We start from the raw sequence: 72,089 nt of genomic DNA, 5'->3' as shown, positions 1-72,089 counted from the left end.
CATCACTTTAATAAAATAATTAACCTCAACATATATGAGCATAGTGAATATATATCTATATATATATATATATATATATACATGATACTTCTCAATGACTTCACCATGACCACATTTTCCCTTAATTTAGTTTTTAATAATTGAATATATAAGTATACACAGAATGACAAGGGATGTGTATTAATGTGGAATAAAGAATTGAACATAGGGAAGTGGTCTTTTTTCGCTATTAGCATTCATTCGTCCGGAAGAAAATAATAAAATAAAATTCAATTAATCAAATAATTCCATCTAGTAATATGAAATTAACAATTGACAAGGTGTAAGGGATAAAAATATTCCACCAAACATGGTAGTATCTTAAGGTCCACTCGTCATGTTACACTCCCACTTGTGATATTTTCCCCCTCTTGTAATTTCCTAAGAATTTATTTCCATTCCTATACATCGACATCTATTAGTCTTTTGTTCCTTGATTTCTTTAGCTTTGGGATATTTTCGACTATTTGCTTAAATTTTCCTAGCAACATAGAAAGTAAAGAGAATTATAAAAATCAATAAAAATACATAAAGATATGGAAAAAATTAAAAGGACTACAAAAATGAATAAATAAAACAAAGACTATTTAAAAGTAATCTAATGTGTGATATATTCCTTCTTAAATCCTATGCCACTCTCTTCAAGACAAAGGATTACAAAAAAATTGAATAAAAAAAAGACTACTTAGAAGTTATCTAATGTGTTATATTTTCCTTCTTATAACCCTATCTTTTTTTCATTACCCATTTTTCATTTGTAATCAAATTAAGACGTAACAAAGCCATTTTTGTTTCCCTCCTTATTTTTTTAGCAATCACAACTTTGCTTCTTTCCTTTTATATTTCCCTCTGAGCATTTAGTATTTTGGTGGGAGCTTCAACATCAGAGTTTCAAAGTTTATTTCAACTATTACTATTTCATCAGAGAAAAAGTAGCCATCCAAGTTAAAGTTTGTTTAAATTGCTATTGTTGCATAAGAGAACCAGTAGTCATCGAGAATTTGTCCTTCCCGACACTAAGGTGAAATTTATCATCCCAAATGCTGACTGAATTTACTAGATTTTGATTCTAGGGTCTTTATTTTGAATGTTGTGGCAATCTTCATTTAGGGTCACTTCCTGTTGTTCTAATAAATTATATGTGAGGTTAACTAGTGATTTTATGTAATGTTTAGGTGAATTTTAGAGATGTTTGGAATCACTTTGTTATTAAATGATGTATTTTTAAATACCAAAATTTTATTATATCTAGGATTGGCTTTCATCTGCATAGAAAAATTAAATCCTATGATAGATTCAATCTGTTGTTGGTAATGGCTTTCAGTGGGGATACTATATGATTGGATTTTTGAAATAAGTTTGTAACCATGGGCATGTTTTTTCATTTTGGTGAAGGAGGGTTGTGAATTGGAGAAAAATGGAAAATGGGAGTTTTGAAGAGTGGAATGGGACCAATTATGGAATGGACAAAACCTCAAGTCACTCAATCTCCTTAGTCTTAGATAGTGAATGATCGAAGGGAGTGGGGAGATGTTGTAGGAAACAATGAGCACTTAAAGAGGCCATTCCCTTCAAATTTTGATGGAGAAATGTGTGATCCTGTATGCTCTTCTATTGGAGAACAATCATTTGGAGGGTCTTCTTCCTAGTTTTAATCAGTTTGGCATGAATGAATTAAATTTTTATAATAACCAACTCTATGTAAGAATATGAGCTACTAGAGTTTTGGCTATGTTCAGTGCTTCCTTGTTTGCAAGAAATCCTAGGCTCTATGGGAGCCCATTGCCCAGGCCCTGTGTGATTAACACAATAGTGACGCCTTCTCCAAGGCCTATTATTACAATCTTTCCAATGGAGCAATATTTTAGGCCATTTATTAAGAGCATGAAAGGATAAATCAAGGAAATATGGTAGGAATTGTTGCGGAATTCATTTTTGGGGTGATTTCAATGGTGTTCCTTATTAGCTTTTATGGCAAGAGGCACAGACACCAGAAGCCTGGGGACGAGACTGAAAATGTTGCAGATGAGAAGCTTTCAATTGAGGAGACTAGTTCTAATATTTATTATGTTTATACATATGCTAAGATCCTTCACTATGAGAAGCAAAAGAGTTGGGTTCTTATTTTCTTGGTCTTCAAGTCTTGCAATCCAAGGAAGGTATTTCCCTTTCCTAGTCCAAGTATGCCTATGATCTTCTATGCCACTTTCACATGGAAGATTGTAAGCCCGCCCCTTCTCTCTTCAGTCACTTGTGCTTCCCCTAAAGCTGATGCTACCTTATACCATCAACTTATAGGAAACAATTTGTATCTGACCCATACCCGTCCTGACCTTTCCTTTGTTGTTGGCCTTATTACTCAGTTTATGCAAAACCCACATGAAATTCATTGGAAAGAAGCTAAAAGAATACTTTATTATGTACGAGGTACAATTCAGTTTGGGATTCATTACAGTGCAGAAGCATCTCCTCTATTGGTTGGTTTCACTGATTCCGATTGGGTTGGTGATCCTGATGATTGGAAGTCTACTGTAGGTTATGTGTTCACTATTGGTTCTGGACCTATTACATGGGATTTTAAGAAACAAAGTGCCATTTCTCTTTCTTCAGTAGAAGCAGAGTATCGTGGCGCCGTATAAGCTAGTAAGGAAGCCTTGTGGCTTTGTCAGATCCTGTCAGAGTTTGGCTTTCAACAGCAGCATCCGACTACACTTTGGTGTGATAATCAAAGTGCCATTCAACTATGAAAAGATCCAGTCCAACATTAGCATGGAAGACACATTGAACTGCACATGCACTTCATCAAAAAGCTCATTCATGACCATGTTCTTGAAGTGCAATATTGTTCAACCAATGATCAAGTTGCAGACATATTTACAAAGGCTTTCACAGAGGCGAAGTTTACTAGACTTTGATTTATGGTTGGAGTTCAGGAAGTTGTCACTAAGGGGGGATAGGCTCTAATGCCTCCTTCCTTCTCTTATTGTGTCATATTTTTTCATCCTTCAATCCTATCCCAAGTTGTTCTTAAGGGGGGATGTTAGGATATTTCAGCACATAGGAAATAGTTAAATATAACTTGGTCTAGTGTAGAGTTAGGTAAAATGTGTTTATTTACTATGTACTTTTGTAACTTACAATCTGGCAGTCACAATATGTTCTAGACATTAAGTGATCTGATGGTTCATTCTCTCCTCGGTATTATCGACACTTGATCCATGGCTTAACACTCGATTAGTCCATGATCTCCATTTAAAGAGCATGGAGGGTCATTTGTAGGGTGACAGTTCATGAGAGAAGCTTATGTAAATTTCTTTCTTTTACATTAATAAATTTCCTGAAGTGGTCGCATTGGCTCAGGCCCTAGATTGTTTCCCTCTTTGAGGGTTTTAACCACGTCAAGAATACTAGTGTATTGATCTGTGATTTGTTTGTGAGCAGTGTACTTTGGTGTTCTATCTGAGGAACTTACCTTGTAAATTCCTACAACCATTTGACACTACACCATGTCCCTATCTTTGACCTATTCCCCATGAAATGTTGGTCTAACAAAGAGGGAAAATTCCATAGACATCTCCATTTTTCTATTTTTCATGATAAGTCCATTCCTCATAGCTTGAAGGCCTCCATCACTCACTAAGTGCTCTATTTCCTATCTAGGGTTGGATATGGTGGTGATGATAAATCATTGGTTGATTGGTTAGGAGGGTACGCTTCACATGTTTCCCTTCTCTTATGTTGTTAATCATCACTTGGCACTTGGTGAGACCTAGGTGGGGTGATATTTGAGTTTGTTTTTTGATGTTCTCGAGAACTTATTGATATATTTCCTATGGTCATCACATGTTAGCAAGGATCATATCACATTTGAGAAAAGTGTTTGGCACATTCCCATTTTTTCTCTTAATTTATTATTGGGGATGTATTGGCACATGTGGAAATAGGATATTATTATTTTTGTGAAGGAAATCCCCTTTTATACCATGGAGGGTACATACTTTACAACTTGTACTATGTATTGCACATTATATGGTATAGTCCTACCCTTGATTTGAGTTTCCCATACATATATTTGGCCCCACTCTTTATCCATGACACATTTGTTTACATAGAAAAAAATCATATTCATTGGGGTTGTACATAAATATTTCATGGAGTCGTGGGTAAACATGCCTAACCCATGAGTTATGAAGGATACATTATTTATCACGTGTACTATCCACCTTTTAATATTATGGAGCTGCCATTGTGATGTCATGGATACAAATGTTCTAATATTGTCATAGTGGTGGATGCATATAGTATGCAATGGAGTTGCTTTTATTTCTTGGCACATGGATCCATCATGTGATATTTGTTCATGTGAATGGAGCTATGTTTTTGAGTTGTGGGTTGACATTTGCATTACTTAGCCCATGACCTTTAAGGAGGACATGTGAAACTTTAATTTAATGGTGATAGTCATTTATTACGTTGACTTGTTGATCCTGGATAATGATTGATTTATATGTTGCGTGTATTGGGGGTATCACATGAATCTACCTTGAATTGGATCCATTGTTTGGTTGGATTTTTGGGTCCTTCTTCACACTCAAGTGGGTAACTATATTATTTTAACATTGTTGGTTTGTCTAATGGATTTGGTTACATAAGAAAAATTTTGAATTTGTTTTCCTTGGATATTTTATTAATTCTTCTAGGAGAAGTAAGTGGATCTCAACAACTTATTTCTATTTCTAGTAAGGAAGTTGTCGAGGGGGTTATTTTATTGTATTCCTTGGAGAACTAATGGATCTAGGAAAATGGTTACTTCTTTATGTTGAGATGTTCCTGAAGGTTAAATATTAAGTTCCTAAGGTGTTCTTTTCTATGGTGACATTTTATTTTCTTTGTTTATATAGATCATCTGGTCACATAGTGGTCACTATTGCCCAAATAAGAAAAATTGTTCGAGTTTCTTTATTTTTCGAGAAAAAATGACATTGACATTGCTGATGTTGAGGCATATGTCGTATCAATCCTTTATAGTCTACTTTATTTTATATTTCAGTGTTCATCTTCTTTCATGCCTTATACTTTGAATTGTATCTTCTTTAATTTTCAGAAGAGGAACTCAATATTAATGGTAAAATGCAGGAATTGAAGAAATAGGAGAACAATAACACTAGAGCGACGAATCTAGAAAGAGAGAGAAGAGAATTGGTCTAGTGATACCCTTAAATCCAATATATTGCATGAGATCTAGAATGCTAGTTAAGTCTTTAGAGTTGGTGAATTCACATACAATGCCTTGGCAACACAATGTTAATGTTTTGAAGTGATGAAACAATATTTCATGTGTAAATTGTAGTCCAACCAATATTAATTTGGAAATTCATATTGTAATACTTGGCACTTCATATAATATAATTTATGTGGTTGAAATTATTTATAATTTTACTTGATATTATTTAGCATTGTCATTAATACATGTAACTTTTCATTTTCATATTAGATGAACATGCACATTGTATGGCATTGTTTTAATTTAGTCGCAAAATCATACTAATTAATTTATGCTGATTAATAATGAACACAAAATTAATCTTAAAATACAAAATAGTAGTTGATATTGATTAAAGATGAGAACAAATAAAATGAATATACAACAACATAATTAGTCATTTATAACTATTATTAATGAAAGTAAATGAAATGAATATAAAATACTAAACAGTTGTTTATATAATGAGTATGAAACTACCAAAAAAAGATAAATGACTACTGTAAATGATAAATTTTTGATTACAAATGACAAATAAATTTTGCATATATACGACTATTAGTAGTTAATTTATAGTATATTATAACATGACCATAATTTATTCATGTTTCTTTGGTCATTAATTGCTTTCAAACGATGATTAAAATTTACATATATATGACTATTAGTAGATAATTTACAGTATCTTATAATGCGACCAACATTTTGGTCATATTTCTTTGGTCATTAATTGGTTTTATCAGGTGATCATATAATAGTATATTTTGTTTTGTGTCTAATCATTAATTCTAGAAATTAATGACTAAACCAATGTCTAAATTAATGACCAAATTTATGACTAAATATAGTACTAGATGATAAATTTGAAACAATCAATTAATAACTAAGCTGAATACGACTAAAAGTTGGTCGCGTTATAAGATACTGTAAATTAGTCAGTATTGGTCACCGTCTGAAAAATGGTCCTTTATATCCAAATTTTAGTCATTCTTTTAGTAACTAATTAGCCACTTTGTACTAGTGCTAGAAACTAGAAAGGCTAGGAAAAGTTGTGGTCAATCCAGGAAATCCTCCATGCTAATGACAGATCATAACCAAATAATCACATGAAAACACCATGCATGCTAAAACTAGCAAGGAAATGATACATGCAACTTAGTACCTGCGAAACAATCATGTTGTTCCCTTGCTCTTTCTCACTTTCATTTTCATTTTTTTCCAAATCCAATGAAAACTAGAGAGCTCCAACAATTCTCCAAGATTTATTTGTGTGCAAGAGTATGAGAGGGAGAGAATAGAAATAGAGCTCCAAGCTAAAACTGAAAAAAGGTTACCACACTAACCAAAAGCTATGAACTAATCCTCAAAAGACTTTTTATCATTGAGGCCTATATTTTCTTCATTTTTCCTTAATTTTCCTTCCGTTATCCCCCACAATGTCCCAAGTTTATGAGGAAATCGACGGAGGTAACCACAGACCAAGCTTTCAGTTTGGTAGCTAGCCCTACCAAACCAAAGAGGGCTCTCTCTGTGGAATCACAACCAAGAGATGACTGGATGATAAAGGTTTTTAGGCTAGATAGTTAAGCTCAGGTAGGTTTTGAAATTCTTAGGGTTTGGTTGCTAGATAAGGGAGAAAAACCAGGTAGTAGGTCAAATGGAGTTAGGTTTAGGCTTTGAGAATTAGATTTGCAGAGATGTAATGGGGAAAGGTAGGCACACACTTTAGCACTTTAGGGTTTGTCGATGTGTATATGGGAGATAGGTAGAGTTTCTAAACGAGCATGGATCTCATGAATTCGTTTATATTAGAATAAAACTGAACAATAATGTGAAAGCTTCTCCAAAACAGAGAATTACATGAATGAATTCTATTTATTATCTTGGGAAAAAAGCACATGAAACATGGAAATGGAAATGAAAGATACAATACATTCACACATATGATCACAGAAGGAAAAACACTGCTAAAAAACATATCACAGGAACCCCACTACAATAGTTGCAATCTCTGTCTTTTGATTTCCAAAATGTCAAATACAGGCTACAATGGCTCTCTTCTCAAATGTCCGACCCCTGGAAAATGATTCCGTTCCATCTTATATAGGAAAATACAACATATGACATCTCATCGGGTCAAAAATTCTATTCAAGGCTCATCATAACTGGCTTTGATGAGTCTTCATTGAAAACTAGGATAGTTGAGACAATTTCCTCAATTTAGGCTAAAGTTTAGGAGAACAAATCTCCTGATTAATTACAATTTTCCTCATAAACTGAGTCAAAAAACACCTAAGAAACTTAAAGTAACATTAATAGATCATAAATTCTCAAACTTGCCATCATTTAATACATAATAGGTTACCATACCAGATGGGTACCACTAGAACTAGATGGGTCGCACCAGAACCAGATGGGTCGCGCCAGTCAGCAAAAAGGTCGCACCAGCATGCACCAAAACAGGAAAATTTGCAGAAGGGTTGCTCCTGTTTGATGTCATTTTTATGTATCTTTCCCAAGTCAAAATGAAAATCTAAAAGAATGGTAAACTAGATTTTTCTGTCTAATTTCTAGATCATCTTGAAATTTGGAAAATTACCCATGGGAAGGCATCCAAAAACTCATTCTTCCAACCTGAATTAGAAGGGTTACGCTAGTCCAGTTTAGTGGCAGAGAGGTGAAAAAGGTGAGGTTTTTTGAGTTTCTGATAAAAATGATAATCCTTCATGCAAAACTAGGATTATATTTGGCATGTTATCATCATAATTCATCCATATATGTAGAAAAAACCTCATTTGGATGTCCAGGGAAAAAGGGACGCGCCTCAGTGCAGTGCTTCTATGTGTCTTTTCTTGCAAAATTTCAAAAAATTCCAAATTTCTCCAAAACTTTCAAAATTTTTTCCTTGGCTGTTATGGAAGATAAGATAAATATTCTTGGATGTTTTAGCCATCAATTTCACTCTCTTACTCGTTTTTCTTGATTCCCTTTGCTTTTCCTGGACCTCTTTCATTTTTGCTTTCAGTCTTTTTATTTTGATTTGTGCAACTGGATTCCTTGTTTGATAGTGATGGGCCATATGCCTCAGTATTTGATTGTCCCTGTTAGCTCTATCAAGAAGCTTCTCTATATGAGAATTTACCTTGTTGTGCCAACATTCCCTGTCCTCATTTATCTCCATAGGTATTCTGTCTTCAAGACTCAAATCCTCATTCAGCAGGTTTTGGTCTTTTTCCTTCTGCAATTTTCCTTTGAGACCCTTTTTCCTAGGTATCTTCCTCCCAACCTCCCTCTCTTGTCCATCTTGTTCCAACATTTCTTTACCCTTGGACTTTTACATACTAGTTTTAAACAAATCCTTTTCTAGAAGTAGTTGCTTTGCCTTCAGCTGCTCATTTTCTTGCTCAAGGAAGGAAATGACAAATTTGACTCTTGCCACATTGTCCAAAAGCTCCCTGACCTGAGAATCCTTCTCTCTGAAAACTAATTTCATGTTTTTTTGATCATCTTGGGACTCCAATTCCACTATTTGTATGTCATGATGGGTAGCCTCCTCACCCTGCAAATGTAATTCCTGTTGTGCTAAAGTAGAAGGCTTGGCCCCTTCCACAATTTGTGGAGTAAACACAAGCTTGTTCCCTCTTTGATATGTCTTGGTTATCTTAGGTCTAGGTTCCTCTGAAACCTTTGCCTGCTTGTTTGCTGAACCATGATTCATAGACCTTGTGAACCTAGGCCCTAATGATGTTCTTTTGTTAGGAGAAACAATGGGCCTAATGACAAGAGTAGTCTTTAATTTATCCAAAAAGGTTTCCCAAGTGATTTGCTTGAGTGGAGCTGATGCATAACCACAATCTTGATCAAGATATAGTGAAACAATTTTGTGATATGTGTTGGAAATATTGATAGGGGGGGTGAGTCAATATTCATTTTCAATTGTTATTTTTGTCAATTAAATCATTTATAATTAGAACACAAAATGAACAACAGGAATAAATGATTTTATTAATATAATCTTTACAATAAATCAAGTACAATGTATATAGGGCTCCAACCAGTTTCCAAGAACCAACTTGGACTTTTTGTGAGGCTCCAACCTCCAAGGCACCAACCCTGTCTTGTCAAGGCACCAACCTTGGATTTAGGAGGACCAACTCCAAGGACACCAATCCTTCCAATTCTGAGGCACCAACCCCAAGGGATCAAACCCTCTGCTATATATTGTCTAGATATGTTTGGTAGTTATTCTCTACTCCCAACATCTTCTTCACTGAATTTTGTCTATCTACACCTTCACTACTATATCAATGATAACCTGTCTTCATATGAAGGAGTCTTCACAACTCTTCATATTTCCCTAACAGAGTCTGAAAAGTTACCTCATGATGATTCAAATAGGCATCATGATCTCCAATAATGTTTCCAAGATTTGTTGAATCTTCCAACAAGATATCCGCGCTAAGCCTCAATATATGCACAAAAGCAATTCTTTGTTTTCAAGCCTCTATTCTTTACTATTGTGGTAACTGTTTCAAGTGTGACTACTTCTCACTCTTCTTGCTATCATGATCTCTTACTTCCCAGAACCAGACTCAAAAACACTTCAATACTGGTGTTGGCTACTGCTCTCTTCAAACGATGTCAAATGAAACTTTATTTCCCCCCTTCACAAAATCGTTCTTTAGGTTGCATTATGTACTTGATTAATTCATCATAGGTTCGAGCCTTTCAAAGATTAACCCAATCAACAAAATTGCTTCGTCCTTCGGCTTCCTCCTATCCTATTGGACCTTCGGCTTCTTTCTGTCCTGTTGGACCTTCGGCTTCCTTTTGCCTTGTTCGACCTTCAACTTCCTTCTATCCTGCTGGACCTACGGCTTACTTCTATCCTTCTACTTACTTCTCTCTCACTCGATCTTCGGCTTCTTTTGTACCTTCATCATCTGCCAGACCTTTGGCTTCTCGACCTTTCGACTTCTTCTTTCGTTCGCTTGACCTTCCGGCTTCCTCTGTTCCTTCAAGTTCATGAGTTGTGAACTGTTACCTCTTCTCTGTGATAGATGCCCGAGATACGTTACCCATATGGAGGTCCCACATGCCACGTCATCACCTTTAATTGCAATCACAACTTCCAGAGGTCTTCTCATAACATAGTCGATCCCCTACGGTCGACAGAGCGGATGTGATAGGATCTTAAGCAGTTGTTAATAAACCTGTTGGGTCCACAACCTTATCACAATCGACGATTTGCGGGACTTCAACTGGCACATGGATTAAAAATGGCCTTAACCCCCTGCAATTCACCGTGATCTAAGGGTTGACTATGAGATTGACGACTAAGATTGAGTGCGGGACTTCAACCACGATGAAGGAAGTCTGTACTTTCCTACCCCCGCTCTTTCGATAGTTGTTTTCCCTGTAACTTCTCTTCACTCTTCCGCTCTTCCGATAGTTTTCTTCTTTACTCCTATGTTATCATTGTTGCTCTTTGTTCTTTCGATAACAATTACCCTTGAGCATATGTGACAACCTGCTTCTCTTGCTCTGATGACTTGTTTCTTTGATTTCTTTCGATAAACTCTTCATCTTTCTCTTTGGCTTCTTGCTCCTGTTGCTTTACTGGATCTACTGCGTCATTTTCTGTTCAATTGTTTTTCAATTTCTAATCAATTGACGTCCTATGTCATTTGCTGTTCAATTGACCTCCTATGTCATTTGTTGTTCAATTGACTTCCTATGTCATTTGTTATTCAATTGACCTCGTGCGTCATCTGTTGTTCAATTGACCTCCTGCATCATTTGTTGTTCAATTGACCTCATACGTCAGTTGTTGTCCAATTTCCCTCCTGTTGTTCAATCCACTTGGGTCCTCCATATCATCATATTATCATATATCAAACTTTCATCACTATGAGCATTATGATCAATGGGCATCAATGGGCAATCATGTATCAAAGGATTTTCCATCACAAACACTGCTATATTGACATCAATGAAAACCTAGATTAACAATCTCCTCCTTTATCATTGGTGGCATTATTCTTCTTCTCTCCCCCTTTGACATCAATGGCAAAGGAGTGCACAAGGACTCCCCCTGGCGTGGTGCTCTTATTTTTACTCAAGATAGAAGGATTGATGCCTCATCATCAACTAGCACATTATCCCCTCTTCATGTCTTAAAACTTCTTCATTATGCTTTCAACAATGCTTAAATATGCTCCATTTCAATGCTTCCAAATAGGCTCCAAACAACCATACACCAAATGTTCATTTCCAAGTTTTTATGCTTTTGAAATCCAAATTTTGTTGTCTTTGATGAGCCCCAAATTTGGTAACATTTTGGGCTCATTTGGCCTAACTACCCTTGCTCAATCCTTCATTTTTCATAACTTATGCATCATTTTTTAGTATGTTTGAGTCATTTGTATGAATAAGGGTAGTCACTATTCCTAGGTGGCTAAAACGTGCTCATTTCAGGTTTTTTGACACATGTTGGAGCAAAACTGAGCAGACAAGGGCTAGGAGATAGCCAAGATAGGGTTGAGGATTCATAGGGGGGTTGTCCACGACATTAAATAGCCTTCCTCGGGATCTTCACCCCCAACTCCGAGCTCCAAAAGCCACCAAAACTGGATCTAGAAGGCAGCCAAACAGATTTTGTGGAAGCAGCTGTTCACTCCCAGTTTGGTCAGCCAAGTCCCATAGATTTAGGAGGCCAGCTTGGGGCCTCGTGATGTATAAATGATAAGGCTTCAGCCTTCAAAAAGGACTTTTTGAAAAACTGTTGCACATTCTGCACTACGAGCTGCCAGCTTTGTTTTTGCTCTTGTGTAGCCATCATTGGCATACCTCTTGACTTATGGTTATTATTTTTTAATGAGAAGCAGTCAGATTTTAGCTCAGCTCTGAGTTTCTAGAGGAGCCATAGCTCTCGGGGTTGGGCCCAACCTGAGAGCCTAGGGCCTCCTTCTTTGTATTGATATCTTTCCTTTCAGCATTATGATTTTCTTTACATGCATTTGAAACGCAATTTGTTGAGTTAGATTTCGTTGTGTGGTTAAGTAGGTCATTGTTGAAAGATAGAGTTGCTTCAGATGTCTAGAATAAAGTAATGAGATAAGAATTGATAAGATTTCCAGAAAAGGGTTGCCTGCACTCTCATTTTCACCTCTTTCTAGGCGCTGGAATTGCAGACAGTGCTACCCAACAAAAACACTAGTTTGCTTACTCATGCAATCTTTGGTGCAATGTTTTCATTTTTAAGAATTATTCATGCGTTCAGACCTCTTGGAATGTTTCTTTGCTTCAGTACTGTGCATGGTTCCCTTTAGAAATAACGTGTTGTTCATTGGTTTCATTAACAGTTAGGATAGATCAGTTAATATTTTGAGTATGTGCAGGACATGGTTGATTTGGTTAAGTTTACACTATGCAGTGCATCGTAATGAGATAAGAATTGATAAGAGTTTCAGAAAAGGGTTGCCTGCACTCTCATTTTCACCTCTTTCTAGGCGCTGGAATTGCAGACAGTGCTACCCAACAAAAACACTAGTTTGCTTACTCAAGCAATCTTTGGTGCAATGTTTTCATTTTTAAGAATTATTCATGCGTTCAGACCTCTTGGAATGTTTCTTTGCTTCAATACTGTACATGGTTCCCTTTAGAAATAACGTGTTGTTCATTGGTTTCATTAACAGTTAGGATAGATCAGTTAATATTTTGAGTATGTGCAGGACATGGTTGATTTGGTTAAGTTTACACTATGCAGTGCATCTCCATCAATCTCTCGTCCATCTAAGCTTCGTCCAGGCCAACTGCTCATCTCCAAATTAGATCCCTCGTCTCACAACTACTCTTTTGCCCACGTCACCCTACCTTCTTGGCCTTCCATTTCCTTTGCCCTCTTTAAGACAAGCTAGCTTTCCACACCCTCTCATCACCTCATCTCTCTATCACTAGGTCATTACAAACCCCTATCCTACCTCCCTATCCATCCATGCATCCTCTTCCACTCACCCATCATCCAAAATCCAATAGTAGAACATCCTGTAGGAATTGCTGAACATCCTGTAGAAATTCTGAAACATCCTGTAGAACCCCTGCAGACTTCCTGTAGAAGCTCACGAATGAGGTTTCTTGATATCCAAACTTTGTGAAACTCTCTGGAAGGGTGTTAGGGACTCCTTAGACCCCCTCTGAACCTTCCCAACCTTTTCCAAGCCTTTTTCCTCCTTGATCCACCTCTGCATAGTAAAAAATAGTTAAGAGCACATGCATGATAATCCCAACAACTTAATAAAAAATAAAAAAAGACATTTTCTTCAGATAGAGGTAGTCTAGACACATGTATTTTACCTTCATAGAAGTAATGGCATCTATTTCAGTAGTTTGCATGCTCTCCTTTGCGTCAGTAGGACTAGCTGGTAGAATTAGGGTTTGCGTTTCTTTTTGACTTTCAGTTTCCTTTTTTCAATTAGATTAGCTTCCTTCGAGTTAGCTTTCATCCATCAATTAAAAAACTTCTTCTAGAGCTCATAGAAGTTGGCTTAAGCTCCTAGTGGACTTGTGCCAGCTGACCAAGTGACAGCTGCGGCAAGAGCTAGTAATTGTGCATACAGCACCGTCACTTCCAAGTTTGTTACGAACTACCGGGTTGATAAGATTAAAGAAGGGAGTCCCAGGAGTTGTAGCATTTTTGCTACAATACTGGAGCCCACCATCTTTTTGGCACTGTTGCCGGGGAAGCATCAGAGTATTGGTGATGTTGCCTTTCTTCTATTTTCCTACTCTCGCCTTCTGCTAAGTAGTTTATTTCATTTCCATTCTGCAATTTCCTTTCCGCACAAGTAGCATAGACATTTCGTGCTTTCATATATTAACATTTCAATTCTGAAATTTCATTTCCTGCTTTCATAGATTAGCATTTCAATTCCGCAATTTCATTTATGCAAGCGTAGATTATCATTTCAATTCCGCAAGCGTAGCCTAGCATTTCATTCTTGCAATTTCATTTGAGCAAAATAGATTAGTTCTTTCATGCTTTCATTTCAATTCCGCATTTCCATTTCAGCAAGATAGTTAGTTGCAGTTCAATCTATTTTAGATTCCTGCAATTTCATTTGAGCAAAATAGATTAGTTCTTTCATGCTTTCATTTCAATTCCGCATTTCCATTTCGGCAAGATAGTTAGTTGCAGTTCAATCTATTTTAATTTTGCAGGTACCAGAGAAAAAAAAACAAAAGAAATCAAAAGTATTTCCATTTCATGCCTCGTAGAAATCGAGATAAAACAGGCAAATTCTTACCCAACACCCCCACCACGTCACTGAGTCACCCTTCTCTCTTCTTTGGTGACAGTGATCCAGAAGAACCTATAGGCGAGCCTCCTGAGATATACGAAGATCCTATAACAGAAGAAGAGTTAGAGAACACTCCATCTGAAGCCATGGCTGACGATAGGAGAGAAGATGAGAGAATAGAAGGTGCCTTTCCCATCCGAGAGACCAATGGAGACATGAAAATGAAAAACATAAGCCCCTCTGCTTTACCTCACTTCCATGGACTGACTACTGAAGACCTTGATACCTTCCTGTTTGAGTTTGTTGTCCTTTGTCGAACCTATGACTACACCGAAGATGAGCAAAAACTAAAACTCTTTCCCTCTACCCTCAAGGATGCAGCATTACGCTGGTTCATGGGTTTACCTGGGAACAGTATCACCACTTGGGCTCAGATGCAGCAAGCTTTCAATACCAAATACCGGGACTACTGTCGGTCCAAGGAGGCCAAGGGAGAAATATTTCGGATGACCATGGGAAATGATGAGTCTTTAGAAGATTACAAGGAAAGGTTCCAACTTAGCTATAAACGGGCCAGGTGCACACTTGACCCTGAATCTCTCAAGTTGGTCCTCCTCCGAGGAGTCCCTGAAGACCTTTTAGATACCCTTCACATGCTAGCTGGAGGAGATATTTACCAACTACCTTATGAGGATATAAAGACTGTGTTTAGAAACCACTCTAGGGTAGCCCGGAAAAGAGGTAGAGGAAACCCCCTCTCAGCTAGTATTCCTTTCTCCAAACATGAGTTTGCAAATAATTTAGAGGACCTCAAGAGTGAGGTGAGACAGACCATTGCCATGCAACTTGATACATTCCGAATCCAGCAGAAGAAAGAGGAAGCTGAGAGGGCCTTGGCTATCTTCTGCCCTAGGTGTACAAGGAAGCACCCTAAGAACGAGTGCCCATTACATGCAGTTGAGGTATGTTTCGTTTGTGAGGAGGACCACCCCACAAATCAATGCCCAACCTTACCTGGGCTTAAAGGCATGTACCAAGGAACGGAAGTGCCCACTGAACCTCTCTATTTCCTCAACCATAGGAGGCCACATGGACCGAGACCTTACCAGCAGGGGATGCACGGGACATCCCAAGCTTATTATAGCCCCAACCAATCTGCTCCTATGCCTTCCTGGGGTCCCCCTGCTCATCCTTCCTGGTCTGTGCCTCCTCCATGGTCTTACCCACCTCAGTACCATACTCAGCCCACTACTCATTCGTTTCACTCACATGCCCAGCCACAGCCTCAATGGAATGCACCTCAACCAAGGTGGAGGTCCCAGTACAATACTCCTCCCGCCATTTTTCCTCCACCACCAGCTCAACCACAACCATTACCTCCTGCTCCTCCAAGACAACCCCAAATGCCTACTCAACTGAACCCGAACCCCAACAACCGACAGGCCCAACAAATATATACTGGGGAAACATCATGCCCTACCTATGTTGTGGAGATCCAGGAGATCAACCTGCGATCTGGAAAGACTCTTCCGGATCGCCAACCTCCTCCCCCAGAGGATGAGGAAGATAAACAGGAAAGTGAACCAAAAGTCATTCCACCCTTTCCGGAGAGACTAATAGCATCCACACAACCCAACCCGAAGGAGGATGAGCTTCTGGGAGAACTCAAAAAGTTGTGTGTGAAAATACCCCTTCTCCAGGCCATCAAGGATGTACCGATATACAACAGGCTGGTTAAGGAAAAATGTTTCAGACACTCAGGCAGGCGAAAAAGAGACGCCTCAACCATCAATGTCATAGGACAACTATCTGATCTTATGTATGGGCAAGTAATCTGCCCAAAGTATTTGGATCCTGGGAATCCTGTAGTTGATGTCCACATCAATGGCACCATCATACCCCACACTTTGATTGATTTAGGGGCTACCATTAATGTGATGACCAGAGATACTATGCTCAAACCCAACCTTCAGGGTTCCTTAAGAAAAACCTCGACAGTCCTGCAGCTAGCAGATCGCTCCACCGTGACTCCCGAAGGGATTGTGGAGGATGTCTAGGTCTCTGTTGACTCTTAGGAGCACCCTGCAGACTTCTTGGTTCTGCAACCAAAGGCAAAGCTTACTAGATACCCCCTTATTTTGGGAAGGCCTTGGTTAGCCACTGCGGATGCTTACATAAGCTGCCGTGCAGGAAACATGACCATAAAAAATGGTCCTATGTCCAAGCAGCTAGTCCTATACCCTCCTGCCCAACCCTTATTAGAGCATGACTTACCACTTTGGTTGGAGGAAGGAGAAGAGGATGAGGTGTACTTTGCACCCTTTTGCACCCTAGACACCACTAGGGGAGGTCCCCCAACCGAGGATGATTTGATTGAGACCTTGATTCAGAATCCACATCCCAGTGCATTGTCCTTAGAGAAATTGGTGGAGGATGCCCAAGCCAACACCTTAGTGGACCTTTGTGTGACCAATCCAGTCACTCCCAGAGTCAAAAATGTGGAGTTTGGCCCGGAGAGAACGTTAAAGATCAGCTCCTCCCTATCTCCTTCCCAGAAAAAGGAGCTGTGTAGTCTGTTGGCCAGTCATCTAGATGCTTTTGCTTGGAGCTATAAGGAGATGAAAGGAGTCCATCCTTCGGTCTGTACCCATCAAATCTACATCAAAGAAGATTGTAAACTGGTTAGGCAACCCCAAAGGAGAATGAATCCAGCCCTTAAGGACATCGTCAAGGAAGAATTGCAAAAATTGTTGGATGTAGGATTCATTTACCCCATCTCGGATAGCGAATGGGTGTCCTCTCTAGTGTTGGTTCCCAAGAAAAAAAGGAAGTGGAGAATCTGTGTGGACTACCGAGAACTGAACAAAGCCACCAAGAAAGACCACTTTCCTCTACCCTTCATAGATCAAGTGTTGGATGGACTGGCAGGAAAGAATTTTTTCTCTTTCCTAGATGGGTTTAGCGGGTATAATCAGATCCAAATCAGCCCGGAAGACCAAGATAAGACCACCTTCAATTGTCCTTGGGGTACCTTTGCTTACCGAGTTCTTCCCTTTATACTATGCAACGCTCCTGCCACCTTCCAGAGAGCCGTCTTAAGCATATTTTCTGAGCTGGTCCATGATTCGGTGGAAATCTATATGGATGACTTCACTCCTTATGGGTCCAACTTCCAGGAAGCATTGTCCAATCTGGGAAAAGTCCTAACCAAGTGAATTGAGATGAACCTGTCCCTTAGTCCTAAAAAGTGTGAATTCTTGATGACTGAAGGGACCGTGCTAGGACATACCATTTCTCGCCAAGGGTTATAGGTGGATCCTAGCAAAATTGCTCTCATCAAAAAGGTTACACCTCCTCAGAAGGTAAGAGATGTTCGAAGTTTCTTAGGCTTGGCAGGATATTATAGAAGATTCATTAAAGACTTCAGCAAGCTAGCTTCGCCATTGTTTGGCCTCTTGGCAAAAGATGTTGAGTTTAAATGGACTGACGATTGTTAGAAGGATCTGAATGAATTAAAGGATAAGTTGGTGTCTGCCCCAATCTTGAGAGGTCCAAATTGGGCCCTACCTTTCCACATCCACACTGATGCCTCGAACAAAGCCATAGGGGCAGCCTTAGGACAAGTTGAACAAAAACTTCCATACGCCATATACTTTGTCAACAAAAACTTCTCCAAGGCAGAACTGAATTATACTGTAACTGAGAAAGAATTCTTGGCCGTGGTCCATGCACTGAACAAGTTCCGACATTATATCACTGGCTATCAAACATTTGTACATACTGATCATGCTGCAATTAGTTATTTAATGAATAAACCAGATGTGAATGCTCGTATTATTAGATGGTTACTTTTGTTGCAGCAGTTTGATTTGACTATCATTGAAAAACCAGGTAAAGAAAATGTTGTTGCTGACTTCTTGTCTAGATTGGATTTACCTGCAGGTGAGGATGGAACAGTGGATGACCAGATGCCAGATGAACATCTGTTTTCTATCTCAGTACTCTCTCCATGGTTTGATGATATAGCAAACTACCTTGTCTCAGCACAGTTCCCTCCACACCTATCCTCAAGAGAGAAGAGCAGAATCGTAAGGAAGAGTGCCTCATTCACTTGGATCGGGGGCAACCTGTTGAAGCTTGGCCCCGATCAGATCTTAAGGCGTTGTGTAAGGGAGGAGGAAGTCTTTGATATCCTCCTAACCTGTCATGACGGGCCTTGTGGAGGACATTTTGCAGCCAAAAGAACTGCCTTCAAAATCCTACAGGCAGGCTACTATTGGCCCACGCTTCATCAAGATGTCAGAAGGTATATTAGCCAATGTGACCGATGCCAAAGGATGGGGAAACCGAATCCAAGGGACGAAATGCCTCTCCAACCTCAAGTGACTCTTGAGCCATTTGAGAAGTGGGGTATGGATATTGTGGGTCCAATCAATCCTCCTTCGAGGCAAAGGTATTACATCATTGTGTGCACAGACTACCTGACAAAGTGGGCAGAAACCAAGGCAATCAAAGCAGCGATAGAAGAAAAGGTGGCTGAGTTCTTAAGAGAAAACATCTTCTACAAATTTGGCTACCCAAGAGAGCTAGTCACTGATCAAGGAAGCCAGTTCACCTCCAACTTAATTGAAGACCTACTCGCTCATCACAAAATCAAGCATAGGACTTCCACCCCCTATCATCCTCAAGCAAATGGGTAGGTGGAAGTCACCAATAGAGCATTGGAAGGGATCTTGACTAAGGTGGTGAGCAGCAGTAGAAAAGATTGGGCAGATCGCCTGGTTGAAGCCACTTGGGCTTACAACACCACTTGGAAGACCACAACCGGCTTCACACCTTATGAGCTGGTCTATGGGAAGAGAGCTTTGTTGTCAATTGAGTTCGAGTACAACACCTTGAGGATGGCAGCTCAACTGGACCTAGATCTCAGCCATGCCCAACAAGAAAGGTTATTGCAGCTGAATGGGCTGGATGAACACTGAATGAAGGCCCTTCTCCACTCAGAAGTGGTTCAACTTCAGAGGAAGGTATGGCATGACCAACACCTCAATGACAAGAAATTCCAGTCGGGAGATTGGGCACTGTTGTACGATTCCAGACATAAGGATTTCAAGGGGAAGCTGAAAACAAGATGGCTGGGACCATATGCAGTGGAAAAGTGTAATGAAAATGGGTCTGTGCTTATTCAGACCATTGATGAGGAAGCCATCCCCATGCTTGTCAATGGGCATCGACTAAAGATCTACAGAAAACCACTTTCAAGGCAAGAATTCATCAAAACTGTGGAAAAATCAGTGCTGGTCATAAAGAAGGGTTCTGCCTCTGTTTTGGGCATACCCTGATCATCAATATATATATATATATATATATATATATATATATATATATATGTATATATATATATATAGTAAAGATCCTTGGGTGAAAACCTTTTTGAGGCTCCCAAGGCAGATGGTAGGGGTGAAAACCTCATTGAGGCGCCCCTGCTGTCTTTCTGAAAATTTTTGAATAAAAAGACCCTTGGGTGAAAACCTCTCTGAGGCGCTCAAGGCAGATGGTAGGGGTGAAAACCTCACTGAGGCGCCCCTGCTGTCTCTCAAAAAAAAAAAAAACAAAAAAAAAAAAAAGAAGAAGAAAGAAAAAACAAGCAAAGAAAAAGAAGACAGAAAAGAAGGAAGCAGAAACAGGAAAACAGGCTCAAGATTTGACAATTCATGCAGGTTGTAGGCATTCCATGCAGAAAAGGAGGTCTCTCTACTCAAGGACAAGGGTTCCTACTATGCTACCAGGTGACCTCACCAGCACTCCCTCCAGAAACACTCATCTCTTCCCAAGTCTGGGCACGATTTGATCACAGTTTAGCCTTCTACAGGAAGCTACAGGACTTTCTACAGGAAGTTCTGTATTTCTACAGGAAACTTCCTGTAGAATCTTTGGACGGCCCAGGACCGACTGTGTGGAAGAATTTGAAGCCTGAAGTCCAATACGAAGGCATGCAAACCAATGTTTTTCTCCATCACCCGCTGCTGTCACCTCCTTCTACCACCCCTGTTGCCATGCAATGGAAATACTTGCATAGTCAAATCAGAACGTTGGATTCTCAGAAGAAACAATTCTCAAATGGAATAAAGTATGCAGAGGCCCCATGCGCTACTTATCAAAGCCATCTGAGGACCCTGCGACCGTGACCATGATTCCACCGTTTCCACCATTTCGGCATGCACCCGAGGAGGAGAAACGACTACAGGATATCCTACAGGAATCCTGTAGCAGTTGATCCGGCTAGAGCATACACCGCGAAGGCACCTGCAACGCATATAGCGGGCACATGCACCATCCGCAGCCAGGTAACCGGTCTCGTAACTAGTAGCAGCAAGAAGGAACTCCCGTGCCTGTGCATGAAGCAGCAGTAAGCGGATCCATCACCCTCGTCCTGAAGCCTGAAAACAACGTCGCGGCCACACAGGTAAGTGCCTCACCCTTTTTCGTCAAATTACATTAACAATGCTCTAGAATGTGTGCGAATATGGAAATGAATGGGTTGAGCCAGTCGGGTAGCCATTCAATTGGCCACCACGACCAGTCCGATGGTCTCGTCCGATTCGGAAAGTGTTGGTTGTGTCAAACAAGACAGGAAATGGACACGTGGGAAGCGTCCAGTCGGGGAGAAGCGACGATCTAACAGAAATGGCGGCGGTAGATATGCAGGGAATGATTCGGAGGTCAGGCAGACTTACAGTGGAATGATAACATGTGACGTCGTCCAACGGTCGGGCAGGGACAGCTCACCCCCGCGCCACAAGTTCCGCAGGGATTCAAATCCACCGGTTAGATCGCGTATGGCACTCCACTCATTTATCATCAACCACTTTGCAGTCGAGTAAGCGTCCAAAATTCGCTGAAGACTGTTACTCCGAGTCCTCGGCTTGTTCAAATGTCTGGTGGCTGCACAGAAGGCCCAGAACCACTGACGCGCTCTCCAGAACCCGTGCGCGACTTCTACAGGAAGTTGCGATACAGGAAGCTCACCGCTACGGAGGAAATTAATCTATTCACGTCAAAGGTGGCAAGTTGGATTGAGGTAAGCCTGAACCTAGTCCTCCCATGCAATTGCTTCGAAGGGTGGCAAAGTCGACGTCCTAAAAAAGTAGAATTGCAGTTTGCGCATGAATTTGCAAGCGTCGTTTTACTTCTGCATGCAAATTGTCATTGTAGTGGATATGCGAGGTTTTCTATAGGATTTGGTTCATAATTGAGCCACTGTCAAGGCTCACCTGTAGATAGCCGTGAATTCACAAACTGCGTGCTTGCCAGAGGCGTAATTATGCGCTCTATCTAAGGAAATCCCAAAGGTCCATCTTCTGATACGCGCCAGCCAGCTCCGGCTAACACAGCAAGCTTTCACCATGCCGGGTGGGTTCATTAGGAAAGAACCGACAGACTCAAAGAAGCTACGGGAAAACCCTGAGGTGTTAGACCTGTTTTCTCGTGCACAGTGGATGTCGTTTTGCGACAAGCTTCAAGGTTACGATGACGAGGTGGCAGAGGAATTCCTGCGAGCTTTGAGGCCAAAATCAAAAATGCTGGCTGTTGTCAATTTCAAAGGTTTGAATCTCAGACTCACCCCACAGTTCATCAGCAGAGTCATTGATCTCCTGATGGGGGTACCGTGGGATAAGGAGGAGAGAAAACTAGGCCAGAAGGCTAAGAAGGAGTTCTTTCTGCCGGAGGAGCAATTCTTAGAGGATAAGAACAGAGTTCGAAGAGCTAGCCTACAGCCGCTCTGGAGTGAGGTCATGATCCGGATCTTGGGAGGAGGCCCCCAAGATCTGAAAGATTGAAATGGATCTTGGGAGGAGAGACCCCCAAGATCTGAAAAGTTGCAATGGATCTTAGGGGAAAGGACCCCAAGATCTGAAAACTTGAATTGCTAGAAGAAAAATAAGGAGAATGCCCAATAAACAAAACCACAAAGAAACTTTTATTTAAAATAGTAATGGAAATAAACCAGCTAGGGCGATGGTAGCTTATCTCTGAGAAGAGATGTGTGGCTACATGCCTCTGAACTGTAAAGGCTACATTGTGGCAGACAATCTGTCCTTTTACAAAATGTGACTTGTTACTTATAGCTTTTTTCAGTTACAATACCACGGGTCAATTCCATGGGTGAATGAATACCATGGGTGGATTTTACAATACCACGGGCAGATGCCATTTACAATGCCATGGGTAAATTCCATGGGTTAATGAATAATATGGGTGGATGAATACCATGGGTTGATGCCATTTTCCATTCGGATCCTTCCTCCCTCCTTAAAAAGCAATGGTCCCCATTGCGTAAAGTTCCCTCCTGCGAAGCCTTTGTTGAATATGAAGAGCCACTGAAGATAAGGGTTTTATGTGGTTAACCCAAAACCATGATAAATGAAGATCCAAGGATAGAGATACCCTGTAATGCTTGTGACCAACTGTGATTCTGACAGTGTGCAGCCTAGCAAATGGACTTCGATAGAGATCAGGTTAGCCTCCAAATTATGAAATACATCACGTGCGAGGGACGATTCAGAATCGTGTATGGGTACCATTTCCAACTGCTCACAGAACTTAGGCACCAAATGGACCTACCCTCAGAAAACAAGTTAAGTATTCCTTACTTCCTCCTGCAGTCCATGACTGAATGTGCCACCAAATTACGAGAGGGAACGCCAGACCAGGTAGCCCATCACGAGCTCATTAAGCTCCTCGTGGAGGATGCACTCCACACATACACCGTCCCTCTCTCGTGGGAAGCCTTTCGAAATTTGACTAAGGATGGTGACATCAAAATGTTGGCTGAGGAGCTCACCTCCTCCAGCAGCGAGGAGAAGGAACCAATTCAACCAGAGAAGAAAGGAAAAGACCAAGAAACCATGGCCAAAGCACCAAAGAAAGAACAAAAGGGGAAACAAGAGAAACACCAGGTTTCCAAAACAGAGGATGACAAACCCACATTAACACCCAGGGAGAAAAGGTTACAGAGCAGGGAAGGCACCTCTAAGGCAGCCTCAGCAAAGTCAAAAGACAAAGCACCCTCAGCCAAACAGGCTAAAATGGTGCCACCTGTTTCTATAGGAAAATAAAAAAAGGCTTCTACAGGAAGCCAGAAATCAGCCGCTACAGGGTTTCTACAGGAAGTCCTGAGAAAGGAAAACAGAAGGGGAAGATAGCTGAAATCCTTGCAAGGGAGGTAGCAGCTGTGCTGGCCACCCTTAGTACCCCTCCCAAGCCGAAGGAAAAACGAAAGAGGGAGATCCCTCTGTACTTCAAAGCCAGGAGAAGTGTGATAATCAAAACAGGCAGGCGCCAACCTCCATCCAGCAGCCCAATTACCATAGAAGACACCCCTACCTCGCCAAGGGAGAGGTCCCCCTCAAAAATATCAGTCACTTATGAGTGGGGGAGCCCGAAGACGACTGCCTGGAAGGAGAGGATGGAAAGGTTGACTTCAAAAACCCCTCTACAGGATGCTGAGGCCGTTCTACAGGAAACATTGGCCAGGCTCAAGGAGACTGAAAGAATGGAGGGAGAGGCAGCCACATCACCATCTAGGCAAGACGGAGTAGAGCCACCGAGGGAAGAAGAGGTAGAGCATATTCCGAAACCTAGTCCCCAGCCAAGCTTGAGTTCGTATTATAACTTTTTGGAGCCTGGAAAAATTATTCCACATAAATTCACAGTGCCGCTTTTCTTTGCGTTGGAGGAAGAAAGAGTGAGAACCCACACGTGGATGAAGATAGCTAAATCTAAAGGAGTGTCAGATATAGGCCCCTTGGAGGAACAACTCAAGGAGGCACGAAGAGAATTAGCTATGGCCAAACACGTGGGAAACTGCCAGCGGGTATTCCTACAGGAAGAGAATGAGAAACTCAAACTGCAGCTACAGGAACAGAGGAAAGAAAGGGGCACAACATCAGGGGACACTACAGCAGAACCTCAAGGCAAAGAAGGACTACAAGTTGGTCTTGGGGAGCTAACCCCGCATCTACAGGAAAGGGAATTGCAAGCACAAATCGAGATACAAGCTCTCAAACAGCAGTTACAACAAAAAGAGGCACAACTGGCCTGCATGGCTAGTTGGGCCATGGATGCTATACAATGTAGACAACCGGCCAAATCTTATGGCCTATACCTACGGGAGCAGTGGCTGCAATTCCAAATTAATGCATTGGCACAGAGGGGTATCTCCCAAATCCAATACCCCCAGCAGTTCACAGAGTTATGCAATAGCAGTTCATCAGAGGACAAGGCCAAGCTATGGGAGTTCTATCTCCATAATTTGGCCCTTCCTAATGTGACTTCATGGGATCCCAACACAGTCGTAGGAGATATGCAGTTGATGGCATTTGCCTCATGGTTGAACCATGAAGAAAAGCGAGCAGCAGAGGTCAAAGAGGTCATGAACCGAGAGTTACATGAGCCCCTGCCGATTAGAGCAGAGCCAGGGGACCCCACTGCATTGATATCGGCCCACCAACACTTAGCAACCGACTCTCAAGCTTTATTGAAATACATGGATCAGCAGGCTCAGGCTATAGCACATTTCGAGGATATGGAGCGACTATTAGGGGACAATTGTGTTCATGCTTGCACCCGCCGATGGAACACATTGTCCCACAACCTCAAAATCAGGGAATATCACACTCCAACTCGAATGAGGGAAGCTCTAGTATGGGTGCCCCTCTACAAGAAGTCCATACAGAACCTCCAAGCCAGCTGGATTTGCGTCAAGCTAAGCCCACCTTTGCTTTTAGGATTGATGGAAGGCAGCACAAAAAAAGAAGAGCATAAGCAGTGGGAAGAGGTGGAAAGGAAGGCTGGGTTCCATGCCAGTGAGGAGGATACTACTTCAGAAGCCTGGGATGTGAGAGTGGCGGTGAAAGCAATGAAGGACGAGGAGCTGGATTAGTTACTCAGGGATGAGCAATCATTTTAGCTGGGGGGTGATGATGAGCCCCAAATTTGGTAACATTTTGGGCTCATTTAGCCTAACTACCCTTGCTCAATCCTTCATTTTTCATAACTTATGCATCATTTTTTAGTATGTTTATGTCATTTGTACGAATAAGGGTAGTCACTATTCCTAGGTGGCTAACACATGCTCATTTCAGGTTTTTTGACACATGTTGGAGCAAAACCGAGCAGAAAAGGGCTAGGAGACATCCAAGATGGGGTTGAGGATTCGTAGGGGGTTGTCCATGACATTAAATAGCCTTCCTCGGGATCTTCACCCCCAATTTCGAGCTCCAAAAGCCACCAAAACCGGATCTAGAAGGCAGCCAAACAGATTTTGTGGAAGCAGCTGTTCACTCCCAGTTTGGCCAGCCAAGTCCCATAGATTTAGGAGGCCAGCTTGGGGCCTCGTGATGTATAAATGATAAGGCTTCAGCCTTCGAAAATGACTTTTTGAAAAACTGTTGCACATTCTACACTACGAGCTGCCAACTCTGTTTTTGCTCTTGTGTAGCCATCATTGGCATACCTCTTGACTTATGATTATTATTTTTTAATGAGAAGCAGTCAGATTTGATCTCAGCTCTGAGTTTCTAGAGGAGCCATAGCTCTCGGGGTTGGGCCCAACCTGAGAGCCTAGGGCCTCCTTCTTTGTATTGATATCTTTCCTTTCAACATTATGATTTTCTTTACATGCATTTGAAACGCAGTTTGTTGAGTTAGATTTCGTTGTGTGGTTAAGTAGGTCATTGTTGAAAGATAGAGTTGCTTAAGATCTCTAGAATAGAGTAATGAGATAAGAATTGATAAGAGTTCCAGAAAAGGGTTGCCTGCACTCTCATTTTCACCTCTTTCTAGGGGCTGGAATTGCAGACAGTGCTACCCAACAAAAACACTAGTTTGCTTACTCATGCAATCTTTGGTGCAATGTTTTCATTTGTAAGAGTTATTCATGCGTTCAGACCTCTTGGAATGTTTCTTTGCTTCAGTACTGTACATGGTTCCCTTTAGAAATAACGTGTTGTTCATTGGTTTCATTAACAGTTAGGATAGATCAGTTAATATTTTGATTATGTGCAGGACATGGTTGATTTGGTTAAGTTTACACTGTGCAGTGCATCTCCATCACTCTCTCGTCCATCTAAGCTTCGTCCAGGCCAACTGCTCATCTCCAAATTAGATCCCTCGTCTCACAACTACTCTTTTGCCCACGTCACCCTACCTTCTTGGCCTTCCATTTCCTCTGCCCTCTTTAAGACAAGCTAGCTTTCCACACCCTCTCATCACCTCATCTCTCTGTCACTAAGTCATTACAAACCCCTATCCTACCTCCCTATCCATCCATGCATCCTCTTCCACTCACCCATCATCCAAAATCCAATCGTAGAACATCCTGTAGGAATTGCTGAACATCCTGTAGAAATTCTGAAACATCCTGTAGAACCCCTGCAGACTTCCTGTAGAAGCTCACAAATGAGGTTTCTTGATATCCAAACTTTGTGAAACTCTCTGGAAGGGTGTTAGGGACTCCTTAGACCCCCTCTGAACCTTCCCAACCTTTTCCAAGCCTTTTTCCTCCTTGATCCACCTCTGCACAGTCAAAAATAGTTAAAAGCACATGCATGATAATCCCAACAACTTAATCAAAAATACAAAAAGACATTTTCTTCAGATAGAGGTAGTCTAGACACATGTATTTTACCTTCATAGAAGTAATGGCATCTCTTTCAGTAGTTTGCATGCTCTCCTTTGCGTCAGTAGGACTAGCTGGTAGAATTAGGGTTTGCTAGGGTTTGCGTTTCTTTTTGACTTTCAGTTTCCTTTTTGCAATTAGATTAGCTTCCTTCGAGTTAGCTTTCATCCATCAATTAAAAAGCTTCTTCTAGAGCTCATAGAAGTTGGCTTAAGCTCCTAGTGGACTTGTGCCAGCTGACCAAGTGACAGCTGCGGCAAGAGCTAGTACTTGTGCATACAGCACAGTCGCTTCCAAGTTTGTTACGAACTACCGGGTTGATAAGATTAAAGAAGGGAGTCCCAGGAGTTGTAGCATTTTTGCTACAATACTGGAGCCCACCAGTCTTCACAGTCAGAATTAAGGAGTCTTTATAGTCTGAATCAGGAGAAGATGCCACTAAATTGTCATTCTCTCTATCTTTCTTCAAATCAGGATTCCTTTGTATCTCTGTGCTTCTCCTTAAGTTACTGAGCTATATTCGACTACACAACATTCTCCTTTCTATAATACTTTTGACGAGCCATCTTTTCCTTGTGTTCTTGTAAAAGTCTTTGCAAGTTATCTCCACTAGCAGATTTTGATATCCAATCTGTGACTATCTTTTAAATTCTTTTACTGGTTGACAACTTTTTTTTTATGCTTCAATTATGCTATATTCTTCCAATTTCTCTTGCTTCAAGCTCCATTCCCAGATGTGTTTGTTTGTTTGAAGGTTGCCTCTATTACTATCCTTGATTTACCTATTTCACATTATATCCCTGAGTCGATACATTCAATTTTGTAATACCAACAACATAGTTATTTTCCCTATTTCTCTAGCATTGGATGGCCTTCTCTGCTGCTCCAATTTCTACTTAGTGATCAAGTGGAAAAAATCTTCAACAACAGTCCAAAGAATGGTTACAAGATCATGTTCTTCAATGTAGTGCTTCTGAGAAATGATCTTTATCAAAGGATGATTGTTAATATAGCTCAACAAGGATTTCATAAGGACCCTTTCATGAATAGCTTCTACAATAATGATCAAGAATCACAAGCTCCCCCTAACTGTATGCATGGTCTCTTTTTGGCAGAATCCCATCATCAAACACCCAAAATATCAAGAATATCTTCATCAATTCAATAACATGTGTTGTTGGTTGGAGGGTTCAGGAGATTTTTCAGATTGTATTTGCTTTCTTCTCCATACTTGTGTAACTTTCTTTTCTGGCATGGTTCTAGCTTGAGAAGGTGCCCAAATGAAGTTACAATTACGTGCCATATGACCAATGTTATGACACTTGAATAATTCTATGTTGTTCATGAATAAGAATTCATGACTTCATCTTGCGAAATTGCTTCTTAGAGATTGACGGGGATCATTAGAAGCCCTACAATATTTTGCCATGTGTCCAAAGTTTGTACAAGAATAAAAAAAACCAAGAAATAAACTTTGGTACCTAGGAGATGGAGATTTCCTTGATGTACTTCTAAAGCCTTTTTGCCTTGAGATCCTTTGATGATAATTATTGCTTCTCACATCCTTGACAACATTTTCATTTCTTCTTGGAATAGGAATTCCTTCATTATCGCCTTAACTCTTATCTTTACCTTTGTTGAAGCTGGGAGCATTAACATTTCTTTTTGAGTTCCTCATATCCTTGTTGTTTGAAGCATTATCATTCTTTCTTGAGGATTCACCTGCATACCTGAAACCTGATTTATCAAATGGACATCTTTGATGGCTGAGTATGTCATCCAAGGCTTGAAAGCTCTTTAAGGTTTTTTCCATCCCTTCAACCTTTTTCCTGAGGGAGACAATCTCTTCTTCCATTTTTTCGCAATCATTAATTCTTCTTAGCAAGTTGTTTCTCAATCTCTTCCTTAATACGTATTGCTTCATTTGATTCTAATTTAAGGGGATGATATCTGACTTCATTTTGAATATTTCTTCATTTTCCTTTGCTAAACTTCTTTCCATTTCTTCCTTGATCCTTGTAGCTTTACATGTTTCTGCCTTGAGAAGGTTGATGTTAGATTTTAATTTGAAGATTTCTCCATCCTTTGCTTTTAGTTGACATATCATGTTATTTCTCTCCTTTTCTGCTTCATCAACCTATCCTTCTATGATTGCCAGTGCTTTCATTGTCTTCTCAGCTCCTCGTGCTAACTTTCTTGCTTCTTGTAGTTGAGATTTGAGAGAGGAGACCTCTACCTTGTAATGACCAGTCCCTTCTTCAAGTTTGTTCAAGCTGTTGTGCCTTTGTTCAAGTTGACTTAACAAGGTATCTTCCCATTTATTTTCTTTATCCAATTGATTTTTCATGGATATGACTTCTTCATGATGCTTTCTTTTGATTTGATGAAATTCCTTCTTAAGCTTGGCAAGCTCTTCATCCCTTTCTTATACTTGAAGGTTGACAAGGTCAACTTTCTTCCAGCTAGTGCTTTCTTATTAAGTTCCTCGTTTTCCTTTTTCAAGTTTATAATCTCTTCCATGGCAGCCATAGGTTTAGTGAGGAGATATTCTACAAAGTGTTTTTCATTCTCTTCATTTTCTAGGTCTTCTTTAGCCTGGATGTTATTAATCTTATCTTCGGCTTCCTTGACGGGCTCTGGATTTTCTTCTTGTTTTCCATCATTTTCTTGACTAAAGATCATTGTCAATGTTCCTTTTGAGTGAAGATCATGAATTTTGTCCCATATACCATTCGCTGAAGAACATTTTCCTAAATTGTTCTTTATAGAATCCGGTAGCCCATTCAAGATTGCCTTCATCAGTTTTGCATTGTACTCCTTGGATTCTCCATTCATAATGTTATCAGTAGTTACTGATTCCCATACTTCAATGCCTTGAGTCTTTAAGAAATTACTCATTCTTTCTTCCCATATATTAAAGTTTTCATTGAACCATGGAGCCTTCACGAATTGATTGACTTATATTTCAATGGTAGAGGGAGACACATCTTTAGGAGGATTGGAGACTTGCTTCCTTGGCTTCGCCATTTGTGTTCTAATGATCAACCTTCAAGCTGTTTGGCTTTTGAGTGAAGGAAATTGGCTTTGAAACCAATTGTTGGAAATACTAAGATGGGGGGTGAATCAATATTCCTTTTCAATTGTTATTTTTGTCTGTTAAATCATTTATAATTAGAACACAAAATGAACAACAAGAACAAATGATTTTATTAATATGTCGTTTACAATAAATCAAGTACAATGTATATAGGGCTCCAACTAGTTTCCAAGCACCAACTTGGACTTTTTGTGAGGCTCCAACCTCCAAGGCACCAACCCTGTCTTGTCAAGGCACCAACCTTGGATTTAGGAGCACCAACTCCAAGGAAACCAATCCTTCCAATTCCGAGGCACCAATCCCAAGGGCTCCAACCCTCTACTATATATTGTCTAGATATGTTTGGTAGTTATTCCCTGCTCCCAACATCTTCTTCACTGCATTCTGTCTATCTACACCTTCACTACTACATGTCTTCATATGAAGGAGTCTTCACAAATCTTCATATTTCCCTAACAAAGTTTGAAAATTTACCTCATGATGCTTTCAAATAGGCATCATGATCTCCAATAATGTTTCCAAGATTTGTTGAAGCTTTCCAACAAGATATTTGCGCTAAGCCTCAATGTATGCACAAAAGAAATTCTCTTTTTTCAAGCCTCTGTTCTTTACTGTTGTGGAAATTGTTTCAAGCCTGACTGCTTCTCACTGTTCTTGCTATCACAATCTCTTACTTCCCAGAACCAAACTCACAAACGCTTCAATGCTGGTGCTGGCTACTGTTCCCTTCAAACGATGTCAGGTGAAACTTTATTTTTCGCCTTCACAGAATTGTTCTCCATGTTGCATTATGTACTTGATTAATTCATCATAGGTCTGATCCTTTCAAAGATTAACCCAATCAATAGAATTGCTTCATCCTTCGGCTTCCTCTTGTCCTGTTGGACCTTCATCTTCCTTCTTTCCTACTGGACCTTTGACTTCCTTATGTCCTGTTGGACCTTCAGCTTCCTTCTGTCCTACTGGACCTATGGCTTACTTCTGTCCTTCTGCTTACTTCTCTCTCGCTCAATCTTTGGCTTCTTTTGTACCTTCATCGTTTGCCATACCTTTGGCTTCTCGAACTTTTGACTTCTTCTTTCATTCGCTTGACCTTTTGATTTCCTCTGTTCCTTCAAGTTCACGAGTTGTGAACTGTTACCTCTTCTATGTGATAGATACCTGAGATACGTTACCCATATGGAGGTCCCACATGCTACGTCATCACCTTTAATTGCAATCACAACTTTTGGAGGTCTTCTCATAACATAGTCGATCCCCTATGGCCAACGGAGTAGATGCGATATGATCTTAAGTAGTTTTTAATAAACCCGTCAGGTCCACAACCTTATCGCAATCGATGATTTGCGGGACTTCTACTGGCACATGGATTAAAAATTGCCTTAACCCCCGTAGTTGACCATGATCTAAGGGTTGACTTTGAGATCAAAAGTTAGGATTGAGTGCAGGACTTCATCCACGATCAAGGAAGTCTGTACTTTCCTACCCCCTCTCTTCCAATAGTTGTTGCCCCTATGACTTCTCTTCACTCTTCCACTCTTCTGATAGTTTTCTTCTTTATTCCTCTGTTATCATTGTTGCTCTTTGTTATTTTGATAACACTTACCCTTGGGCATATGTGATAACCTGCGTCTCTTTCTCCGATGACTTGTTTCTTTGATGAATTTTGATAAACTCTTCATCTTACTCTTTGCCTTCTTGCTTTTGTTTCTTTACTAGATCTAGTACGTCATTTGATGTTCAATTGCTATTCAATTGTTGTTCAATCACTGATCAATTGACCTCCTGCGTCATTTGTTGTTCAATTAACCTCCTGCGTCATCTGTTGTTCAATTGACCTCTTGCGTCATTTGTTGTTCAATTGACCTCCTGCGTCATTTTTTGTTCAATTTCCCTCCTGCTGTTCAATCCACTTGGGTCCTCCATCTGATCATATCATTATATATCAAAATTTCATCACTATGAGTATTATGATCAATGGGCATCGATAGGAAATCATGTATCAAATAATTTTCCATCACAAACACTGCTATATTGACATCAATGACAACCTAGATTAACAATATGAGGTTGTCCCCTAGTGTGAATTTTTTTAGTCATTTTCACCACACTCTTAGACAAAAAATTGGACAAGTTAAGTGCTCTTATAGAGGTTAAATTCATAAGTAACCTAACATGATACATATATAATCTAGAGAATATGCCTTCACATGTAAAATACTTCATGATAAGCTTCATTAGAGGGGCATAATTGTTAAGCAGATGTCTAAAAGGAAAAACGTGTTCATGGGTCTCTCTCACATTAGGTTTTAGGAACATCTTATAATCATCAAGATATAAATCCTTGCCTTTGAACCGGATGTCACCATGATTTGGAATACCTGTGGCCGAAGAAATAATACCTACTAAAACACTAAACTCAATACCTGCTATGACAGTTTTATCTATGTTGAAATTTTGGGCAAAGATGCTTGTCAAAGGAACATGGAAACCATACTCTTCAATCTCCTCACAAAATTTCATACAACCAACATTTCTAAAACATTTATGAGAAAATGGAGAAGCATTGATTTCTTTCAGTTTGGATGGCTCAAACATTGAATGATGGCCTCCCTTGTGCACTTTCTTTTCACTCTCTTGTTCACCCTCCATTATATTTTTGAATGGTAAAATGCTAGTCAGATGATGTTGGTAAAACTGAAGTGGAAGTTTCTCTCAAGATGAAATGTAGTGGGAGGCTAGGGTTTGATAAATTTAATGGAAATGAGTGGTAGAATGATAGGAGACTTTAAATTTAGGGTTTTTTGGTGATAGATGACAATGGTGATCAGTAGAAACTAGGTTTATTCACCAAGAATTTTCTGGAGGGAAACCCTCAGAAACAATCGATTTCACATTGAGAAAATTTGTGAAAGGATGGTGTAGATGCCCACTTAGTGTTTGCAGAAGCTTTAAGAGTTTTTGAATGATCTTTGGAGGTCTGAAGAAATCGAAAATTTCATTAAAAACATGAAGAGAAACCCTGTGGATTGATCTGGCTCATAAAGGTTGCAATTGTTGAGGAGTCGCACTTCTGGACAGATGGGTCGCACTTCTGGACAATCTGGACAGATGGGTCACACTTCTGGACAGGTTGGACAGATTGGTCACACTTCTGATCAGAACGGTCGCGTTTGCACATAGAAGGGTCACATTTGTGCACAAAAGGGTTTCATTCAGCTCAGAAGGGTCACAATTTCTCAAAAGGGTCACATTGAACTAGGAATTCAGCAAAAACCCTCAGTTTTCACCACGTTTTCCTGCTGCACGATAATAGCTAAGCTATGCTTGGACATTTGAAAGTGAAAATGAGTTAGAAATTAACTCCTCTTATCCTTTTAAACTCAAATTAGGACCCTTGACACTTTATGATCTTTGATTTTTTGAAACTTGGCCACTTTATGGCCTTTTGGAGACATTGAGCCATTTTGAAACACTAAACCTCTTTTTAGACATTGAACTGCAGACTTTAAACTTAGAACCTTGAAGTAATTATTACATATGAAACATAAAATTACACTTGATATCAAATTTATTAAGAAACTTACTTATTACCACTCCTCCTTTGTCGGATTTTTATGCATGGAATGAGAATTTGGTGACTGTGAAACCCTAATGACCTAATGGAGGTACTGAGAGGAATGAAAACCATGGTGACTTAATTGAACTGATGATGATGATATGTTCAATGATAGCACATCTAACTGAGCGATGGCAGTCACCGGACATGGAAATCTTCAAAGAAGTGGAAATAATCCTAGACACACTAACTAGTGACCAAAGTTTTTGCATGGAAGACCTAGTGAAATGACAAAAGCTTGACCTTAAACCCTAATGGACATTATGAAAGAGAACATTTGATCACTACTGGAAGGAAAAACTGACTGACACTAACACCTTCAATTTTCTTCACATGTAATTCTGTGACCTTTCATCTTCCTTTTCTCATATTTCCATTATTTTCATAAACAAAATTCCAATTAATGCCACTTTGCATTTGCTAATGTCTTTTCCAATTTCCTTAGCCATTAATTAATCACTAGTGATCCCCATTACTATGTTTTTCCCAACATTTAGCTTGGAATACATGTCCCATGACGTTGGTCTTATTTTTATTATATTTTTACATAGGAATTCAACCAGGGTTGTTGCACAAATGGGAAATCCAAATGAAAATACATTAATTAAAACTTATTTTCCAATCCTTCACTGCCATGTTGCCACGACTCTTTGCACTCACTCTCATCGCAATCGTCGATTTAACTATTAGACAAAGAATATTTAGGAAATAATTGATCCTAGCCCTTGATAAATAAAAAAAAAAATGAAATTCCTACGATCGATGTCCACCGAAGGTTTAAATATATATGCCTATCGATGTAAAACATTTTTTGGTTAGATTGTATTTTTTTGTTGTTTAAATTTTACTTTTGAATACGTAAATGGTGCAACACCCTGAAAAACCCTTTGGGCACTGAAATTGTGGAAGGTTCATAGGTTAAACCTGTGATTCCAATAAATTCCTACCGAATTTTAGGCAAATTTAACTAAAACTACCTTCAAAACATAGAATAGTTGGGCTACGATGAAATGACTTGCTATGTTGTACAACATCTGAATAGGGTTATTTTCCTCTTGTAATTTTATGTGTATGATAAACTAACTATATATATATATATATATATATATATATATATATAGGGATATATTTATTATTTAGAGAGTTAGAGAAATATAGTCCACCATATGTTCAAAGTTGGAGAGATTTGATGCATATGGGTTATGATATTCCCTAGTGGGATTGTACACCAAGATGTATAGATACTATAATGTTGATGTAGCAATACTACTTCCATGATTATGACAATATAGGTTGACTCTTACTTGAGAATATATACCCTTTAAGGAAATATTTTGCAGATAGTGCAATCTCATAGGAAATTCCACTCGTATCATAGGTTTTATCTATCTTGGGTGGAATATGGTAAATATAGTTAATTACTTGTTGAGGTTGTAGGGATTTATGTATTGGGGGTATGATTGTTCTTAGCAGGGTGGTATGTTGGCATGTATAGACATTGTAACATAAATATAAAAATACAACAAGTGTTAGTGTGTCATACCAACACTATAGCTTGACTTATATGTGAGACGATACATCCTACAAAATATAGTGTATGAACTAAAATACCTCCCCTATAGCTCCATCTATATATATCTATATATACATATACATATATATATATATATATACATATATATATATATACATATATATATATATATACATATATATATATATATATATATACATATATATATATACATATATATATATATACATATATATATATATATATATATATACATATATATATATATATATATATATATATATATATATACATATATATATATATATATATATACATATATATATATATATATATACATATATATATATATATACCTAAAATTTATGTCTCTGTGATTCCACAATTGAAATAAAGCCCTAGATTTTGATGATTTAAACAAAAATACCTTCAATGCAAATTCAACCTTTAATGATTCAAAGGAAAATAATTTCCATGCACATTCCACCACTTACGTTTTCTACATAATTTGAATAATATTTGTTGTAGAATTTTATTTATTGATAATAGCAACTGAAATAAAAACCTAGATTTTAAATGATTTAAATAAATAGACTTTCCGTGCAAATTCCATCTTGAATTATTTAAATAAAGAGAGCTTCCATGCACATTCCATCTTTTACCTTTTTATATAATTGGAATAAAACTTAGAAATAAGAAACCTTCAATATACCTTCTACCTTTTCATTTTTCTATATAATTGGAATAATAATCATTATTGAAGATTAACTCAATGATATTGATTGAAATACAGTCTTATATTTTGAATGATTTCAACAAAGAAACTTTCTATGCAAATTCCAATGACCTTGAATGATTTAAGAAAATAGATGTTCCTTACATATTCCACCATTTACTTTTTCCACATAATTGAAATAATACTCACTCTACAAGGTGTTGAATGATTTAAACAAAGAGACCTTCCATGCATATTCCACCTTTTATTTTTTCTATATAATTGGAATAATACTCAAACAAAGAGACCTTCCATACACATTCCACCTTTTACTTTTTCTGTATAATTGGAATAGTTTTCATTCTTGAAGATTAATTTAATGATATTGATTGAAATAAAGACTTAGATTTTGAATGATTTCAACAAAGAAATTTTCTATACAAATTCCACCTTGAATGATTTAAATAAATAAATTGTCTTTACATATTCTATCTTTACTTTTTCTACATAATTAAAATAATACAAGGTGATGTCTCAATGACATCAATATAAATAAAACCCTAGATTTCTATGGTTTACACAAATAATTTTCATACACATTTTACCTTAAATAATTTAAACAAAGAGACCTTCCATACAAATTCCGCCTTTTTCTTTTTCTTCAAAATTGAAACAATACTTTTCTTGACGTGAAGGATATATTTGAGTGACTATTAAATTGAAATAAAACCTCATATTTTTAACAATCTAAAATTTCCATTCAATAATTTAAATCATATAAATTCCACTCTTCTTTTCTATAAAATTTGAACAATACTTTTTTTTTTGAAAGTTATGTCTTAATAACTCATGAAACACTATATTTTCAACAATTGATTTTTTTTTGAATAATTTAAATTTTACAAACAACTTCTTTCTCTCAATGTTCCTTTGTGTTGTAGTTATATCAAAATATTTATAATAAAGGCATTGCATAAGCATATAAATATTACAAATGGTATATCATTGTCATACAAACTATAAATGTTTTACAAAAATATTAATATTTTACTTTTGTTGGAATTTGTTTAGGTGTTAGATCAAAAACACTTAAAAATTGAGATAGTGAACATGATTACAAACAAATCACGCATTACATTTTATTAATCACAATGGTTACATATATATAGGAATAAATGACTCTTCTAGATCCTAGAATAGTGGATCTAGATTTCTAAAATTAGCTAATACAACTTGTAAAGCCTAATTCCAATCATAACTAGAAACTCACAATTACAATGCACTATGACACATGGAAGCATTACTTCCAAGTAAAACATGCTTAAAAAAAGAGATTGAATTAACTCATGTGCTTAAAGAAATCAATATTGGAAAAATTCCATCATTTTAATGTCCCTACAACGATTTTTAGCACTGGATAAAATATGTGTTACAAAAATATCATTAACTTTTAGCAGCTTTACCTGTATATCTCATTTTTGGTATGTACATAGTGCACAATGAAACAAATTGTAAGAATTCATTTGATGAATTAAAAAATTGACACTTTCAAATATTTGAGTAAAACAATGTTTAGAAACATACATTTTTTAATTCCAATTATTTTTGGAAAAAATATAATAAGGAATTCTTAATTTTATGATGTTTCTCTATATTAACTATTATATTGTTCTAATTAAGTATAAAGTTTCCAAAAAAAAAGATAAATTTACATAGTTTCTAAATGATAACATTTTTAGGTTTTAGGTAATATGCATACAAAAAAGTTGTCAAATTTGAAATAGTCTCCTTAAGATGACATCTATGAAAGAACATGGAAATTTGACATTCTTTTGTTGTTCTTATGGTGCACTTTAACTAGTGTGGATAATTGAAAGGGATTCAACTTTTACATTTGGAACAGTGTAGCATTATTCCTTATATTGGTCCAAAATATTCTTGTATTAAATTGCATTTCAAGCATATGGGCTAAAAATTATTGGAATATATGTTTAATACCCTCAATCAACTATTAATATTGAACCCTTCCCATGGGTTTAAACTTATCCTTGAAGGGTAATTCAAAAAACACCCTTTAGAAAAAATTTAAACTTTTAAAATCACTTGTCATTTATGAAGGATGAAAAATATTATAACTTTTCAAAGGAAAGGTTCTATTTTCAACAGCTCATCATTCTCATTTCCAACTCTTACATGATCAATCAGAATCATACCTTTCATATTATATGAAGATGAATTTGAATCATTAGAAAAATTTGCGACTCATCATTCATTGCTTGCATTTAGCATCTAAATACTAAAATAATGTCTTATTTTATTGGCTTTCGTCTATTCCTTGATATCGTGTACCCTTCCACAAAATAAAATCCATCATAAAACTCATGCCTATGTAATCCTATCATTGTATTGGAATATCCATCATCTTGAGGTCACTTAATATAATCTTCCGAGAGAAGTTTGGACATCTTATATTCCTAAATACCCACTTGAATTCATTTGTTATATGCATTTTTTATCCTTCTCAATATGATAATTGGCATAAAATTTAATATCTATAATTAATTTGTTTAGATCCCATAGTTTCCATAATTCTCTTTCCTTTGTTATATTTTCCTTCTCTTTTGGATTTGCCAAAAAAAAGAATTAGTCATTGTTTATGGGTTTAAATTACAATGGCATTGGAAAGTTATTATAAAGAATCACTACAAATGTGTGGTTCAATTACAATTTTGAAGAGAACACAATAGATATCTATTCAACCAAAGAAAATGAGGTCATCTCTCTTACTTCATGTTTGCATGGGACATTTCTCTAAACATGTTGGTAAAACTAACATCGCTATCGATTTAGTATCTACTTTATTATTATTATTTGAGAACATTCATTGGCCTCTCCATCACTTTGTATATTCTTCATAACATCTTGATTGTGACCATAAATACTTAGAGGGAAAAACACATAATCAATACTTTATTGTAAATATCTCAACAATTCAATGATCTTGCAAAGGTTTTTTTCAAGCCCATTGTAAAGATAATGTTTGGTTTTTATTTATTTCACACAAAATTGTGTTAATGATTTTATTTGGGATAAAAGAAAATGCATTAAGATCAACAATAACTTGTATGTCCTTGTTTAATTTTATGTATGAACCTACACAATCTAGACCTCATTAACATCATACAAATCTAAATTTGGAATTACAACAATGAGAATTGTGATTCTATTCATTCAATTTTCTATATCATCAATTCCTTACTCCTTTGATAATTTCACATTCCCCAATTTTATCTATTTTGTATAACACTTATTCTTGTTGTTAGAAATATTAAGATGAACATGACGATACTTTAAGTGTAAAATATTTGGACATACTCTTTATATCTATTTCTCTCTATCCCATCGCAAGCCCAAGAAAAATGAGATGTATCATTTACAACCTTAATTATTGGAGCAACATTTTTTATGCACGAGTGAGATTCTTAAGTAAAATGTGAAAAAGGTAACATAATTCATATTTTCTTTAAATCTATGCAACATGGATTATGCTCTAACACCCACTCTGTCACACATTTTTTGCATGATTTGAGAAGTAGTGTTAGCAATTAATGTTCACAATAAGAAGTGCATACTTGGTGGTATTGATGAGAAATTTCCTTTAGCTTTATTCTGTATTGACCTTAGGAATTATCCAAATTATAAATACATTATCCTACATAATCAACATGGGTGTAATCATGCTAGATTTGTGTTCCTAGAGCTCCATAAGGCAAGTAAGCTCTCTTCATAGTTTTTATAATGTTTTGATAGAAGTACCCTCTTTCAACAAATACATCAAGGTCTATGACTATTTATTTGTAATGAGATCCACAACAAATAAAAATATCATGTTCAAGCATAATTATGATATGCTCGAGATATAAATCCAGGTTTAAATGCTTACTTATCGTGTGGATACATAAAACAAGTCATCTCTTATATGAATGCCCACAAAATGATTTTATTTTGAAATTATATCTAAAGCTTTACATTTTCATATAAAACACTCTAAAATTCATCCAAAGAAAATAAGTATGACATTGTCTTTATGATTTTATTTTATTTATAATATACATATAATCCATAAGAAGATTACATTTAAATTTATAAAATATTATTTTTATTATTATTATTTTCTATTGAAATTGAAACTTATTTATGAGGTGGTTTATAATTATATTTTGATACTCTAAATAATTAGAGTGGAAATATTTTATCTAAAATAATTTTTATTGTAAATGTATATTATTTTACTATTTCCAAATGATGTACAACTAATTTTTTAAGATTTCATCATGGAAGGTGTTGACCCAAAGATTTGTCTAGTCCCATGGAGAGCTAAATTCCATTGAAAAAGTTCTACATAAGTTTATTTGTACTTTTTAATCTATATGAAACACTTAGTTAGTTTGGCAATGTACAGAGAAATTGCGCACATTGTAGAAAATCTTATAGATTCACAAGCTCATGCAATTTACTAAAGCACAAGACAATATTCTACTTCTACTTTCAACCAGCGGAAGCCAATAGATTGATGAAAACACTAATAGCAAGAGGAAGACAAATCAATGGCACATAACACAATAAGTTTTCCCGAGGAAAACCACAACTCAAACTACTATCTATATTGGATTAATCAGAAATCCAAGATGATAATACAATGCTTGTTCTCACAAGAACAAACCCAACACTCAGTATGATTAATCTTCTAGCTTACAAGCAAGCTCAAGCCAAACCTTAGCCTCTGTTGGGCATGGAATCCCCCCAAGGCATGTTTTGGGGCTCAAAGCCTAAGTTTTGATCGAATCTTGTTGTAAATCTCCATGAATTGTGGGCGTGGGGCGCAAAAGTATGATAGAGTCACAGGGTTGTCCGCCCTAGTGTTGTAATGTAATGTCGGCTGGATAGGCCGGACCATGGGATTGTATAAATAGAGTGAGGCTCTAAGTGTAGGAGATAGATAAGAAGGGAGAAGAATGAAAGAGTCTAAGTGATAGAGTCGCAAGTTGAAGTGTGTCTTTGGGTCGTAGAGTAGGAGAAGGCTCTACAACTGAGTGCACAGAGGCCCAGTAGTCTGCAGCTGAGTGTGCGGACCCCTACAGCTAAGTGCACAGGGCGAATTCGAGTTTGTAACCAAGGAATTAATAAAGAGAAGTTTTGTTATAATTCTGTGTATCTATTCTTGGGTTAATGAATGACTGATATAATTTGCAAATATATTGTTTATTTACTACGTGCACCTGTATGAATGGTTTATATTGTTAAGTATACTTAAAGCACTCAAGTAGGCTAAGCTAATTAACTAACGTTGGAATACCAGTAAGGCCTTGGGTAATAACGCAGAGTGCGATGTTCAGCCCTTGGGTAGGGCTGTGCGAAGGCAGTATATCAGGCTATGAAGTATGGGAAAGTGCGCAAATCAACCTGCACACAGGGTCAAACTGTTGACCACTTAAACTCATCAGTCATCTCCAGGGCGCAGAAACCTGGTCCTAGCACCCTCCCATACTACTTCGGGTGAGACTTCAGTTCGCGCTCCATGGACTATTGCCGAAAGGGCCGGTAGTAACAGGATTTGTTTGGCTAACTTAACTTTGAACTTGGGTTAGGCCCCAATAAACCAACAAATGGTTCTGTTTCTGGGACCAAGATCTGCATAGAGATGTTTGATGTCGTATCACTAGAATTCGATAAAGAAAGGAATTGAAGAGTGGTTGGATAGAAATATTCACAAGTTCGCGATGTAGGAAAACAAGAATTTGTGATTATCAAAGGAAGAGTGGTTAGATTGCTACTTATATACAGAAACCTAGAAAAAATTCTTTGTATCCTTCCCCTCTGAGTTGTACGAGTGGATCGTGAATCTAGCATACAGTCAAGGAAGGTGTAGGCTAGAAAAACCTATTGTGTGGACTCCAGAATTGGTGCAGATTGGAAGCATCAGAAGATTAGATTGCGTGCACTATGGATCACTGGCTCGATCAAATTATAGGAGGATTTATCACCGAGTTCGCAGTAGATACTTCAGTCAGCTATAGCGAGGCAGAACGACGCTTCCTCAAAGGATTGCGAGGTAAGTATGTTAAATCTTTGAACACTTGGATTAAAATGCTACTGTGTGAAAAGAGGGTTATGTGAATAAATTAATGTTTGGGGCTACGCGAAGTGGGAGGATCTACAGAAACAAAGGTAGTGCAGAACTAGAAACTAGCCCCTTGATTTCACCTCCGTGAGAAAGCGAGGAAGAGCTCGTGAAGGTCTCACCAAGAAGTGCGATCAGTTTGATAAAGCAGCAAATTCCGCGCATACCACTCCCACCTACACCACCGCCAGTTTCACCATCTTCACCCCCTTCTTCACCCACACCACCTCTGCCACCACCACAATTCATATAGCAAGCGCGATAAAGTTGCCAATGTTCAAAGGAGTAGGGAACGAAGATCTGGACCACTTTTGGTTTGTGAAAAGGGCTGTATGGGAAGCGCATAGAGTCATGGATGATAATATAAAGAAAGTAACACTGGCCAGCGCTCTACAGGATTGCGCACTGACTTGGTACATTAAGCATTCCACTGATAATCCAAACGCAGGGATCGTGGATATCCAAGCTGCGCTAAACAAGGAATTTAGCAGGCCAAAATCAGAGACACAATCAATCATTGGATTTAAGGAAATCATGATGTTTCTAGGCGAGACCCCCTAGGAGCTAGATCATAGACTAAAGTGTAAAATTCGTGAAGCCAATATGACCTTGATGCATGGGCAACACCGCGCATGGTTTGTAGCATTGCTAACGCCACATCTAAGGAAAGCATTATCATTGCAGAAGCTAACCACTTAGGATGAGGCCTTGGAGATCGCGATGAGACTGCATGAGACCTCGATACAAGATCCTAACCCAGGAGTTCAACAGATCCATGCACAATTGAAAAACTTGTGCCTTGAGATGCAAAGTTTGAAACAGGATGGGACGGCTTGCCCAGAAGCGCACGAGGAGGTATGGTATGTAAAGTGCAAAGGCCAGTGACATGACAAGGACCATTGTCCAGTCTTCGCAAACTACCTAGCCGGAGGACGACCAATGCCATTGAGACCAGAGGCACAAGCAGGACTAAGTGCGGCACCTGCATTATGGTGCATGATTTGTCAGATAGGAGGAAAGCATGCTATACATAACTGCCATATATTACAGAAGTATATGCAAAATTCCCAACAGTTGTTCTGTAATTTCTACAGGTCAGTAGACCACGATGAGCGTAACTACAGAAGTTATGAACTGAGGATGGATCAGACTCCTACCTATAGATTTCAGACCGAAACACAGGCCCTTGATCAAAATGCGGGATGGCATGCACTGGATTTCAAGGGCACGGATGAGGTCAAGGTGGAATGGGACCAGGAAGAGGTCACAGACAATTGATATGTTACAATTGCGGAGAACCGAGGAATTATTCCCACGATTGTATAAATCCGATGAGACCATCATGCTTATATTGTACCCAATTGGATCATGAGATGGAGGACTATCCCACATTGATAGCGAGGTTGCGCAATAAACGAGCACTCCAACCTCCCCTGACTCAGAACCTGCAAATGATGAGGTCTGAGCCATGCGAGGAAGACCCGAATGTAAATATCGTGCTCCGAAGTGGTATCACGACAGGAGATGACAAAGGCAAGTAGCCCGAAGAGAGTGCCTGGGTTCGCAAGGCTCCAACAAAGGAACCAAAATTTGATTTAGAGCGCGCTAAGGAGACATTCATGGAAGCTAAGAAGAGCTTCGTGGATGCCTCTACGTCAGGAAGTAAAGACAAAATAGAACCGGAAATGGACCCATCAATGCTCACTACATTTTTGGAGACATGCATGAAGCTATTGTGCGATATAAAAGCTATGAAGGGGCTGCCAAAACTCATCACTAGATGTGTTGGAACCACGCCAGGAGAACTACGCTTATTCCGGAAGCTCAAGAAGCACACAACACGAATAGGAAGAGAGATGAGATTGACTGTGTAGATCGAGGAATATGAAATGGATCGTGTGATTTTGGATCTAGGATCGGATGCAAACATCCTGCCAAAGCAAACATGGGAGCGCATGTGCAGGGTTGCGCTGCAATGGTATCATATTTGATTATGAATTGAAAACTAGCAAAAGATCCTACCTATGGGAGATTGAAAGGAATCACAATAGATATCGACAGAGCAAGCGCACTAGCAGATTTTGAAGTGATAGAGATTATTGATGACAGAAATCCCTATCCCATGTTACTGGGAATAGATTGGGCCACTGACATGAATGGAGTGATAAATATAAAGAGGCGCAAGATGATTTTTGAGAAAAAGTCATTGCATGTAGTGGTACCTTTAGAACCTGCAGAAGGATTGCGCTATGCAGAGCCAGTGCGTGACTACGATAGCGACGATGATCTAGACTGCATCTACAAGATAATCGCGTTGGAGCAGGACTGGGTAAATCCAACCTTGGATGGCAGGATCTCGTGGGAGTGCAAAATCTCCTGCACCTCAGATTCGAACGAGGAAATAGAATGAAGGCAGAACTGGTTACACGAGGTAACCACGCTCAATTGTAACATGATGATAAGGTCGCTGCACTATGTGGCAATAGAGATAAGAGGTATGCCTATGTATGACGGGTTGAGCGAGGTGGATGATTTCTTGAAAAAATTTGAACGAGAAGTATAGGAACAATAGCGTTTTGATGCTCTGAAATGGGTACTATGTGCTACACCTGCAAGATGGTGGGGTACGCATCAGAGAAGCTTTGAGGACTGTCGCAAATGTAGAAGGATGATGCGCATGCTGTTTGGGGTGCCTCAAATGCAACTATAGACAAGTATGATGGATGAGATGATCCATGTGGACACCTCACGAAATGGACCAAGGTCTACAGGGAAGAGCCACAACCTGAGTGGGTGCACCTGTTCTGTCATACCCTGGATATCATGCCCATGAATTGGTATACTAAGACAGAGCTCCGCCATGGCACGAGCGAATGGGATAGCTTGCACGAAGGATTCCTGTTAAACTTCATGTTTGAGGATTGTTGGTGGGATACTGTTGATGATGCGCTACAAGCAGTTATCTTCAGAATACCTCAAGAGCCAATGGATGTGCTTCAGTCAGAATGGGCGATCCAGCTGAGCTGCGCACTCAAGTGTTACAATGTAAACATTGAGGAGGATGATGAAGATCCATGAAAAATTAACATTCCAGAAACTGAAGGCTATTGCAAGGTTCAAGGACCATTGATTGAAGATCCTGACATCACCACGCCACTAAAAATGATGCAGGTAAACATTGGGACGGAGGCCGAACCGAAGTATGCAATGCTTGGTGACTATTGGGATGATGCCACGGTGGATAAGGTTGCTGAGCTACTCTGTGAGTACCAGGACTTATTCCCAACCAAGATTACAGACTTATAGGGGATCTTTGGTGATTTAGGGATGATGAAGATCACCCAAAAACCCAACATGAAGCCGGTTAAGAAGAGGCCTTACCGCTTGAATTTCGAAGTACAAGGAAAAGGTCTGCGTAGAACTAGACAAAATTCGAGCAGCTGGAATTATTGAGCCGGTGGAAGAATCCGACTGGGTAAGCCCTATGGTAGTGCAGGAGAAAAAGCAGAAGGGTGAGATAAGAATATGAGTGGACCTCAGGAAGTTGAATGATGCCTGTGTACACGACCCATTTCCGACCCCATTCACAGATGAAGTATTAGAAAATGTCGGCGGGCAAGAAGCATATTATTTCACCGATGGGTTCTTAGGGTACCACCAAATCTAAATTGCACTGGAAGACACGAGCAAGACCACCTTTTCCACTGAATGGGGTTACTTTCAATACACCGTCATGCTGTTTGGGTTAAAAAACACACCACCCATATTTTCGCGCATAGCTGTTGACGCCTTCAAAGAATATATCAACAAATTCCTGGAGGTCTATTTGGATGATTGGATTGCATTTGGATTGGTTAAGCACCAAGTAGAAAGTTTATGCTTGATGCTGGATACTTGCCAACGACACCAGATTGCACTGAACCTTAAGAAGTGTACGTTCCTCATTCCCTTTGGGAACCTACTAGGACATGTGGTTTGCAAACAGGGACTAATGGTAGACCCCACAAAGATTGTAGTAATTCTAAATTTGGAAGCACTGCGAAGTGTTAAACAGTTGTGTGCTACCTTGGGGCACACAGGGTACTATAGGAAGTTCATCAAAAGCTATGCCCAGATCACCACGCCGATGGAGAAACTATTGAAAAAGGATGTCACATTCTACTGGAATGATGATTGCATGAAGAGCCTAGATGTCCTAAAGGGGAAATTGGCCTCCGCCCCAATCTTGGTCTTACCAAAATGGGAGGTGGAGTTTCATGTCCATGTTGAAGCGTCATGTATCACGCTGGGAGTAGTGCTCACACAAGAGGGCAGAGAGGGCTTGGATCACCCTATTGTGTTTGTAAGTCGTAGATTGTCCAAAGCCGAAAATAACTATTCCACAACCAAGCGCGAGGGATTGGCTATGGTGTACGTGCTCCAAAAATGCGGGCACTATTTGCTAGGAGGACATTTCATGATGTATACAGACCATTCAGCACTAAAGTACTTGGTCAATAATCCTGTGTTGGGGGGGGTGCATATGTAGGTGGCTCTTATTGTTCCAAGAATATGACTTTGAGGTTGTGGTAAAACCTGGACGCCTGAACACAGGACCGAATCACTTGTCGTGTATTGAGACGGGTGAGGAACCCACTAGTTTGGAGAAAGGATTACCTGACGCACAGCTCTTTTTTGTGTGCGTCGCGGACAGACACTTCGAAGATATAATCCACTTTCTGACAACAGGGATTGCACTGAAGGAATACTCCATCCAACAGAAGAAGGAATTGGTGGTGTGCACGACAGATTTTTCTATCATCGCAGGGAACCTATATAAAATGGGAAATGATGAGATACTGCGAAGGTACATACCTGAATTTGAACGAAGTCAGATCCTCGCGGAAGCACATGGGGACGCTCTAGGAGGACACTATGCAGGACGAGTGACCACACTAAATATTCTCCGCGCAGGGTTGTGGTGGCCAACCCTTCATTAGGATTCAAAAGCACGTTGTAAGGCCTGCAATATATGTCAAAGGACTAGTAAACCATTGCAAAGGGATGAGATGTCATTGAATCCACAAATGAAAATGCAGCCCTTCAAAAAGTGGGCAATCAACTTTGTAGGACCTATCAAACCTTAGGGAAAAATGGGAGCGCAATGCATCATCACTGTGATGGAGTACTTGACTCGCTGGGTGGAAGCACAACTGGTCAAAGACTGCATGGCCGCCACGACTGCGAAGTTTTTGTTTGAACACGTGTTGACTCGCTTTGGTTGTCTGAACATCTTAATGAGTGATTGTGGTACACATTTCCTGAATGAAACCATCAACACACTCACAGAAGAGTTTTAGGTGTATCATTAGAAAATCACACCATATCACCCACAAGCCAATGGGACAGTAGAAGAATTCAACAAAATACTTGAGACTGTGCTAACCAAAGTGTGAAACTCGTTGCGAAGTGATTGGTACCTGTGTGTACCTGTAGTACTATGGGATTATAGGAAAATGTGCAAGAAACTAACAGGACAAACACCTTTCAGGTTAGTTTATGGCGTGGAAGTTGTCATGCTGATGGAGTATATTGCACCTAGTCTGTGCATAGCAGTGCACATAGGTATGATGGACCATGAAGCTCTGGAAGAAAGGCTCGCGTAATTGGAAGAAATTCAGGAGGAACGGTTACTGCCTGGTTTTCATTAGAAGGTACAAAAGTAGCATGAAAAGGCCTGGTATGATCACCATATTCAATTGCGCACCTTCAAGGTAAATGACTTAGTGCTACTGTATGACAGCAAGTTTGAAAAATTCTCGGGAAAGTTCAGAATGCATTGGCTAGGACCATACATGGTTAAGGAGGTCACAGACGGAGGCGCAGTACAACTAGTCAAACTAAATGGAAAGCCTTTCCTAGGCAAAGTGAATGGCAGTCGCTTGAAGCCCTACATGGGTGGCCTGACTATCTGACTAACCGGTGGAACCATAGTCTTCATGCTCCAAGGATCCGGACAAAGGCGTGGGACTATAAACAAATGTAAGGGATATCAACACAGATGCAGAGAAGCAGTTCGGACACAGAGGTCTCAGAACAATGAATGCAGCAAATCCAGAAAGCAGTAGCTCAGTGCGCTGCTGACCTCCGCATAGTTCGAGAACAGTGGGAGGGACTCTCCGCAAAGATCGTCGTGCTAACAGAGTGACTCGAGGGCAAGTCACGATGTTTGTGTTGGGGGTCTTTTGGGCATGGGATCCCCCCAAGGTATGTTTTGGGGCTCAAAGCCCAAGTTTTGATCGAATATTGTTGTAAAGCTTTGCGAATTACGAGTGTGGGGCACGAAAGTATGATAGAGTCACAAGGTTTTCCACCCTAGTGTTGTAATGTAATGTCGACTGGATAGACCTACCCATGGTCCGCGGACCATGGGATTGTATAAATAGAGCAAGGCTCTAAGTGTAGGAGATAGATAGGAAGGGAGAAGAAGGAAAGATTCTAAGTGATAGAGTCACAATTTGAAGTGTGTATTTAGGTCATAGAGTAGGAGAAGGCTCTACAGCTGATTGTGCAGAGGCCTAGTAGTCTGCAGCTGAGTGTGTGGACCCCTGCAGCTGAGTGCGCAGGGCGAAGTCGAGTCTGTAGCCGAGGAAGGAATTAATAAAGAGAAGCTTTGTTATAATTCTGTGTATCTGTTCTTGGGTTAATGAATGATTGATATAATTTGCAAATATATTGTTTATTTACTGCGCACCTGTATGAATGGTTTATATTGTTAATTATACTTAAAGAACTCAAGTAGGCTAAGGTAATTAACTAACATTGGAATAAAAGTAAGGTCTTGGGTAATAACATGGAGCGCGATGTTCAGCCACTGGGTAGGGCTGCGTGAAGGTAGTATATTAGGCTGCGAAGTACGGGAAAGTGCACGAAGCAACCTACACGCAAGGTCAAATCGTGGACCACTTAAACTCATCATACATCTCCAGGGTGCAGAAACCTGGTTCTAGCACCCTCCCATACTACTTCGGGTGAGACCTCAGTCTGCGCTCTGTGAAATGTTGCCGAAAGGTCCAGTAGTACCGGGATTTGTTTAGCTAACTTAAATCTGAACCTGGGTCAAGCCTCAATAAGCCAATAGCCTCTTCTGCTGCTCTCCAAGCCCCTTATTTCCATGCGTAATTCCTATGGCTGAATATAGCCCATATTTATGGGAGTTCGGTGCATCCAAAACTACGCAATCCACACTAGGTTCAGTTCCTAATTACATGCATGATCTATACACCTTAGTAAATCATACAACTGATAGTACATTATCCCTACACTCTAGTATCAACTAGGTCTTTCTCATAATCGACATGCATGAGTTTCTGATGAGAGAATCTTGAGTTAACTGGAGTAGCACTAGGTAATGCATTAGTGAACCAACTGACTGTTAACTCTCTATTAGTTCCACAATGAGTTTGGAACTAATTTAACTAAATAGTTTTAGGGGTCTAGTATGAGTTTAATTGTGAGTTGTAATTAGATAACTTAGTAAACTAAGTTATCTAATTAAAACTCACAATTAAACTCATACTAGACCCTTAGAACTTAGGGAGAACATATACATGACTTCATAAAGACTTTCAACTTGAAATTCCTAAGATAATTAAGTTAATTAAACTTAATTAACTATTTACAAGTTACTATGAGAAAAGAATTCAATTTTAATTCAAGGAAAAATTAAACTGGAATTTTTCAATTCTATTTTTAACATTTCTTGTTGCTATTTTCAACAATCCCTCTCAACAAGAAAGGAATTCAACTCGATCCTGATCCTGAACCTTTGGAATGTTTTGCATGCAACACTTCTCTCTAGTGTTGTTTCTCTAGCAACTCCAAAAAAAACAAAAAAACTTCCAACCTGAATTAGTATGATGCATATGTCATCAAAGTCTCTAACTGTTATTGCCTTTGTCAACTGAAAAATTTATGCTTTTGTTGACTCTTCCTTTATGCACTGTTGTTAATCCTTCTCTACACTCTTTAGTATCTGACTGCTCTAGCCTCTGTCACATTGATCTCTAACTACATCAATGTTGGAGAACACGATTGCCGTTACACCAAAACCCGCAAGTGTTAGTAAACAGACACATCGCTAGATTTAAGCATATGCCACGGAACACATTGGAAGCATTGACCTTCTACACTGCCATTAACGGGGAGCCAAAAATCTCCCCACCAACCAGAGCCCAGTGTGTTTCGAACTCGAGACCTCTGGCTCTGATACCACTTGTTGGAGAACACGATTTCCGTTACACCAAAACCCACAGGTGTTAGTAAACAGACACATCGCTAGATTTAAGCATATGCCACGGAACACACGGGGAGCGTTGACCTTCTACACTACCATTAATGGGGAGCCAACAATCAATCCCACTGATTCCTCCCACTACTATATACTTTGGGGTCCTGTAGCAAGGTACGATCCATGAGCTAAAACCTCTCAATGGATCCTGCCAAATTTTTTCCCTTGGGACTATCACTTCACATCGCCCCACCTCACACCTAGAGATATGGATGCATGTGATCCCTTTGCCCACTTGGCTCGAAATTCCCCCCTAATAGAGGTCTCTGTATGAGTGGATGCCTCCACTCGGTCTCTTCTCAACTTCTCCAATTGTGGCTGCTCCATAATTGTTAGAGACTACTTCTGAGACTGCTTCCTCTCTACTTAAGTGGATCTCTCCACTCGATATCCTATTAGCTTCTCCAACTATGACTTCTCCATAGTTTTTTGAGACTGATTCTTTTGGGGTTGCATGTTGAGAGGTAATTTACTCTCCCTCTCAACCACAAAGTCTTTAACCTTTGCCTTGCTCCTTAAGGATTTTCATGCACTTTGAAACTTAATATCATACAGATTCTTAACCAGTGACCTGATCTATTCACCTGTCCCATGGTGATGTGTATAAGGAAAACCTTTCCCTTACTAAAAACCACATCATAGTCAGGGTCTTCCAATATCGCGACTGAAACAAGATTCTTCTTTAGTCCTAGAACATACATCACATTTGTGATCCTGAGAGGGAGCTAGAATCCCTCTGATAGGTAACCGTACCGATCCTGGTAGCTCTATACCTCTCTTCATCTTCAAACTCTATTCTCTCCTTAAGGTATTTCTCCTAAAAATCACTAAAGAGATCTATATTCCCCGTCATATGGAATGAGGCACCACTGTGAAGACACCACATGCCTCCCATGATAGTGTTTTCCATGCATGCAATGAGATTGAAATCAAGTTCGAATTGTGAAGATAGAGCTTCACCTGCTTTCACTACTGTCCGCTCCTTCTTTCTTGCTTTCGTTTGTGGGAAGTTCTTGGCATAATGCCCATTCTCATGATAGTGAAAACACTTTACTTTCATCAAGTTCATCTTCTTTCCCCCCTCCTCGCGTTGGGACTTCTTTTCCATAGCCTTCTTTGCCTTACTTACTAAGGTAAAATCCTCTTCCACTTCCTTTAAAGAGTTCCCATCTCTGGTGTTCCTCTTGATCTCCTCCTACATCAAATCTGACCATAATGGTTCCCAATCTGGCATCTTCTCCTGACCATTAATAGATTCCTCATAACTATGCCAACTCTTTGGAAGTCCTAGAAGATCTAGGCTCACCATATCATCCTCAGAAACAATGATTCCAACACTTCCAAGTTCATCCTGACAATGAGTGAATTTGGTCAAGTAATTTGGAATTGAGTCGCTCGCCTCCATCTTGTTTTTTCGAATTTTATCTTTTAGTGACAACTTCCTATGTTCATTGTTGTTCTTTAAAAGTTCCTTGAATACTTTCAACATAGCATGCAGAGTTTCCTTCCCATGGAGACTCGAGACAATGTGGTCTCAAACTCCCTCAAGGATTATCCACCTCGCCCTTGCCACACACTTCTTCCATTCGGCTAGATTTTGAGCATCCGATGTTGATGCCTTAGGAATGTCCTAATCAATGAATTCCTTCAAGCCATTATCCTCCAACACATCCTCCATCCTATCCTTTTAGGATATATAATTCAATTTTCCATCCAATGCATACTCGAGCTGCAAACCGTAGAATGCCCTCACTCGATATTAAAGTATATATTGAAAATTCGAATTTCACCTATAACCCAAAACTCAAAACTTCAAAATCTCCTCTAGTATATTGTTCTCACACCTGATACCATGTAGAAAATCATTTATATTCACAAGCTCATGCAATTTACTAAAGCACAAGACAAGAATCTAATTCTACTTTCAATCAGTGGTGTTAGAATATTCCAACACATAGGAAATAGTTAAGTATAACTTGGTCTAGTGTAGAGTTAGGTAAATTGTGTTTCTTTACTATGTACTTTTGTAACTTACAATCTGACGGCCATGATCTGTTCTAGACATGAAGTGATCCGATGGTTCATTGTCTCCTCGGTATTACTGACACTTGATTGGTGGCTTAACACCCGATTGGTCCATGATCTCTATTTAAAGAGAATGGAGGGTAATTTGTAGGGTAACCGATCATGAGAGAACATTATGTAAATTTTCATTCTTTGAGGGTTTTAACGACATCAAGAATATTGGTGTATAGATCTGTGATCTATTTGTGAGCAGTGTCCTTTGCTATTCTATCTGAGGAACTTACCCTATAAATTCCTACATGGTATCAGAGATATTTGAGGGTTACATCCGTTGGTGATCCAAATCAGAAGCCGATACAACTGCATCCAACTGTCGTTTCCTAGATCTATTGTTTTTTATTGCTTTTGGGCTGAGAGGGCTACTCTATTGTGTTAGGAGCATATGTTCCAGTGAGGAACCCCTTTCGTTTCACGCAAAAAGGTTTATGGTAGCCCTAGCTACGCCATTTTTAATATCTGGAGGTATACAATGTTTATTTGCAGTTTTAGCTATTTATCTCTCTTTTTATTTTGGCTTATTTATCTCCTTGTTTTTATTAATGTATCTATACCTTTCATTTCTACATATGTTCTTTGCTTCATGACTCTATTCGATCTAGGCAAATTAGAAACAGAAAGGAAGGATTTTTCTCATGCGTATGAATTTTTCTGTCGTGCCTTAGTGCGATCTCGGAAAATCAGAGACATCGAGGAGAATATTTAGTTTCTGGCGAAAGATAACTTCACGCCGTAAGGTTTGGTTTTTTTTGTATGTCTGTGTTGGTTTGTGTGGTTTTTTGTTTTGCAGGAAAGAAGAGCTTTTTCAAGTAAGCACATGCCCCAAAGCTTCAGTGACAAAAAAAAACCCTTCCTCTTTTCCAAAAATGACTAACCTTTTAAAGTAGCTCACTTGATCCAAAGTTAATTTATGAGAATATAGGTCTTGGGTTCAAGTCATTCTTTTGTTGAGTTAACTTTTCAAAAAGAACATGTAACTTATGTTTTAAAGTTACTTTATGTAAAAGTGTTCTCACCCATTATAAAAAGTGAGTCACTTATAATTCTAAAGTCTCATTATCTTTTATTTAAGTTACAATTTAGTGGGTCACTCATAAAGTACCATTGTAAAAGTGACTTTCACTTATTTATAAAAGTGGGTCACATATTTTTTTTTAAGTGAGCTAATTAGATTAAGTTTGGAAAGGGGGGGGGGGGGGGGACTTTTAAAATATAACATTATCATTCACTTCCACACATTCACACACTTTGTTGGCATCTTCAACAACTTTTCTTAAAAAATCCATAACTTCTTCATCCGGAAGCCGTTTTTTTTTTAATCGGCCTAATTTTTCGAGATCTTTCCATTGGAACACTTAGTTTCAAAATTTAAAACTTCAGTTTCTGTTAAAGTGGAAATTCCATGCCAAGTTATTCTTGACAACACCAACTACTTCTAATAGTGGTCCTACATTGTGGATTTACTTAGAAGTAAAGGTCTTTACAGAATAGCCTTAGGCCAAGAAACTAAACCTAAAGATGAAGATAAGGCAGCCAAATGGAAAAATAGGCAAGATCAAGCAAGTGGGTTGATAGGGATGTCCATTTCTCCAGACCTTAGATTCCATATTTCAAAACTTGATACCCCTAATGAAGCAATGAAACAACTCACTAAAGTTTTTGGAATTAAAAATGAAATTAGAGCCCATCAACTCGAAAATGAGTTTCTTACATTGGACCCAAATAATTTTTCTTCTATTGAAGATTTTTTGTCCAAGTTCAAGACCCTTAGACTTCTCTTGGAAGGTGTTAAGGTTAAGAAAGAAGATGGTATCCTTATCTATTCCATTCTTACTAAGTGAGACCAACCTACTCAGTGTTTGTTTCCACCTTCTTTTCTACTAGAGAAGCCTTTATTTCTCAAGGACAAGAGTACAAGTCCCCCTCTTTTGATGCCTTTTGTGATTCTTTAATAAGAGAACAAGAAAAACTCTTACATCTTGGTCTCCTTAATCTTGGAAACTCTTCTCAGAAAGCCTTAGCCACCCAACAACAACCAAATTCAAAGAATCCTAAGAAGAAGTATCCTAAAAAGAATGCTCCTAAACCAAACAAGGGTCCTAAGAAATTTCAGTCTCAAAATGAAAAATCATTTCAACAAAATGATAAGGCAAATAAAAACAAAGGGAAGAAGACTGATAGACATTGCAACTTTTTTAATCGAGATGGCCACTTAGAATCCAAATGCTTTAAGAAGATGGAAGCCTTGAAATCCGCAATGAAGAAGCATAACATCCATTTGGATCATTCTTCAACTTCAAATTCATCTTCAAGAATAGCACTTTCTGCATGTGGTTGTCAAGCATCTCGGTCTGGTTATGCACTTAATGTATCTTCTTCTTCTCATTCTCATGAGTGTCTCATTGATTCTGGAGCTTCTTATCACATGGCAAAAAACAAAGCCATGTTTCTTCCTTAAATGACTGTAACACCAAAAATATATATGTTGGTGATGATAGATCTTTTAGTGTTGTAGGGACTGGAACTATTCATCTAGACAATGGTAAATTTAATGATGTATTATATGTTCCAACCTTAAATTGCAACCTTCTATTCTGTATATCAGATAACTCATTCAAGTGAAGGTAAAATAATTGAAATTTCACCTCATGATGTTGTAATTAAGGACTTAAGAGATCCTAGACAGATTTTAGCTACTACCATTGGTGATGATTCTACAAGGTTGTATATGTTTAACAACTTTGGGTCATTAACCCTTCCCTCAGTATTTGTTTCTCATAGTGATGAAGTAAGCAAACTTTGGCATGAGCGATTTGGTCACTTAAAATATCGCTCCCTTAAAAATCTATGTAAAGAAAATATGGTGACAGGTCTTCCTATGGTATCTTGTGGAGATGGTGTTTGTTCCGGATGTCTACTCGAAAAACATCATCGGGATAGTTTTGAAAAATGTTCCTCTTGGCACGCCTTAGCCCGTTTACAGCTTGTGCATAGTGATTTATGTGGTCCACTTCCAATTGTTTCATTCTCTGGCTACAAGTATTTCTTAACTTTCATTGATGATTTCTCTAGACGCACTTGGGTATACTTCTTAAAACTCAAGAGTGTGAAGTATTTAACATGTTCTTGGCCTTTAAGGCCTTTGTTGAAAAATAATCTGGACATCAAATTCTTAAGCTAAGATCTGATAATGGCGAAGAATATGTTAACAACAAATTCATCAACCTTTGCACTAAGAATGGAATTTAAATGCAACATACTGTTCCATATACTCCACAACAAAATGGTGTAGCTAAAAGAAAGAATCACACCTTAAAGGAAATGGATAATTGTATGCTTCAATCTAAAGGACTCGGTCTTAATTTTTGGGTAGAAGCAATTAACTGTGAAAATTACATAGTAAATCACACTCCTACTAAGGTTTTACATAATATCACTCTAGAAGAAGCATGGAGCTCAATTAAACCAGATGTAAGTCACTTTCGTGTCTTTGGAAGTGAAGCATGGGCCCATATTCTAGATCAGAAACATAAAGCTTTAGAACCTAAGAGTGAAAAATGTATTTTTGTTCGATATTCTGAAGATGTCAAAGGATATAGACTTATTCCACTTAAGTCCAAAAATTTTATCATTAGAAGAGATGTAAAGTTTGCTTAAAATATATCGGCTTACGAGCCTAGTTCGGCGGATGTGCCACCTCTATATATCCCTTCTACTTCTAAAAATATTTCTTGTTCAGATGATGACAACAAGGATGACAATCCTCCCCCACCTTCTTAGGATCCTTCTTCAGCTCCTCAACTTCCAAAATGGGTCCGTGCTACTCAAGATGCAACAAGTGCTCTTGCAGGTGATCCTACAGATCAATGATGTACACTTTCTCAGTTCAATAGAGCCTCTTCTTTACTGGCTCAAGCTTCAGTGAATTATGATCCGGATACCTTTGCAAAAGCTTCATGTCATCCAGACTGGGATGCAGCTATGAATGAAGAACATCATTCATTATTGGCAAATGATACATGGGATCTCATTCCTCTTTCAAAGGGATGAAAACTTGTTAGATGCAAAAGGGTTTACAGAACCAAGTATGGACCAGACGGAAAAGTTGATAAACATAAAGCTCGTCTTGTTTCTAAGGGCTTTTCACAAGTTGAAGGCATTGAATATACTGAAACCTTCTCCCCTATTGCAAAAATGAACTCTATCCGCCTTGTTCTTTCCCTTGATGCCTCTTTCAAATGGGAAGTCCATTAGATGGATGTTAAATTTGCCTTTTTGCATGGGGACTTGCATGAAGAAATCTATATGGAACAATCTCCTAGCTTTATACAAACAGACTCCAACCTTGTATTTCGTCTTAAGAAATCCTCTTATGGTCTCAAGCAAGCCCTGCGAGCTTGGTATGCCAAAATGATAGCTTTCTTTTAGATATTGGATTTTCTAGGTGTCATTCTGACAACACTGTCTACACCAAGAAAGTGGGTAAGTATCTTATCATTCTTGTTCTTTATGTTGATGATCTTATCCTTACTGGTAGTGATCCCAACCTTATAAACCATGTGAATTCCAACCTTAAAAAGAAGTTTGAAATGACTCCAAGTCTTGCAAACCAAGGAAGGTATTTCCCTTTCCCAGTCCAAGTATGCCTGTGATCTCCTATGCCATTTTCACATGGAATACTGTAAGCTAGCCCCTTCTCCCTTTCAATTTGGAGCCAAAATTTAAGTCACTTGTACTTCCCCTAAAGTTGATGCTACCTTATACCATCAGCTTGTAGGAAAAATTTTATATCTGACCCATACTCGTCCTGACCTTTCCTTTGATGTTGGCCTTATTGCTCAGTTTATGCAAAACCCACATGAAAGTCATTGGAAAGTAGCTAAAAGAACACTTCATTATGTTCGAGGTATATTTTATTTTGGGATTCATTACAATGCAGAAGAATCTCCTCTATTGGTTGGTTTCATTGATTCTGATTGGGCTGATGACCCTGGTGATCGGAAGTCTACTATAGGTTATGTATTCACTCTTGGTTCTGGACCTATTACATGGGCTTGCAAAAAACAAAGTGTCATTTCTCTTTCTTCGGCAGAAGTAGAGTATCATGGTGCCATAGAAGATAGTAAGGAAGCCCTGTGGCTTCATCAAATCCTGTCATAGTTTGGCTTTCAGCAGTAGCATCTGACTACACTTTGGTGTGACAGTCAAAGTTCCATTCAACTATGCAAATATCTAGTCCAACATTAGTGCAAAAAACACATTGAACTACACATGCACTTCATTATAAAGCTCATTCATGACCATGTTATTGAAGTGCAATATTGTTCAATCAATGATCAAGTTGCAGACATCTTTAAAAAGGCTCTCACAGAGGCGAAGTTTACTAAAATTCGATTTATGGTTGGAGTTCAGGAAGTTGTCACTAAGGGGGGATAGGCTCCAATGCCTCCTTCCTTCTCCTATTGTGTCATATTTTTACATCCTTCAATCCTATCCCAAGTTTTTCTTAAGGGAGGATGTTAGGATATTTCGACACATAGGAAATAGTTAAGTGTAACTTGGTCTAGTGTAGAGTTAGGTAAAGTGTGTTTCTTTACTATGTACTTTTGTAACTTACAATCCGATGGTCACGATATGTTCTAGACATGAAGTGATCCGACGGTTCATTCTCTCCTCGGTTTTACCGACACTTGATCTGTGGCTTAACACCCAATTGGTCCATGACCTCTATTTAAAGAGCATGGAGGGTCATTTGTAGGGTAACCATTCATGAGAGAAGCTTATGTAAATTTTCATTATTTTATTAATAAATTTCCTGAAGTGGCCGCGTTGGCTCAGGTCGTGGAATGTTTCCCTCTTTGAGGTTTTTAACCACATCAAGAATATTGGTGTAATAATATGTGATTTGTTTGTGAGCGGTGTCCTTTGGTGTTCTATCTGAGGAACTTACCCTGTAAATTCCTACAAGTGGAAGCCAATAAATCGATGAAAACAATAATAGAAATAGGAAGACAAATCAATGGAACATAACACAATAAGTTTTCCCAGGGAAAGCCACAACTCAAAAATACTACAATCTATATTGCATTAATCAGAAATCCAAGATGATAATACAATGCTTGTTCTCACAAGAACAATCCCAACACTCAGTATGAGCAATCTCTCAGCTCACAAGCAAGCTCAAGCCAAACCTTAGCCTCTTATGTTGCTCCCCAAGCCCCTATTTCCTTGTGCAATTCCTATGGATGAATAACCCATATTTATGGGATTTCATTGAATCCAAAACTACGCAATCCACACTAGGTTCAGTTCCTGATTGCATGCATGATCTATACAACTTAGTAAATCATACAACTAATAGTACACTATCCCTACACTCTAGTCTCAACTAGGTCCTTCTCAGAATCAACATACATGAGTTTCTGATGAGGGAATCTTGAGTTAACTGGAGTGGCACTAGTTAATGCATTAGTGCACCAACTGACTGTTAACTCTCTATTAGTTCCACAAAGAGTTTGGAACTAATTTAACCTAACTCAATAAACTAAGTTATCTAATTATAACTCACTATTAAACTCATACTGGACCCCTAAAACTTAGGGAGAACATAAACATGACTTCAGAAAGACTTCCAACTCGAAATTCCTATGCTAATTAAGTTAATTGAACTTAATTAACTATTTACAAGTTGTTATGAGAATACAATTTTATTTTAATTCAAAGACAAATTAAACTAGAATTTTTGGATTCTATTTTTAACATTTCTTGTTGCTATTTTCAACACACATATCTCTCTTTGAACAATCTTTCTTTGAATTCTTCCCTTCCACACACCCATCTTGCACACCATACCTCTACACAACATGAGACTTTACACAATTCATTCATCTGCCTTCCATGTCATTACCTAACATTAATTATGGATATCATCGATAAAGGTATCACTCTGCCACCTTAACTGTCCCACTCCTATTTTTGTTCATTTCAAGGTCACTTTTGATTATCAATCAAGCATATTTATCTCTAGAAAAAGGTAGTGTGATGGAAATTGTAATTCAAGATCTACTCCATATCACCCCTTGTAAAGCATGATCATGGTTAGTAAATTCTACTTATTATTTTTCCTGAACCAATGAAATGGAACAAGATAAGATGACACATTAGTAATTGCACCAACAAACAAGGAGTTAATAGCTAAGACTCACTAAAGGGATTTATTGATCGAGAAACATTTCCTTAATTACAACAAACAAATGGCTACTAGAAAGAAGAGAGATTTATTTTGCAATGACACGTTCAATTCAATTGATCGTGTAGATACACATTTTCACTGGTAAACTAATATGATCCTTTCTTATTAGAATGATAAGAAAACAACAATTATAGTCTTATTCGAGTGCAAAACCTTCTTTAACAATGAGTACAATGTATACTACAATATTTGATGTTTTTAAGACTAGGTATCCTTAGTATATATATAGGAAAGAAGGGATACAATTATAATCAAATGGAACCATGAGGGGTTCTAGCCTACATAACAATATAACAATAAAAATGTAATAACTCAAAATTTGGGGCTTATTAAGGGGTTATAGGGCTAACATGGGGTTTATATATGGATTAACATACCCCTTCTCCTTAAACAAGTGTTTTCCTCAACACTTTCCTGATTGCTAGTGATTTTGCAAGAATACACGATCTTCCCATGTCATCTCTTCCATTGGTAGGTTCTTTTGTTTCATCATGTACTCCACAAATATTGGGTCATTTTGTTTCTTAATCCTTGTTTCAAGGATTATTTTTACTTCTAGTATGATTTCCCCTTCTTCATTTATCTCTGGTACACTTCTGGAAACAAATGAACAACGTGGTCATGATCTTGTGTTGTGGAGGCTACAACACCCCCCAAAATTTTTCACTCTGTCCATTTTAAATTTTACGTCCCCCTTTATTTTTCAAAAATTTCATGGATTTTTTGTTGTGTTACTTAGACCAACTCTTTGAAATGCCCCGATCATAACCAAATGCAATTCACGAATGAACCATGGCCATGATATGTTCTTTTGTTTTTCTAAGTCTTGCGCATTATCTAGCGATACTTCATCTTCCGTTCTCAGACTTATATAAAAGATGGAAGTATTTTTTCCCCAAGGAAAAATCGTAATTTTATTCAAAAGAACAAAATTACGTCTCTCAAATGCTAAAAAGCATTCAATCATACTAGCCATTTCCTGGTACCCAATAAACATATCTAAATAATAATAAAAAAACAAAAATTAAAAACATTTGGGGACTTAGTACAAAAACACTAAGCTACCCTTTTCTACCCTTGTTTTTCTCCACATTTTGCCAACCACCATAGTTTCAAGTAGTAGTTATAATAGCCATTTAATTCTCATCCAAATTTATGAGGATTTCTTTATCAAAGTATGAAATCTTTTGTTAGTATGAAAATTCTTCATGAGTATACCAAAAATGTTTCACTTAATTCACTAGTAACTAGAGACCCTAACAACAAAATATGGTTTTGACTATGCTTCAGATTTGCAACAAAATGTTAGGAAATACCTGCATAAAAATATATCATGCAAACATAAACATATAACAATGAAAAAATAAGTGCAACAACCCAATGGAGAATGTAAATGATTAATTTTATTAATAAATAAAAATACAAATGATGAGGAGAGACTATAGAGTTGGGTATATAGATCCTCCTCAGTGGGATAGGTCCTTCATGACCTTGTGCTTCAACAATATTGTGCTCTCTTAGTGGTGGTATGCAAAGGGAGAAAAGAAACAAGGGGTTATTGAACTTAAGTGAGAGGTAAAATACTATGAGACGATAATGGGGACGATGAGAATGGTCATGGTGAAGAATGAGGAGAAACCCCTCTATTTATAACAAAATATTGATACATATTTAGATTAGAAAATAATAAAATATTATTGACTAAATCAAAATCTGGATGTTGTGAATATTTTATTATATTTTTTTAGAGCAAAAAGATATTTGAAATGGTCAAATATTTTTTTTTAGAAAATGGTTAAAGTAATTAACAAAAAAAATGATTTATTAACTACTTTGTGAGGATTAAGTTAAATATAAATTTGAAATAATTATTAAATAATGATATAACAATTATCTCACGAGGAAAATAGGGGATAAGTATGGAATAATAAATAAATAATGCTTTATTTAATTATTATAAGGTGAATAAGTCAAGAGTGATTAGAAATAATAATTAAATAATTATTTCTAGAGAATATTAAATAAATAAGATTTACTTAATTGTTCTCATGTGGCTTTTTGGATTTTAGTGAGAAATAATTTTAAAAAACGGTTCACTAACTTATTTCCTATGGTGAAAGTGAGTTTTACCATGGGAAAAATCACCCTACATGGTGTATTTCAATTAAATAATAAGAAATGGCTAGGTGAACATTTTTGTTTGATAAAAGATCCCCCACCACCCCCCCAACTTAAGAGTGTTAGGAGAAAATCGTATGACTGAAATATGCTGTAGTTTTCACTTTCACAAGACATTGAAGGGTAGTGATAAAGAGAGAGAGAGAGAGAGAGAGAGAGTTGAAGAAATGCAAGGAAGGAAAGAGAATGGGGTGGTGGGACCTACTTGTCTAATAGAAGACTCCTTTTATTGGTAAGTACATGATATCAATTAGGCATCAGAGGCATACCCATACCCGTTGAGACAACTAAGTACAAATAATAATAATGTTCTTAGCAATTTGGCTCTCTGTCATCTCGATATCAGGTGGGGGAGTCACAATAATGGGTTGAGAAACCTCTTGCCTTGGTGAAGAAGTGGCGCTAGAACCCATAGATAGAGTAGAAGTAGAATCACTATGAGTGGTACCTAACTTGTGAAGCACATGAAGTGTATCGAAAAAGTCTTCAACATGAGGACAATGACGCAAATAATGTTCATATGTATCGCAAATAGGATAAGGGTGGTTCATTCACAATGATTTTTTTTCTTGGAAAACTCAGGTAAGGTAACATGGACCTTGGGAATGTTGGGGTTGGGTAGAGTTTTAGGGACCACACTCTTAACATGGGGGAGCTCGGGACAATTATTGGTGGCATGCCTAGGATCATCACAGGAAGCAAATGGAGGAGAAGGATTTGCTAGTTGAAGAGGAGTGGGAGTCACATGGGTTACCTTGTCTTTGTCCCCTTTTTTCTGGGTTGTGTCCCCCTCAACAGATGCTTTCAAAGTAGGAGTAGGTTCATGTTGTGGTGGTTGTGGCACTAAAGTGAAGGAAGGGGTGGTAGGAACAGGTTGGACCAGAGTCAAAGACATATAAGTTTTGAGTTGGTTAGGAGTAGTGTTTGTAGGAGGATCAATGTACCAAATTGGAATCCCCAAAGTCATATTAGGAAGACTCAACATAGCCATTACAAGAGTAAAAAATATTCTTGGCAGCAGGAATAAGAAAGGTATATGACCGAAGGGGTAATGACCAAGAGGAACTCTGCTTGTGGGAGGATGCCTTGTAGGGCTATCACCTAAATGGGATTGGCCTAGAGGAATTGTTCCTGAAGGGAGAGTTGAGTCATGAGCAACAAATTTCTAAGGAGTTGGTTGCTGGGAAGACATACTAGATTACTTGTTGGTTGCCCCTAACACTTGAAACGTGCAAACACTTCAAGAGCTAGGTGCAAAAGAAATAGGCGGTGAGCCATAATAATCCCCAAGCAGCATGGAATATTTATAGACTCTAGGGGAAACAACGGTACACGTATAGGTAGTTTTGTTTCCTGCCATTGATGAAATGGTATTCTGAGGATATGTTTTTGGCTTGGGGTCATAGTAATTCAGTTGATCAATGGTGATGATATTTTCATTATGGGGAAAGCGCATCTTGTGAAAGGCAGAAGATCTGACAACAGACATGACATATGTGTCACTACGACCTAGCAAGAGGTTATAATCTAAAGGGGCAAAAATGACTTCGACATCGATCATGACCGTCTTATCAACAATAGTGATGGGGAAATTGTAATATAAACATAGAGGTTGCGAGGAGTGACTGTCCCATTCACGTAGGGTGATGGTGGATGGTGACAAGTCGGGGGAACCAAGTTACTTCTAGAAACTAGTGTCCATCACACAGGTGGAGGCACCTTCGTCAATTATGAACCATTGAAAAGTGTCATTTTTTTTTAGACTAGTATCTCAAAAGCAACAAATGAAGGAATGGGGGGATGTTCTACTTTATCAATGTCAAAGATGATCAAACAATCATCATAAGGATCCATAGTTCCCAAAGATGATAATAGAGCTTTATGTTGGGATGGTAATGTTTTTAGGAGTTCTAGTGTTGACATGGTAGTAGGAGATTGTGTCAAGTCATCTTCTATACTATAGGTGTGGGCGGCTTGAGAACCAATAGTGTTTAGATGTAATGTTCCTTTAGTGGTCTTAGGGAAAAATTGTGTTTTTGGAAAAGGGATTTGTAAGGTACCATTGGGTGATGAAAGAGGCTTAGTTTAAACTATGGTTTTGGAATTGGTTGTTGACCTGTCAGTAGGCTATCATATTGATGTGAATGGGTATGGAGGTTGATAACTTTAGAATTAATCATGATAATCTAGTAATTTCCATTCCCAGGTTGTGAAGGTTGAGTTGCTGGAGGATTCTAGACGGGTTGGGTGGCCACATATCCTTGATTAGGGAATGGATTGGTAAGAATTGTTGGATATGATTAAGAAGGATGAGGTTGAGCAATGGGTTGAGGTCCTCTAGAGGAAAATATTTGAGATTCCCATGCCTGACACATATGGGGGAGAAGGGGAGATTCATGAGTGTAATGTCCACAAGTCCCACAACAAGCACAAGGTTTATTGGTTCTAAAAGCCTTGTTTTGATTAGGTTGGCTGCCCTATTATTGGTATGCAGGATTGGACTAGTCACCCTTATTGGTATTAGGTTTTCTACCTTGGTTGCCTTGATTACCCTGAGGTTGTTGGTTCTGGTAACCTTTCTTCTTATTCCTTCTCTTGGGGTTAAGAGGAATGGTAGCACTCTATTGAGCATGCACTTGACTCTATGGAAGTGGTTTTTGATGTGGTAGAGGTGGTGGAGGCATGGAAGATTGAGGCACTGGTGCCACAGGGGCTAGAGCGTTAGATGGTGCAACATTTTGGTAACCAGACTAAGAAACAACTAGCCCTGACATTGACTGATGCAAATGGGCATATGCATATGAAGTGCTTGTACCTTGGTAAGAGTTGACATATAAAGGAACATAAGGGGGATAGGTGTAAGAGGAACTGGTTCCCCCTTGGGATTGACCATAATTCATGGAAGGTTTAGGATATGGAAATGGATGGGAGTGGGAAAGTAATCCAATGATATTGTCAGTGCCATTACATGCCCCTGACACATTACCAACACTGGGCCTAGGAAGATCAGGAAGGATTGTATAAACATAACCTGATTGGGCTTATATTAGATCATATTTCAGGGCTATCTAGAGAGATTATTCCTTAGTTTGAGGGAATTGGTAGGTGACATATTTACCTATGGGCCCAAAACGGTTCTAAACAAATAATTCATATACACATAGTCTTCGAACTCGGGATATTTAGAGAGGCTCCTCCTTCTATGCCATTCTTGTACATGGTTAGAAAGGTGAGTGGCAGAAGTTTAACAAAAGGAAGTTAGAAGTTCAGTACCAGTGTCATATTGAAGAGGTACTTGGAACTATGATAGGAAGGCATTGACAAGAGTTGCAAAGGTCAAGTGAGATGCATGGGGTTGGTTAATATACCACTTGACAGTGACACTAGTTAAAGTGCATTGGGAGAGATGAAGACATATGGAGTCCTCGGTAATGGAATTGGATGAACACTGCATGTGGAAAGAGCCAACATGATTTCTAGGGTATTCTTAGGATTAAATTCAAAATTTGGAATGTCCAAGGGGAGTTTGGTTGGCATGGGGCGTTGATTTTGATCATGGAGAAGGGGATTGTTTATGAGTTGGCTTAAATCAAGGAGGCTTAAACCAACCTGTTGACAGTGCTAGACTGGCCAACATGTTAGGGGATATCCCCCGTAAGAATTCCCAACTAGACCTTAGACCATTTGGAGTAGGAGTCCCAGCAGTGTGTAGTAAAGTAATGCCTTGACCGTGGTAGTGTGCAGAGGTAAGTATGATAACTCTGTCGGAGGCAAGTGTATGAACTTGCAGCGAGTCAAGTGAGATGCATGGGGGTTGTAACTCACAGAGGGGAAAGGAAGTGTGTCCCTTAGAAGCCTGTAATAGTACACAGCCTGAAAGGAACACACGAATTGAATGACATCACAAGTTGGAAGCATAATAGTCCACAAACCAAAGTAATGGATTAACACAACAACATGTATTCAACAAGATTCGTACAATCGCATACAAAATAGTTCATTCACAAATGTGTAAGTTAATTAACATACATTGCTAAAGTAACCAGAAAAGTCTAACTACAATAACAACATATGCATGAAAATGTGTTGGCTCAGTTATATTATCAAGTGAATTTCCATCCATACATACACCATTTATAGCCACTAGCCATAGAAAATTTTAGGGGTGAATCTTAGCACAAAGGAAAATTTTAAGGGGTTTTATATTTTGGAAGGGAATTTTTTTTTATTACACACATTTTCTATAGTTAGCCCAAAATTTATTTAAAAAATAAATAATTATTATATTTTAGCCTTAAAAAATATGGCTGATAAACAGTCCAAAAAACCTATTCGCCTCATTTTGAAGTTGGATTTGATTTCAATCACGTCGATTTCCAATTTGAAGAAGTTGGACTTGATTGCAATCACCCTAATTTCCAGTTTGGAGGTTGGATATGCTTGCAATGGCCCCGATTTCCTGGTTTGCAAGTCATATTTGGTTGCAATGGTAGACAAGAGATTGGGTTAGCGGTTAGCACCTGCCATTGTGGATGATGGGTTACAATAAGTGCTTGCAGAGGTGAGAGGAGTCGAGAAAGATGAACTAGATGTCGATGTGGGCAAGTCAGACAAATTGGGAGATATTGGGATGATTAACATATACATATATGCCAAGTTACTCAATTCCAACACCATTAATGAATTCAAGTAATTTGGGTGTCAGTTTCCACTTCTCCATTGGGAATGAACCCCAAAAATAGTTTATTGGCTTTCATACATCCATCCCATTTGCTACTCAAATCTTGGAGCCCTAGCTTCTCTTCCTACTCATTGATTCTTCCACAGATGAATCTTCGTAGGTTCTTTTATTTATTCTGAAGATCAACTTTTGAGCAAGTTGGGATTGCCGTATGTGGGGGTTGAAAGTTGAAATTGGGAATTTAGGATAAACTTCTGTGAAATTTTGCTTTGAGATGACTCTGAATTCTATTTTTAATATCAAGGGACGCCACCTTTCAAGCATTACACTTCAAGCTCACAACGTTTGGGAACCAACTGGAGGTTCACTTTGGAGATTTACTTGTTTAGAGTTCAAGAGCTGAAGATTTTTATTTGTTTCCCAGAGTCAATCTACATATACTTTCATGAAATGAGGACACATTTTGGAAATGGTTGTGATATTTTGATTTGGTAAAATGGCATTGGTCAATTTTCTTTATCTCTGTTCAAGGAGTCTTGCAGTTATGAGCTAGTAGAGTTGGAGCGCTCAGGGCAAGGTTCACCTATAGCAATGTAAGGAAATGATCTTTAGATGCTTTTGGAATTGGGGCTTGCAAAGCCTTTCTTTCAAAATAAATATAAAACCTCAGAAGGAAATATATTGTTCAGAGGCAGATATCACTTATCAATAACTATAGACACAGGTTTGGAGACTTTGATCCTGTGAAAATAAATTCTCAGAACCTGAAAAGAAGTATTACATGGCAGATTTGAAAGAGCTCCTTCTTCCTCCTCAGCCTTCTATTTTTGTGGCACGTGAAGCTCCTTTTTGATCAACCATGCCTGGCAGGCCTCTGTTTCAAGGACTAGACCTTTTGGGAGTAAAAAAGAGAGGGCAGGGGATTTGGTCATGGACAAGAACATATAAAATGGGAGTTCTCAAGTTTTGTAGGTAGAGAAATTAACAATAATGAAGTGTTGTGACTTTCCAGCTAGGGATCTCCATCTTTTGGATCCATTATTTGTATATCCTTCCACTATTCCAGGATGAGGGAGAGAAATTGTTGTGAATCTAGAACAGATAAGGTGTATAATCACAACTGATGAGGCACTATTGTTGAATTCATTGGATAGCTATGCTCTACAGTATGTGGAAGAACTACAGAGGTGTCTCAATGTTAGAAATGACATGGTTAACAATATGTGGCATTCTAGAGAACAATGAAGCTCAAGATTTTCACTAATGTCAAGTAGACAAGAACCTAGGGATGATGGCATGTTTGGTAGCGCACAGTCTAGCCAACAAAAATCAATTAGTGATGCTAAACTTTACAGTGGTTCATCTGCAGATGATTTTCCCTTTGAATTCATTACACCGGAGGTTGCTTTGGAGGTAGATTTCACATTTCTAGACACCTATGCATGTAACAAACTTGTTTATATTCTCATATCCTTATTGTTATACCTCTATTGATTTTGAAATCTGTTTAGTAATACTTTAACTCCTATCTTGCCTTATTTGTTTTCTGGATCTCTCTCTCTCTCACACACACACTCTGATACCATATGTTCATACCATGCATGTATTTGCACTTTCTCTACTATGTGCAAAGAGCGCATGGGATTTGGCCAAAAGATGAAGGTTCAACTGCAGTGAAATGTTGGCAAAATCTATCAAAAAATGTAGTGGAATAGAAGTGTAGAAACGTAGCTGGAAACATTAAAAGTGTCAATTGAATTTGCAACCAATGCATGCATAGTGAAATGTTTGAAGGCCAATAGTAAAGGATAATGTACTCTTCCCATCTAGGGGTTATTTTATGTTCATACTTCTTGAAGTTATTTTGTTTGACATGTTTAGTCAATTTTTATATGAAATATAAGCCTTAACTTTTGATACACACTCATGCACAATTGGTGAATAATTGTATATAATTTTAAGGTTAATTCTTATATTGACATAATTTTTTTTTTTTTTTTTTTTTTTTTTTTTTTCGTATTTTCTTAATAGGTGAAAAAATATCACTGAGTTTACTCCCAAGCCAAACTATACTTGGGCTTGCTATGAAGCCAAATTAACTTCGTCTTAATTATTTTGAGACAAAGATTTTGCCAAGTTTGAGTTGAACTCTTAAACTTTTCCCTTACGGAGCTTAGTTTTCCAACATTAAATTTTCTAAAGTCTCAATGAATTCATTTAAATGGATTTATTTTCATAAACAAGTATTGTATTAAACTAACAATGAGTTTAACCCTGCCAACATTTTATTCACTTCTTGGCCCAAACTGTTGTATTAATATCAAATTGTGCTTTTATTAAGGTTAACTATGTTCACCAAAGGATGAATTTATGATATATATTCTAGTGGACGAGTCATAATGTATCTCACTACGGATTTCATTCAACTACTATGGGAAGAAAATATTCGTGCATGCATGCTTATATGGATCTCTCTGTTCTATGCAACCCAAGAAAAGCTGGATAGATAAACGTGCAACAACACTTACAACATTGCACAATGCATATAAATTTTTTAAGCTGGAGAAACCCTCACAAGAATAAAACTCTAGCATGTTATTAATCTGCAAACAAATGCTTATAATAATTGCCCTTAGGCTTCTGAATTTCTTGTGATTTCACAACCTCCCAAACAACCATAGCATTCTTGAATTGGTGGCCTTGGATATTACCTTCTCACACTATCTCTTATTTGGCTTAGCTGAGCTACAGCTATGATATTTCCACCATTTTGTTTGCACCTTCCTCTCTTTTAGTCAGTCCTTCTTAGCTTACACGCAATGGACCCACACTCTCTCAACTCTCTCTTTTTTATGCCTTTTCTCCCAGATTTTATTATAGCCTATGTTGATTTTTTTGGGTAGTTGCAGTCAGTATTCCCAGCTACTCAAGTCATGACCCTAAAAGAAAAATTAAGAAGAAGAAATTTAATTCAAATTTGCCTCCAAAAAATTTAAAGTCGGTCCAGCACAAGGAGATGTGCCCCTTGGGCACCTCATGACCATTATAAATACAAACTCGGCCTCCATTTTTTTGGCATCAATTCAGATCACACAAAAATCATTTGTTTTTAGTTCACACGTGTGAAGGAGAGAGAGAAGAAGCAAGAAGTTTGACTAGTGTTTACCACTCTTTGACCAAAATTTCGGAGGCACAGTTTGCCTGAATTTCTAAAGCAGTTGACTGAGCTTTGTCAGGGAATTTTGACCAATTTTCCTTAGCAGTTGATCGAATTTTTGGGCAGTTGCAGTAGGCCAAGTTTCGGCCCTATTGACTGAGGTTGACCGAAATTCTTGGTAGCAGCAGTAACACCAAACTTTGCCTATGCAAATTTTGTAGTCAAATTGACTGGAAAATCAGATTGTACTTTTGCTAAATTGAAAAATTTCTCCTAAGAAAAGATTGTTGGCTTTTCCCAAGTTTGAGTTTTCACAGTGTAAAATTGTGTCTCATTTTTTATTAGTTGTCTCTTTATTGTCCTAATATCATTATTGCATTACTGTTGAAATTTTATATGTATAATTACTTAATGAAGTATGTGACATAAGTGAACTTGGTTAAAGAAATCATTGGAAAGTAATTATCATTTTAGAAGATCATATTCTCTATGTAGGAAGCTCATACCATGTTGAATAATCTAGGGCAAACATAATAAGGTGATTCTTATTTACTATGATAACAGTTTGTGAAGCCTTTATACAATTTATCTTAATGTTCCATCCATTATTAGTGGGTGTGTTTTCTTCGTCAAACTGCTACCAAAAACAAAAGAGACAAGAACACATATATTTGGCTTTCTGCCAGGGCCAAAACATCTCCCTCTTGGAGAGGAAAACCCATAAAAAATTCTTCTTATAGAGATTCCATTGATGAATACCAAAACCATGACCCTTGACACCATTTTCCTCTCCAAGACCAAGACATCGGTCCTCTTCTTCATCACTGTTGGGATCTTCATCCTTGCTACACCTCTACCTCACTAAGATCTTCATCACTATTGACATCATTATTGTGCCATGATTGTCTCTTGAGATTACCACACATGTGATCTTGGATTTTTCATTGAGATCATTATCGTGACCTTTATTTTCATCCTTGATCAATGCACCTAGGGATTCATTGTTGCTACACCATATTTGGATCATCATTGTACCCTATATGGAATCATCATAATGCTAACTATAAGCAACAAAGAATGTACTTTATGAAAAAAGTGTTAAGATAGTGAGGGAAACGATAGGATCAATGTGATGCTTCTTAAGTCGAGATAGTGAGACCAAGGCTATATGAAGACAGTAAGGATTCTGAGATTATTTCCATCACATATATGCATTGACTGCCAAGAATTAGGTTCAACGAAATTGTGATTACTTTCTTTCCTGCATTGGGATCTTATTTTTCATTTAAGCCGAGACTGTAATGATTACTTATGCTCCTTATTATGTCAAGACTGTAATAGTGTGAGATCACCGAGATACACATATATAATCCTAGATCAAAACTACATGGATATATGTGAGGCCTTTACAATCACTATAACGACTTACTGTGTCACCCGAAGTCATTGATGTCCCACCTGAGGTTACAGTGATCCGAGAACTGCACCTTACAGTCATGCAAAGGGTCTCAGAGATATGCCAAGATCATGTCCTCAACTGGAACTGTAAACTTGTTTGATATTCCTCCTTCCTACTCCATATACCTGAGATCATGACTGCACCTAAAACCCAAACAAGGTGCAGTAAAACCTTACTGCCTCTCTACTCCTATATGTGAAATTTCAGAGGCATGCGAGATTTTCTCTTCGTGTATTTTCACTGACCCTAGATGGGTATTTATAGTGGTTATGTCCATATATGCAAGCCAACATAAACTCATGAACCACCATGACTATTTTATTGAGTCAACATTACTTCCATTTATTTAATTAAATTCATTTTTGAGCCGACATGAAGATCTTCATTATTTTGCTTGCAGAATTTGATGTTCTTGAATTTGGAGAAGCATTCTTGCATTTGGAGGATTGTTCTTGGTCTTGGAGGGTTGTTACATTTAGTTGAATATTTGTATACATTTGAATGACACAGAATGTGAGTTCT

Source organism: Pinus tabuliformis, chromosome 1_1 (assembly GCF_031772625.1).
Source record: "Pinus tabuliformis cultivar Carrire ecotype Pingquan chromosome 1_1, CPIR1, whole genome shotgun sequence".
NCBI lineage: Eukaryota > Viridiplantae > Streptophyta > Pinopsida > Pinales > Pinaceae > Pinus > Pinus tabuliformis.
The sequence above is the reverse complement of the archived record's forward strand: the minus strand, read 5'-3'. Positions refer to the sequence as shown.